This window comes from Gossypium arboreum, chromosome 5, assembly GCF_025698485.1.
Source record: "Gossypium arboreum isolate Shixiya-1 chromosome 5, ASM2569848v2, whole genome shotgun sequence".
In the NCBI taxonomy this organism is placed as follows: Eukaryota; Viridiplantae; Streptophyta; class Magnoliopsida; order Malvales; family Malvaceae; genus Gossypium; species Gossypium arboreum.
This window is the reverse complement of record NC_069074.1, coordinates 43,774,807-43,846,895: the sequence shown is the minus strand read 5'-3', so window position 1 is coordinate 43,846,895 and position 72,089 is coordinate 43,774,807. Positions and strand designations below refer to the sequence as shown.

The 72,089-nt window shown below is 34.7% G+C and overlaps 4 protein-coding genes, 2 non-coding genes and 1 pseudogene across 8 annotated transcripts; 4 read left to right on the top strand and 3 right to left on the bottom strand.

The window, feature by feature from the left end:
- Positions 1 to 21,231: 21,231 nt before the first annotated feature.
- On the top strand, positions 21,232 to 26,184 carry LOC108450261 (binding partner of ACD11 1-like). 2 transcript variants are annotated; one of them, XM_017747803.2, is made up of 6 exons: positions 21,232 to 21,458; positions 22,899 to 22,982; positions 23,533 to 23,636; positions 23,868 to 23,943; positions 24,367 to 24,450; positions 25,472 to 26,184. In XM_017747803.2, exons 1-6 carry the CDS (start codon positions 21,453 to 21,455, stop codon positions 26,045 to 26,047), a joined length of 930 nt encoding a protein of 309 aa, XP_017603292.1. In that variant the 5' UTR covers positions 21,232 to 21,452; the 3' UTR covers positions 26,048 to 26,184. The 2 variants fall into 2 exon arrangements, with proteins under 2 accessions (XP_017603292.1, XP_017603293.1); XM_017747804.2 differs by lacking the exon at positions 21,232 to 21,458 and adding an exon at positions 21,466 to 21,732.
- A 7,179-nt stretch (positions 26,185 to 33,363) lies between these two features.
- LOC108450335 (uncharacterized) lies at positions 33,364 to 35,712 on the top strand. Of its 2 annotated transcripts, none has more exons than XM_053029157.1 (6): positions 33,364 to 33,549; positions 33,835 to 34,579; positions 34,669 to 34,687; positions 34,790 to 34,867; positions 34,964 to 35,068; positions 35,154 to 35,712. In XM_053029157.1, the coding sequence occupies exons 2-6, from the start codon at positions 34,575 to 34,577 to the stop codon at positions 35,268 to 35,270; spliced, it is 324 nt and encodes a 107-aa protein (XP_052885117.1). In that variant the 5' UTR covers positions 33,364 to 33,549; positions 33,835 to 34,574; the 3' UTR covers positions 35,271 to 35,712. The 2 variants fall into 2 exon arrangements, with proteins under 2 accessions (XP_052885117.1, XP_017603392.1); XM_017747903.2 differs by having other exon boundaries at positions 33,365 to 33,549; positions 34,524 to 34,579.
- LOC128293620 (small nucleolar RNA Z159/U59) lies at positions 33,850 to 33,934 on the top strand. The gene has a single exon (XR_008283800.1). It is a non-coding gene; the product is annotated as a small nucleolar RNA Z159/U59 (small nucleolar RNA).
- Positions 34,060 to 34,133, top strand: LOC128293621 (small nucleolar RNA Z159/U59). The gene has a single exon (XR_008283801.1). It is a non-coding gene; the product is annotated as a small nucleolar RNA Z159/U59 (small nucleolar RNA).
- A 45-nt stretch (positions 35,713 to 35,757) lies between the features above and the next one.
- Positions 35,758 to 37,175, bottom strand: LOC128293331 (heat stress transcription factor A-8-like; annotated as a pseudogene).
- A 2,742-nt stretch (positions 37,176 to 39,917) lies between these two features.
- LOC108451331 (mogroside IE synthase-like) lies at positions 39,918 to 40,821 on the bottom strand. Its single transcript, XM_017749033.2, has one exon. The coding sequence runs from the start codon at positions 40,674 to 40,676 to the stop codon at positions 40,089 to 40,091; it is 588 nt and encodes a 195-aa protein (XP_017604522.1). The 5' UTR covers positions 40,677 to 40,821; the 3' UTR covers positions 39,918 to 40,088.
- On the bottom strand, positions 39,918 to 43,081 carry LOC108452468 (UDP-glycosyltransferase 74G1-like). The gene is made up of 2 exons (XM_017750261.2): positions 42,244 to 43,081; positions 39,918 to 40,811 (listed from the first exon to the last, which is right to left on the bottom strand). The coding sequence occupies exons 1-2, from the start codon at positions 42,880 to 42,882 to the stop codon at positions 40,698 to 40,700; spliced, it is 753 nt and encodes a 250-aa protein (XP_017605750.1). The 5' UTR covers positions 42,883 to 43,081; the 3' UTR covers positions 39,918 to 40,697.
- Between the last annotated feature and the right edge of the window lie 29,008 nt (positions 43,082 to 72,089).

The window sequence follows — 72,089 nt, the reverse complement described above, 5'->3', positions numbered from 1 at the left end:
CTTGTTCTTCACAGTCACTTTGTTGAGCTGTCGATAGTCTATGCACAATCTCATCGATCCATTCTTTTTATTCACAAATAGCACTGAGGCACCCCACGGAGAAAATCTCAGTCTTACAAAACCCTTATCAGTTAGTTCTTGTAACTGTACTTTCAACTCTTTTAATTCCATCGGAGCCATCCTATATGGAGCGATCGAGATAGGTGTCATACCAGTTACCAACTCGATACCAAACTCAACTTCTCTAGTTGGAGGCAATCCGGGCACCTCTTCTGGAAACAATCCAGGTACTCACGTACCACCGGCACTGTCTCAATTTTCACTTCAGACGCTTGGGTATTCAACATATTTGCAAGGTAGGACTCATACCCTTTTCTCTAATATATTTCCATAGTCATGGACGATATTACTACAAGTGAGTCATCTGATTCATCTGGTTCAACCCGAAGAACATTCTCGTCTTCACATTTCAACTTAATAGATTTCCTTCCACAGTCCACTACAACACTATGAGAAGTTAACCAATCCATTCCAAGGATTACATCGAATTCATCAAACGGAAACAACATCAGGTTAGCCGGAAAACTATGACCTTTAATTGTCAAGGGACAATTTCTACATACTTGGTCAACTAACACATGCTTACCCAACGTGTGACATCCCTAATTTGACCCTAGTCGGGAAGTGGTGTCGGGACCATTAAACCGAGTCTTATAAGTAATTAAAAGTTATATTCTATGTTTATGATGTTAGCAAATGCATGTGTGAAAGTTGCATGCATTAATTTGATCATTTCTATGTGAATTTATTAAGATGGACTTATATGAAACATTGTTGAAAGGTGATAGGCCAATCTTCAATGGTCTAATAGTATATGCATGCAAAAGAATGGTTTTGCATGTCAATTTACCCAAAGAGAAGGAAGTGGCCGGCCATGGTGATGAAGATGGGCAAAAGAAAACATGTCTTAAACATGTTTTGCTAGTGGTGGATGTTAGAAATAATAAAATAAGAGCATGGGTAAAGAAATGAAAAAAAATGAGTGTGGATGCTTCCCCTTGTGCCGTACATGAGAGAAACAAAACAAAGAAAAAAATTTTGTTCATCTATTTTCACTCTCCTTTTGGCCGAAAATACTAAGGATAAGGAAGGAGTTTTGCTTCATACTTGGTTTGGAAGAGGATTAGGAAGAGGTTGGCTATACTTGCATCAAGAGTAAGGTATGTTTGAGGTTGTGCCATGAGATTCATGCATGTTTTTGGTTGCTAGATTGATGTTCTTGTTAGCCCATGGTTCAAATCTTTGTTATGTCATGGGAATGAAATTCGCCCAAGTGAATATGGTGATAAAACCATTGCATGCTAAGTGTGAAGCTTGATGATGATGCATGCAAAGATGGATTGTCTACTCTTGAAATTTCTTTGTAGCCATCTTGAGTAAGACTTTGAGTTTTCTTTTTGTTTAACCATGATTGAAGTTGAAAGGGCATGATTGTGATGTATTCGGCCATGATGCATTCATGAGCATGGTTCATGCTTCTTGCATGATAGTTAAAATTTGTGTTTTGGATGGCTATGGGCACCTTGAAATTCGGCCATGCACATATATGTATATATATGTTTGCACATGATGTTTTGGTTATGAAGTAAGTGATGAATATGTTTGTTTAAAGAAGAAAATGTTGAAGAATGTTTGTGAAATTGCAAGTATAATCGGCCATATGAGTGCTTGGTGCTATATTATAAGTATTGAGCCACAATATGTAAAACATTAACTAGTAAAATGCATGCTGTTTTTTTTGTGTGGTATTAAGTGGATAATTGGCCTCAAATTGGACATGTATATTCGGCCTTAGGTAGCCTATTGATGGCCTTAGCTTTTCCTTGATGCTTGAATGAATTGTATTGAATTGCTTGATGTAGTATAAAATGTGCATGACCATTGTGTATTCAAGCTAAAGGGTGGCCATATGACCATTTAAACTCCTTGTCATATTCGCCATAAGCTAGCATAATGAGGTTTTAATAAATTAAATTTGTTTGAATTAGCTCAAGAGCTTAGAGGGCCACAATTGGACAAGGGAAGGAAAAAGTGATCGAATAGCCGTAAAAGCCGTTCGACAACATCCGAGGTAAGTCCTCAAGAAGTGACCCTACTTGAATTATGTGAAATGAAATATGGATGTGTAATGATTATCGATTTATGTGTGTATGAGTATTTGAATGATACCGGGCTAAGTCCCAAGGCGATTATGCTAGTGATTACCTTTGTGTTTGAGCCTTAGTAACGAAAATGAAACATGAATGTCTAATGATTATTGATGTATGTGTGCATGAGCAATTGAATGATATCCGGCTAAGTCCCAAGACATTTATGCTGGAAATTATATCCGGTTAAGACCAAGGAAATTGTGCTAAGCGGCTACATCCGGGCTAAGACCAAGGCATTCGTGCAAGTCGTTCTATCGGGCTAAGACCAAGGCATTCGTGCACGTGGTTATATCCGGTTGTATTCAAGAAGCTTGGGCTGGAGGTGAGTGTTGGTTGCTGTAATAAATTCAATTAGTACGCTCGAAAAGCCCAAAGAATAAGGTATGTTTATATGTGCATTGGAAAAGTCGACATGTTTGAGCAACATTCGCTCAATCGACTAACGAATATCAACTATTGAAGTGGTTGATACCTTGTGAAAGTATATAATGATGAAGTGTGAAGTAAGAATGATTATGTGAATGTGTATTAATGAAATGATGCATTTGGCTATGTGAATGTATTGCTTTAATTAAAGCTGATTTTATTCCTTGAGACTTACTAAGCATAAAAATGCTTACCCGTTGCTTTGGCTCTCTGTTTTATAGATTTTGCTCGATAGCAAACGGATTCGGGATCATTAAAGTCGAAGTCATCTACACTATCAAAGCCTCCATTTTGGTATAATCTTTGGTTGAACTTTGAAATGGCATGTATAGGACTACCCTTGTCGGTTCAATTGTGTTGTGATGTATATGTGTACGGCCATGCGAAAATGGCTCGTAGAAGTCAAGTCTGAACTTAGACCATTTGTGATTTGTATATATATATATATATGGTTTCATGATGTAATTATGGATTGGAAATGGGAGTGTTGGTCACATGATCAGCCATTGAATGGCTAAAATGGTCATAGGTGAACCTATGTATGGCAAGACTAGTTGGATCATGGAGACTACAAATAGATAAGACCTACCTTGAAAACAGATGCTGGCAGCAGCAGTGTAGTGGATTTGAAAAATCACCAAAATTTGTAGGAATGGTATTAAATAGTGAATAAGTTATGTAAATGAACCTTGATGAGTCTACTTTCATATGGAAGAAACGAAACGGTCATAGGAGTTACATGTTAAGAGATATTAATGCTATTGTGAGACAGGGCCAGAACGGTTTCTGGGTCCCCTGTCGCAACTTTAAAAATTTACTATAAATTATCCAGAAAGAATCAGGAGTCATGCCTTATATGTACAGATTCCATTTTGAGTCTAGTTTCATTAGAAACAAACGGCACCAGTATTAAAGCCCTGTACAGAGAGATATTCAAGTTGTAACGCGCAAAGGTCAGAGCAGTCGATCTCTGTAACATGGGTGACTTTAACTAATAAACTGTACCAATTGGCCCGACCAAAAATTCTAGAAATAAATCCATGGATGGATATATGAGTCTAAATTCAGGGAAAATTTACGAAAACAGTTTCTGAGTTTTGAAACTCGAGATATGATTTTTAAGGCGACAGTGACGCAGTTTTCCAGCCTGACTGGAAATGTCAAATTGATGGGCTAAACATGTGGATTTGGCTTGTTAACCCTCGTGTCCGACACGGCGATGGTCTCGGGTTCGGGTGTTACAATTTTAATGGTATCGAGCCACGGTTTAGTCGATTCTAGGACTACCGTGATGTGTTTGGGGTCTAGCTATACATGCCATTAAATGATGAATCGATAGTGTGGTGATTTCGACAATTTGACTTTGTGTTGTTTATAGTAATGGATCCCGATCCCAACCGAAGCGATAGCTGATGATGTGGAGAGTGTGGCGCTGCTCGCGCAAGGGACAGTGGCGGCGGACTCTCAACCTATGGCCAGCAATCGAATGATGAGGCTAGGCAAGCCTTTTATAGTGTGATGAATGAATGGTTTAACCAATACATTCGAACTAACACTACTGTTCCACAACCTCCATTCCCGACAAATGCAACCCCTCAAGACCTACAATACCTCCCAGAATCGACTAAATAAGGTCAAGTAAGCCCCATCGATAGGATTCGAAAACATGGGGCCACTGAATTCAAAGCTACGGATGATGATGATGCCGAAGCGAGCTGAATTTTGGTTGGACAACACTATCCGGTGCTCGATGAGCTATTTGTACACCGATGAGTGCCTAAAGTGTACCATCTCCTTGCTACGCGATTCCGCCTACTATTGGTGGAGTACTCGACTTCGTGGTGCCTAGAGAGCAAGTGACTTGGGAATTCTTTCAAACCGAGTTCAGAAAAAGTATATCGATCGAGATTCATCGACCAAAAGCGAAGGGAATTTCTTGATCTTAAGCAAGGTTCTATGTCGCCATTCGACTACGAACGAAAATTTGTGAGGCTTAGCCAGACGCACGAGAATGCATTTCGTCCGAAGCTATTATGTGTAAACGCCGAGGATGGGCTGAATGATGATATAAGGATGTTTGTTGGCATTCTCGAAATACGAGAGTTCGTAGTACTTGTTGAGCGAGCTTGTAAAGCCAAGAGCTTAGAAAGGAGAAACAAAAAGCTGATGTGGGAACCGGAGAATTCGAAGAGGTCCTCGGAAAGTCTCTTCAACAGGCATCGAAGAGATTTCGAGATGATGTGAGCCGGTCTAGAGGCGCTTCGGGCTTTTCTAGACGAGGACGCGATCGACCCCCTGTGACCACACGAGTCACTTCGATCGCCAGTGGTGGAAATGATCGCCGAGAGAGGGCGAGTGTCTCGCATTGTGGTAAATGGCATTCGGGAGCTGTTGGTTCCGTGATCGCTCTGCTATAAGTGTGGATCGGCCGACCACTTTATGAAGGATTGCCCGAGGATGCTTGAACAAAATGTAAGTCAAAGTGGAAACCCGGGTGCTACCACTGCTCGAGGTAGGCCACCTAGAAATATGGGCAATGTTAGTGGCGGTCAGAGAGGATCTAGAGATGCTACCATCAGATCTGAGGCTCGTGCTCCTGCTAGGACTTATGCCATCACGCACGCCGAGGATCTTGCCTCTCCGGATGTCATTACCCATACTTTCACTCTTTTCAATACTAATGTGATTGCTTTGATTGACCCCGGTTCTACTCATTCTTATATATGTGAAACCTTAGCATCCAAAGAAGACTTTGCCTATTGAGTCTCTCGAGTTTGTAATTCGGTGTCAAACCCTTGGGTCATTACGTGCTTGTCAACAAAGTGTGCAAGAAAAGTCCCTAGTGTTCCGAGGTTCTTGTTTTCCGCGGACTTGATGCTTTTGCCGTTCGATGAATTGACGTTATTTTTGGTTTGGATTGGTTGACCATGCACGATGCGGTTGTAAATTGCAAAAGCAAGACTATCGATTTGAGGTGCACGAATAATGAGATAATTCGGGTTGAGTCTACGGACTTAAAGGGTTTCATTTGTAATATCGCAATATTGGCCGGAAATATGTAAGAAAAGGTGCGCGGCGTACCTTGCGTCGTGCTCGATGACAAGGAATCGAAAAAACCCGAATCTGTGCCGTGGTTTGTGAATACCGGATGTTTTCCCTGAAGAATTGTCGGGTTTACCACCTGTTCGGGAAATAGATTTTGGCATCAAATTGGTACCTGGTACCACTCCAATTTCGATAGCTCCGTATCGTATGGCACCAATGTAATTAAAGGAGTTGAAAGCTCGGTTGCAAGAATTGGTGGATAGAGGTTTTGCTCGCCCGAGTTGTTCGCCTTGGGGTGCGCCGGTGTTGTTTGTGAAAAGAAGGATGGAACCATGAGGTCGTAGATCGACTATCGTCGACTTAATAAAGCGACGATAAAGAACAAATATCCGTTACCACGTATCGATGACTTGTTCGATCAACTGAAGGAGCCTCGGTGTTCTCGAAAATAGATTTGAGATCGGGCTATTATCAATTGCGAATCCGAGATTCGGACGTACCCAAGACCGCCTTGAAGCGAGATATGGTCACTATGAGTTCCTAGTGATGCCGTTTGGGCTTACTAATGCCCTGCGGTATTTATGGATTTAATGAATCGGATCTTCGGACCATATTTGGATCGATTCAGTAGTCGTGTTCGTTGATGACATCTTGGTCTATTCAAGGAATGAGACCGAACATCTTGAACACCGAGGTTAGTCTTGCAAATTTTACGGGATAAGCAATTATATGCTAAGTTCACAAGTGTGAGTTCGGTTAAGAGAGGTTAGCTTCTTGGGTCATGTGGTATCTGCATCGGGTATTCGAGTCGACCGAATAAAGTTTCACCATACTTAATTGGAAGCCTCAGAAATATTCTGGGGTTCGAGCTTTTTGGGGCTTGCGGTTATTACCGACGATTTGTAAAGGTTTCTCAACGATAGCCACGCCGATGACGGCTTACTCCAAAAGGATGTTAAGTTCGAATGGACGGAGAAATGTCGAAAAGTTTCGATCAACTGAAAACTTATTTGATGAAGCCCCAATTCTAGTGCAACCCGAATCCGCAAAGAGTTTGTCATCTATAGTGACGCCTCCCTACTTGGGTTAGGTTGTGTATTGATGCAAGAAGGTCGAGTTGTGGCCTATCGTCGAGGCAATTAAAGCCACATGAGAAAAATTATCGACCCATGATCTCGAATTGGTCGCCATCGTATTCGCCTTAAAGATTTGGCGACATTACTTATTTGGTGAGAGGTGCCATGTGTACTCGGATCACAAAAGTCTCAAATATTTGATGACCCAAAGAGACTTAAATCTGCGACAAAGACGTTGGCTCGAGTTGTTAAAGGATTATGAGCTGGTCATTGACTATCACCGGGAAAGGCGAATGTGGTTGCGGATGCCTTGAGTCGTAAATCATTATTCACTTTACTGACGATGAATGTGCACTTGTGCATTCGATCGACGGTGTGTTAGTAGTGAATTGAAAGCCAAACCATTATTGATACATCAAATTCGAGAAGCTCGAGAAAGTCGACGACGAGTTGGTCGCAAAGCAATTTGAGTGTGTTCGAACAAGGACTCGGAGTTTCAAATCGATGATGACGATTGTTTGAGGTTCAAAAGTTGTCGTGTGTTCCAAAGAATTGAACTCATTTCGATAATTCGAATGAAGCCCATTGTAGCCGAATGGCAATCCACCCGGAGTACGAAGATGTACAACGATTTGAAGCGTCGGTTTTGGTGGCATGGTATGAAATGAGACATCTCGAATTTGTTTCGAGATGTTTAATATGTCAACAAGTGAAAGCGGAACATCAAGTGCCTTGAGGATTACTTCACCAATCACGATACCCGAGTGGAAATGGGATCGAGTCACAATGGACTTTGTATCCGGACCGCCATTGTCGTGAGTAAGAAGGATGCGGTTTGGGTCGTGGTAGATAGATTGACTAAGTCGGCTCACTTTGTCCCCGTCGACGCACGGATTTTTCAATGGACAAATTAGCCGAATTGTACGCTTCTCGATTGTGAGATTACAGGTGCCTATTTCCATCGTGTCGGATAGAGATCCGAGATTTACCTCGCGATTTTGGAAAAAGTTGCAAGAAGCTTTGGGTACCAAGTTGCATTTCAAGACCGCCTTTCACCCCAAACCGATGGTCAATCCGGCGGATAATTCGGATACTTGAGGATATGTTGAGATGTTGCGTCCTTGAGTTTAGTGGTTCATGGGAGCGGTATTTGCCATTGATTGAATTCGCACAACAACGACTTTCAATCAAGTATTAAGATGGCACCTCCGAGGCTTTGTACGGTCGTAAATGCCGTACACCATTGTTTTGGATTGAGCTCGGTGAAAGCAAGATTTTCGGTGGATTTGATTAGAGATCTGAGCAGAAAGTGAAAGTAATCCGTGAAAGTCTGAAGATAGCCTCCGATCGTCAGAAGTCATACGCGGATCTAAAGCGTAAGGATATCGAGTATCAGGTGGGTGATAAAGTGTTTCTCAAGGTATCACCTTGGAAAAAGATACTCAGATTCGGCCGTAAGGGCAAGTTGAGCCCGAGGTTCATTGGGCCATATGAGATATCCGAGCGAGTCAGTCCAGTGGCATATCGTTTGATTTTGCCCCCTGAACTCGAAAAGGTTCACGATGTCTTTCATGTTTCGATGCTTCGATGCTATAGATCCGATCCATCGCACGTGATTAGTCCATCAGAAATTGAAATTCAAGCTAATATGAGTTATGAGGAAGAACCGATTCGTATCCTATCACGGGAAGTGAAATAGTTGCGAAACAAGCGAGTTCCGCTAGTGAAAGTGTTATGGCTCAAGCACGGGATAGAAGAAGCTACTTGGGAGACCGATAACTCTATGAAAGAGCGATATCCAAACCTATTTACCGGTAAGATTTTCGGGGACGAAAATTTCTTAAGTGGGGGAGAGTTGTGACATCCCTAATTTGACCCTAGTCGGGAAGTGGTGTCGGGACCATTAAACCGAGTCTTATAAGTAATTAAAAGTTATATTCTATGTTTATGATGTTAGCAAATGCATGTGTGAAAGTTGCATGCATTAATGTGATCATTTCTATGTGAATTTATTAAGATGGACTTATATGAAACATTGTTGAAAGGTGATAGGCCAATCTTCAATGGTCTAATAGTATATGCATGCAAAAGAATGGTTTTGCATGTCAATTTACCCAAAGAGAAGGAAGTGGCCGGCCATGGTGATGAAGATGGGCAAAAGAAAACATGTCTTAAACATGTTTTGCTAGTGGTGGATGTTAGAAATAATAAAATAAGAGCATGGGTAAAGAAATGAAAAAAAATGAGTGTGGATGCTTTCCCCCTTGTGCCGTACATGAGAGAAACAAAACAAAAAAAAAAAATTTTTGTTCATCTATTTTCACTCTCCTTTTGGTAGAAAATACTAAGGATAAGGAAGGAGTTTTGCTTCATACTTGGTTTGGAAGAGGATTAGGAAGAGGTTGGCTATACTTGCATCAAGAGTAAGGTATGTTTGAGGTTGTGCCATGAGATTCATGCATGTTTTGGTTGCTAGATTGATGTTCTTGTTAGCCCATGGTTCAAATCTTTGTTATGTCATGGGAATGAAATTCGCCCAAGTGAATATGGTGATAAAGCCATTGCATGCTAAGTGTGAAGCTTGATGATGATGCATGCAAAGATGGATTGTCTACTCTTGAAATTTCTTTGTAGCCATCTTGAGTAAGACTTTGAGTTTTCTTTTTGTTTAACCATGATTGAAGTTGAAAGGGCATGATTGTGATGTATTCGGCCATGATGCATTCATGAGCATGGTTCATGCTTCTTGCATGATAGTTAAAATTTGTGTTTTGGATGGCTATGGGCACCTTGAAATTGACCATGCACATATATGTATATATATGTTTGCACATGATGTTTTGGTTATGAAGTAAGTGATGAATATGTTTGTTTAAAAAGAAAATGTTGAAGAATGTTTGTGAAATTGCAAGTATAATCGGCCATATGAGTGCTTGGTGCTATATTATAAGTATTGAGCCACAATATGTAAAACATTAACTAGTAAAATGCATGCTGTTTTTTTGTGTGGTATTAAGTGGATAATTGGCCTCAAATTGGACATGTATATTCGGCCTTAGGTAGCCTATTGATGGCCTTAGCTTTTCCTTGATGCTTGAATGAATTGTATTGAATTGCTTGATGTAGTATAAAATGTGCATGACCATTGTGTATTCAAGCTAAAGGGTGGCCATATGACCATTTAAACTCCTTGTCATATTCGCCATAAGCTAGCATAATGAGGTTTTAATAAATTAAATTTGTTTGAATTAGCTCAAGAGCTTAGAGGGCCACAATTGTACAAGGGGAAGGAAAAAGTGATCGAATAGCCGTAAAAGCCGTTCGACAACATCCGAGGTAAGTCCTCAAGAAGTGACCCTACTTGAATTATGTGAAATGAAATATGGATGTGTAATGATTATCGATTTATGTGTGTATGAGTATTTGAATGATACGGGCTAAGTCCCGAAGGCGATTATGCTAGTGATTACCTTTGTGTTTGAGCCTTAGTAACGAAAATGAAACATGAATGTCTAATGATTATTGATGTATGTGTGCATGAGCAATTGAATGATATCCGGCTAAGTCCCAAAGACATTTATGCTGGAAATTATATCCGGTTAAGACCAAGGCAATTGTGCTAGCGGCTACATCCGGGCTAAGACCCGAAGGCATTCGTGCAAGTCATTCTATCCGGGCTAAGACCCGAAGGCATTCGTGCACGTGGTTATATCCGGTTGTATTCCGAAGAAGCTTGGGCTGGAGGTGAGTGTTGGTTGCTGTAATAAATTCAATTAGTACGCTCGAAAAGCCCAAAGAATAAGGTATGTTTATATGTGCATTGGAAAAGTCGACATGTTTGAGCAACATTCGCTCAATCGACTAACGAATATCAACTATTGAAGTGGTTGATACCTTGTGAAAGTATATAATGATGAAGTGTGAAGTAAGAATGATTATGTGAATGTGTATTAATGAAATGATGCATTTGGCTATGTGAATGTATTGCTTTAATTAAAGCTGATTTTATTCCTTGAGACTTACTAAGCATAAAAATGCTTACCCGTTGCTTTGGCTCTCTGTTTTATAGATTTTGCTCGATAGCAAACGGATTCGGGATCATTAAAGTCAAGTCATCTACACTATCAAAGCCTCCATTTTGGTATAATCTTTGGTTGAACTTTGAAATGGCATGTATAGGACTACCCTTGTCGGTTCAATTGTGTTGTGATGTATATGTGTACGGCCATGCTAAAATGGCTCGTAGAAGTCAAGTACTGAACTTAGACCATTTGTGATTTGTATATATATATATATATGGTTTCATGATGTAATTATGGATTGGAAATGGGAGTGTTGGTCACATGATCAGCCATTGGAATGGCTAAAATGGTCATAGGTGAACCTATGTATCGCAAGACTAGTTGGATCATGGAGACTACAAATAGATAAGACCTACCTTGAAAACAGATGCTGGCAGCAGCAGTGAAGTGGTTTTGAAAAATCACCAAAATTTGTAGGAATGGTATTAAATAGTGAATAAGTTATGTAAATTAACCTTTATGAGTCTACTTTCATATGGAAGAAACGAAACGGTCATAGGAGTTACATGTTAAGAGATATTAATGCTATTGTGAGACAAGGCCAGAACGGTTTCTGGGTCCCCTGTTGCAACTTTAAAAATTTACTATAAATTATCCAGAAAGAATCAGGAGTCATGCCTTATATGTACAGATTCCATTTTGAGTCTAGTTTCATTAGAAACAAACGGCACCAGTATTAAAGCCCTGTACAGAGAGATATTCAAGTTGTAACGCGCAAAGGTCAGAGCAGTCGATCTCTGTAACATGGGTGACTTTAACTAATAAACTGTACCAATTGGCCCGACCAAAAATTCTAGAAATAAATCCTTGGATGGATATATGAGTCTAAATTCAGGGAAAATTTACGAAAACAGTTTCCGAGTTTTGAAACTCGAGATATGATTTTTAAGGCGACAGTGACGCAGTTTTCCAGCCTGACTGGAAATGTCAAATTGATGGGCGAAACATGTGGATTTGGCTTGTTAACCCCTCGTGTCCGACACCGGCGATGGTCTCGGGTTCGGGGTGTTACACAACGGGTTAAACACTTTTACTAAAAATTCAGTAGGTTCAACTAACATATTCATACTGGGTACAAATTTCATGCAGACATAAGAATGGGTATACCCCGAATCAATTAAAGCAACAACAGAAATATCATAAAGAGAAAAAGTACCCGTAATCACATCTGGTGAATATGCCTCTTCGCAAGCGCGAATGGCATAAGTCCTTGCAAGCGCTCAGCCCTCGAACCTCACAGCTGTATCTCTAGGAGCACCTCTACTGCTAGCCCCACTGCTCGAGTTCTTTTGTGATCTACCCTTCCAATGAGCATTACTCGCTCTCTCATCCTGCCTTTTCCCTTTCTCACCTAAGTCGAGGTAGTTTCAGATGAAGTGGTCTAAAGATCCACATTTGACGCAAACTCTTTCATTCCATTGGCACTCGCCGAAATGACGCCTACCACACTATGAACACTTTGGCCTATTTAGCTGAGCACTACCAACACTTGCGATGGAACTGGTTTGGGCTTTAGACGTCGTGTACTGCTTATTCTTCTTTCTACCTGAGAACTCCACTGAAGCATTCGATTGGGTAGTGAATTCCTCGATCTATTAGATGAGGACTAATGTGATTTCCCCATCTATCTTTTCCTTGAGTCTCGAGACTCGATGTCAGCTTTTCTCTTCTCTTTGGCCAATTCCTCAGCCTTACATGCTCTCCCCACGAGCACTACAAATTCTCTCAATTCTAAGATGCCAACTAATAATCGGATGTCTTCATTCAATCCATCCTCAAATCTCTTGGACATGATGGCTTTGGTAGATACGCACTCCCTAGCATATTTGCTGAGCCTCACGAACTCATGCTCATACTCTGTTACTGTCATTTGGCCTTGCTTTAGTTCTTTCCTCTTTTGGTCTATAAACCTCTAGCTAATGTACATCTTCCGGAACTCTTCCTGGAAGAATTCCCAAGTTATCCTTTCTCTCGGTACAACAAACACGAGAGTATTCCACCATTGGTAGGCCGAGTCTCGTAGGAGTGACACTGCGCACTTCACGCACTCCTCAGGGGTGCACGTTAGCTCATCAAATACCCTAATGGTATTTTCCAACCAGAACTCTGTTCTTTCTAGGTCATCATCAATATTAGCCTGAAATTCCTCGGCCCCTTGCTTTCGTATTTTATCTACTAGAGGTTTCTCTGTCCTAACCATATCCACTCCTTGCGAAGCTACAGAGGCATACTGAGGAATCGAAGGAGGTGGGGGAGGTGGAGTGTTCAGATTCACACGAACAAACTCCGTGTACCAAGCGTCCATCATATGGAGGTAAGCCTCTCTAGCCCCTCCGCCCTGACTCATTGTCACGGGCCCACTATCTACTAGCGCGATCCCTTCAGCAGGAGCCAGCGCATTACTTTCCACGTCATCCGTCGTAGCTACGTTAAGATCCATTTACTATATATAAAAACACAATTTATCTCGTCAAGAGTCGTCACACTATCAATAAACAATTATGGCATGTATAGCTAGACTCGTACTCACGCTAAGTTAGTCTTAGAACAGACTAAACCATAGCTCTGATACCACTAAATGTAATACTCTGCACCCGAGCCCTACGCTGGGACTGTAACATCCCGTACCCGAGTCCGTTACCGGAATCGGACACAAGGTGCACACAGACTTAACTATTTTCACAGTCCATTTAGAAATTTCCAGACTAGCTGGTCACTGCATCACTGTTGCCTTAAAAATCATATCTTGAGTTTCAAAGCTCGAAAATTTGTTTCGTAATTTTTCCCTGAAACTAGACTCATATGTCCATCTACATATTTTTTTCTAGAATTTTTGGTCAAGCCAATTAGTACAGTTTATTAGTTAAAGTCTCCCCTATCCCAGGGTTTGACTACACTGACCTTTGTGCGTTACGAATTGAATATCTCCTTGTACAGGGCTTTAATACTGATTCTGTTTGTTTCTATAGAAACTAGACTCATAGAGGAATCTATACATATATGGCATGACTCCTAATTATCTCTGGTTAATTTACAATGAATTTCCAAATTCGGAAAAGGGGATCCAGAAACCGTTCTGGCCCTGTTTCACGAGAACTTTAATATCTCTTAACATATAACTCATATGACCGTTTCGTTTCTTCCACATGAAAGTAGATTCATCAAAGTTCATTTACATAATTTATTCACTATTTAATACCATTCCTACTATTTTTAGTGATTTTTCACATCCACATCACTGCTGCTGTCAGCATCTGCCTTTAAGGTAGGCTTTACCTATTTCATGATTTCCATGATTCAATTGGCCCCTTTTGCATACATAGCACAAAGTGTGATCATGATTAACCATCCCAATGGCTAATCGTTTCAAAACAATTCCATACCTCATAATGATCAACAAACAAACGATTATGGTACTAGGCTAAAAACGTATATAAGCCATTTTTGCATGGCCATCCAAGTTTACACAAAACCGAAAGGTACATGACCTTCAACAAAAGGGTAGTCCTATACATGCCATTTCAAAGTTCAACCAAAATTGTACCAAAATGGGGGCTTTGATAGTGTGGATGACTTCGACTTCGATGATCCCGAATCCGATAGCTAACGAGCAAAATCTATAAAACAGAGAAACAGAGAATACGGAGTAAGCAATTTATGCTTAGTAAGTTTGAGCAAGAGATTCCAGCACAACAAAAGCATAGCATTCATAAAGCTAACGGATAATTTCATATGCACAAATTCTCAATATCATACTCACTTCACATTCCAACCCCTATGTTCATACATAAGGGATCATCTTAGCCAAATACCGGAAACCCATTACTCGACTGAGCGAATATTATTCGAAGGGAATCAACTAATTCAAGCACATACGAACATACCTCATTGCTGGAATTTTTCAAGCGTATTAACTGAAAATTTTATAGCAAGATCGCTCATTCTCGAATCACGTACCTTGAATTCAATCGGATATAACGACTTCGCTCAAATGCCTTCGGACGAAGCCCGGTTATAGTGACTTCATACGAATGCCTTCGGACTTAACCCGGTTTAGTAACTTGCACAAATGCCTTCGGGCTTAGCCCGGATTTATTAACTCGCACGAATGTCTTGGATCCTAGTCCGGATATAGTCACTTAGCACAAAGCCTTGGGACTTAGCAGGACATCATTCAATAACCGAGCACAATTATCAATAAATTATGACACATTCGTATTTCATTTTCATTAGCAAAACTCAAACACAAGGCACTATTCACACTTGAAATTTCGGCTCAATAGCCACACACAAAGAGCATGATTTTAATTTGCTTTAAACATGATCTAATCAATTCGAATTTAAGCTCTATTACTCAAGTACTTACCTTGGATGTTGTCGAGTGATTTCGACGGCTACTCGACTACTTTTTCCTTCCCTTTATCGGATTTAGCTCCCCTTTGCTCTTGAGCTTAATTTGACAAATAAATTGATTTAATCATTTGAGCATCGAAAGAGGAATTCAAGGTACTTAGCCAATATATATACTCATTAGGCATCAAAGTCGCATATGTACGAATCGTGAATCGAACTCAACACATTAGTTAATATTCCTCTTAGCCGAATTTTCTAAGCCAAGAATAGGCATCAATATGCTTGCCTCTAACCGAATGCATGCACACCAATTTCCCTCATGTGGTCGAATATGCATGTCCATGTTGAGGCCAATTATACACTTATTACCACACAAAAACAGCATACATTTTACTAACTAATGCATTCCATATTGTAACTCAATACACATCTATCATTTCCTTCATAACCAAACATCATCATAAGTAAGTATATACCTTGAGATAGTATATATATGTCATACCAATACATCATGCTCAAACATATATACATATATATATGCTAGAGCCGAATCTCAAGTTGATTGTAACTAAACATGAACATGATTTCGAAACACAAATCTTACTTTCCATGCAATGAGCATAAATCACACTTATGGATGTACCATGGCCGAATACATCACGACACCATAATTTTGGTCATGATTACACAAAGAACTTAATATCTCATTCAAAAATGCTTAAAGAAAATCTAAGAGTCCTCAATCCACCATCACATGTATCATCATCAAGCTTCATATTTAACATGCAATGGCATTAACTCAAAATCCACCTTGGCCAAATACCATCCCCATGATATAACAAAGATTTGAACCATGGGCTAATAAGAACATCAAGTTAGCAACCAAAAACATGCATGAATCTCATGGCACAACATCAAACATACCTTAATCTTGATGCAAGTATAGCCAAACCCTTCCTAATCCTCTTCCAAACCAAGCATGAAGCAAAACTCCTTCCTTATCCTTAGTATTTTCGGCCAAAAGAGAGTGAAATGGATGAACAAAATTTTTTGTTTTCTTTCCTACCTACACGACAATGGGGAGGAGAGAAGCCTTCACACACACATTTTTTTTATTCCATACTCCTTATTTTATTCATTCCAACATAACCCACTTACCAAACATGTTTCATGACATAATTTTGCCCATAATTCCTTGTCATGGCGGCCACTAGCTATTGGGGGAATTTGACATGCAAGTCCATTGTTTTGCATGCATGCTTTAATTAGTCATCACACATTTCCCCATCATACTTTCAAAGTTTACTACTAGGTCCTTTCTAGTGAAATTCACATTTATAGCTCTAAATCAAAACATCAAAAATGTCACACATGAGTTAACACACATTATAGGAAATAAAATAAATATTAAATTATTTTTATGCCTCGATTTTGTAGTCCCGAAACCACATTCCGACTAGGGTCGTTTTAAGGCTGTCACAGGGACGGAATACGAGGCGTTACCACACTTAATCACATGCATACAATTATTTTGATGTCATTAAGACTCGGTCAAATTAAAAACTTTTTTGAACTTTGTCTAAACTCCTTAATATGGGTCTACGAGGCCTCAAACATCAATTGGAAACCATTCGAGACCAACCCAGATCCTTTAACTAACTTTAGAAAGGTAACTCTTAAAACAGGACACACGCCCGTGTGGAAAGGCAACACGCCTGTGTGGTCATTATAACATGGTCGTGTTGATGGCCCGTGTGACCACACACGGCCTAAGAATTTAGGGACACGCCCGTGTCCCATGCCCGTGTGAATTAAATTCTAAATTTGAACCCACAAGGGTTTTCACACGTCCTGACACACGCCCGTGTCTATGGCTCGTGTCCCTCACACGGCCATGATACACCTGTGTCCTAGCCCATGTCTAAAATCCTTGATATTCTGTTTCTGACATCAGCATCCAATAAGGGGTATATGGCCAAGGTACACGCCCGTGGCCAGAGGCCGTGTCCTCCACACGGCTGAGACACATGGCCATGTCTCTACCCTTGTGTATTGACTTGCAAGTTTTACGTGCAGGGGACACACGACCAAGCAACACGCCCATGGAGCTGACCGTAGGTCACACACAACCTAGACACACGCCCATGTGTCTACCGGTGTAAACAATATAAGGCTATCTACCAAGCCTTTTGCTATCACGAAACACCATCTAATGCCAACCAACATATCAAAGTCTAACTTAATATGATTTCTTAACCAAACAACCATGGCTAAGGCCTATATACATTTCTTATATTCAACTATGCCAATAATTTCACATTCATGAAAGACTATCTTGCATTCATATATAAACTTTTAATATTAGCCATTTTCCATGGCCTTATACAAAATGGATCAAATGCTAAAGTAAGCTAACACATTTGGCCAATTAGTAGTGACACAAAACTCAAAAGTCAGGGTCCTATACATGCCATAATCAAAATAAAATATCTAACTATACCAAGTGCTTTAGATGATAGTGCGATCGATGCCCCCGATGTCCGATGATCCTCGAGCTAATTAGGCGGCACTATAAGAAAATGGAAAGAAGAGGGGGTAAGTATAAAGCTTAGTAAGTTAAATGCAACTAAATATAACAAAAACTTTACTATTCATCATCATGCTCATAGTACAAAAGTAGGCATAAGCACAACTTACTCATCATTATCCAATACAATTCACATAGCATATATTGAGCTGATATCTCATACATTTCAAATAGGTGTCTGTACTATTCACAACATGGTTATACTTTTCTCATTTAACTTAAACTATAACTCTCACTGTTGAACCATTTGGAATGCTATCGGATATTTACTAAGCCTCAAACATAGGGTATAATGCCGATGCCATGTCCCAGACATGGTCTTACACTAGCTCATCCATCAAGTTGATGCCATGTCCCAGACATGGTCCTACACTGACTATCAAAATCGAGGCCGACGCCATGTCCCAAACATAGTCTTACACTAGCTCTCACATTTCCGTGCCGATGCCATGTCCCAGACATGGTCTTACACTGACACATCTCATAGCAAATACATGTCCCAGACATGTCTTACATTAGCACACAAATAACCTGAATGTCATGGCATGAATATTCGATTTATTTCCTAAGGTTCAAACGAGAGTTCTACTATCTCAATATTCATCATACATAATCATTTCCACAAACAAGAAATTTATGCTATATCAATTCAAACACATATAATAACAGTGTAGTTGTATTATTTACATACAACTTACCTCGGTACTCAAAATATGGCGACTAGTTGATTTAATCTACTTACTTGGCCTTCCCCCGGTCTAGGTTCAGATTTTGTATTTCTTGATCTAAAATGGTAACATTTAGTCATTTCATCATCAATTAAATCTAAACGCTCAATAATTTATGATTTGGCCAAAATAACCATTTTGTCCATAGGCTTTTTACAAAATAACCATTTTACCCCTAGGCCCGGAAATAGATTTTTATTGAGTTTGCTTATTATTCAAGCCTAACCCACCATTTATCTCTCTTATGACAACCCAAAATTTCCAATATTTCACAACATTACTATCCATTATACAAACTTTACAAAATGGTCCTATTAGGGTTTTCATGAGGAGTCCCTTCACAAAGGTTGTTTATTTCACAACCATGATTCATTCTCTTTCATAAAATTTTAGAAAATAACATGAACATTCTCATAGTAAAACCCTAGACTTTCAACCATTTAAAAAAAATAGTCCCCTTGTTAGAAAGCTCATGCTACAAGGGTTCTAAAAATGTAAAAAATTTTAAGAAAAGCCATTAAAGTCACTTACTTGCAAGAGTAGAGAGTGGCTGACATTTTTGAAGCTTAAAAACCCCTAAAATGGCTGGGTTTTCGGTGGAGAAGGAGATAGGGAAAAAGATGATATCTTTTCTCTTTATTTTATTTAATTTTGGTCAAATAAATTACCAAATTTCCACCTAATCTTGACTTTTTCTATCTTTTGTCTCCTATGGTCGGCCACCACTTATCCAAGGGTCTATTTGCCCTTTAAAGACCCTCAATTTTTGGTTCTCTAGCTATTTGACACCCTTAGTTATCAAAATAGGACTTTTGCTCACAATTAAGCATGAAATCGCTAGAATTAATTCACCAAAATTTTCATACTCTCATATAACCATGCCACAACATATAAAATAATATTAAAAATAATTTCTCCTTCCTCAGATTAGTGGTCCCAAAACCACTGTTCCGACTGGCCCAAAATCAGGCCATTACATTATTGATGGCATAATTGGCTATGTGTTATCTCATTTTTACCATGTAAAATAAATAAAAAAGATAACAAGTTTTTTTAGAGTTAGAAAGTTCGGGAAGATTTTGGGTAAAAAGAAATGAGGAATGAATGAGTATTTATAAAGTGGAAGTCGATACCCATAGGAGTCGACTTCCATTGTAGGGTAAATTACACCAACAATTATTCAATTTTCAACTCAGTCACTAAAATTTAGGAAATTAAATAGTCACTAACGTTATCGAAAAGTTACAAATCAGTCACCCACTAAAGTTTTCGGTTATAGCCCTAATAAAACAGATGACGTGGCTAGTTAACTTGCCACGTTGGACATGAGGATCCGAAGGGTCATAATTTTTTTGGGGAGGGGGGAGATGAGCGGAAAAAAAGGAAGGTTGAAATTTGGGAAAAGGATTTTAGAAGAGTTTTTCAAGCTATTGAAAACATCACCTATGGCAGCAACAATCATTTTTCATCTTTTGCTTTTGTTTCCATTGAAACACCAAAGGATTGTCTCAAGTTCTTGGTCTCTCATTGTTCTTATTTTTCTTCCTCTACTACTATTGCCTATTGAAATTGAGATGAGGAAATGAAGGAGTTAACTCTTAGCAACAGTAGAAGAGGAGAAGGTGTCGTTTGAGGTGGTAGGCCGTTGTCGTTTTGAGAAGTGATATGGGTAAGTAAACGTAAAGGGTTGTTTCATTTGGAAAGAGGCGAAAACAAAAGAGAATTGAGAAGGGATCAGAAGGCGGGAAATGAAGAAGATGGTGGGAAGATGGACGGCGGGGAATATTTGGATATAGGTTTAGAGTGGAAATGGAGGGAAATGCTAGGATTAAATGAGAAAAGAGTAGTGGTGGCGGCGACGATGATAAAGGAGCAGTTGAGGGCTAAACTTTCTATTGTTTGGATGCCGAGAAAATTAATAGAGAAAATGAAAGAGAAAACCCAAATCAATAGTGGGTATCTCTATTTCTTCTCTTCTGCTTCTTCTTCTTCCAGTAACTAGGGTTCTTAAATTGGGTTTCCACTGTGGCTGGTTAATATCCAACATGGCTAGTTAATGTATCACATCAACGTCTCTGTTACGTCTGTAACAGAAAATAGTTATTGGGACTGGATTGTTATTTTTTTCTAAATTTTAGTGACTGAGTTGAAAGTTGAGTGATTATTTTGTTATTGAAACCAAAATTGAGTGACTATTAGTGTACTTTACCCTCCATTATATTTAATTGGTTTGGTTGGGCTAACAACCAAATAAATATTTGGTTAAACCTCCCAACCTTTAACTTGACTTCCATGGATGTTGAAAATACTCTGATAAAGTATTGCCTCTTAACATGCATGATATGAATTAGTGTAATGATTTGACATATACACCAAACTCGATGTACATAGGTGTCTAGATAACCTTCCCAAAAAAACTTATTTTAAAAAATAATTTTACCATAAATATATAACGAATAATAGGGTGAACTATATTAGTAATTACGAATTATTTTTTCTTTTTTAGTCTATTAACTATGAAATGTTGCAAAATAATTATTCAACTATTTAATTTTATCTTTTTTTGTAACTTTTATAATTGAATAGCCTAAAAATGAAGTTGAATGACTATCATTGCAATTTACCCTAAATAATATCAAATTATACAAAGTAATAATAATAATAATAATAATAATAAACACCCGTTACTTTTTTTTCTTCAATTATTAACTCTACTATTTATAAAAATTTAAGAAGTAAAAAAAAAAATGGATTGTCCAGGTTTTCTTATAGCTGGAAAAATAAAAGGCCAGACTCAACATGCTTCGAAGAAATCAGCCCGCGCATTTGACGCGGGGTAAAGACGCCATTGCCACCATTTAGACCCTTCTTCATCTTCCTATCAAATCCAATCAATCCAGTATTCTTGTAATCTTCGTATTGGGAATTCTTGGTACAATCTTCAAATGTCGGTGAGTTTATTTCTTTTTCCCATTTTTTTTTTTTGTTTGTGATGAATGGGACCCTTTGCTCGGTTAGATCCAAGATTCCTTTTTTCGGAAAAAAATAAAAATTCTAATGAAAGATAAATGTATGTATTGCTCCGTTTGGTTGCTGGAAAAATGTACGAGAAATGAGATCATAAAAGCTGGACTCTTGAGTTGATCTGTACTTGACCCAAATTTCTCTTTGGGTTTCTAGAGTTGACCTCATTGTAGTTCTTGGGTTCTGAAAGCAAGTTCAATGGTAAGATTCAGTTGGGATACTTTAATTAGCTTTCTTGGAAGTAAATATTGGAGTATAGGAACTGATAAATATTCAATGAAGACCTGTGAAAGCTCTAACTTTGATGTTTGCACCGAAATGATTGAAAAGTGCCCTTCAAGTTTTATGGTTTGATGGTCAAGTTATTATTATTTCTGGGTTTGCCTTATATTTCATGCTATTTCTAGTTTGGATAATTATTCTATACCTTGCGAGTGGAAAAAACTCCATAAGCGGGTTTGGGATGATGTTGTGTCCGTTTTTGTTATTCTTTTATTTTTATAATGACACATGGTAACATCCTAAATCCGCTTGTGGAGTTTTTTGTTCCACTAGCAGTGTATAGAATAACTATCCTTATAGTTTATGCATCTTGTTTTATGGTTCTTTTAATAGTCTTTGAATTAGTATTTATATAAGCTTTGGTGTTAATTGGTAGGCTCAGAATAAATTATTGGTGAGAGTGATATATGATCTTCAAAATAAGATGAAAAGGTCCAACTTTTGGAAGCATCAATTGTCCATAGAAAATTATGTGTATAGTTTCCCTTTCAAGGCTTAGGTATATGATTTGATTATAACTGATGTTATGATTCCAAGCATTTTAACATTTAAGCATATCACCTTCAATTTCATTATAGAAAAGGAAAAAATAACAGCATACTGCTGAAAAAGCAACTTTGTTTCTGTTGATGTATCAGTGAGCATCTTCTTTGGTAGAATGAAAGATTGAAATATTATCTGTTTTAGGCTTTTATTTTCTACTAATCCTGTGGTACCTGATAATGCGATCACATTATAAGGTCACAATTGAACAGATCACACAAGATCAAATTGATGTAACATAAAACCTATTAGTCCTAAAATATTATGAAGAACAACAAATGTCCACAGATCATCTAATTTACACCATCAAGTAAAACCTCCTCGTGCTTTAGACCCCATAGTAACAACAGTAAATTGGGGTTTTGGGTTTATTTTTGTTGCACTGTAGCCATGAATCCTGTCTTTATTTACATTCGTCTTGTTCATTTAGTATATCATTGTCCTTTATTCATCCAGTTGGGCCTACAATTGCGGTTGCTTTTCTTGCCGATTAGAGCTCCTCTGTTTTATTTTTTACACCTTGTTGATCATTGCATATGCAGATTCCACTGGACCAAACTAATCTTACTCTTGGAGCAGTAACGGAGACAAGTGCTACAGCAAATTGGACTATCAATGCGTCAAATGTGAGGAAAAAAATACTTATAGAATTAGTTTCAGTTGATACTGTTAACAATAAAATTCTGTTGGTTATCAGTTACTTTTGCATCTAGTTGATAAAGTATTACTGAAATAGCTGTGAAATAAGCTTTTGCATTTTTGCATCTCATATAAGATTTTGTGCTTGACAAGAGCAGAGCTAAAGAACCTTTTCTTAAGTCTCAAGTTTGACCGGAACTAATTGTTGTATCCGTTTACTTATTTTGTCTCCTTGGTCTCTATAGGTGTTTTTGCATAAAGTTGTTCCATGTTTCTGTATTTCACGGAATCGTATAATTGTTATCTTGAAATGTTTGCTGAGTATGATTATTATGATATCCATTGGCATTAGAATCTGAAGGTAGCATAAGTAGGTTTGTAATTTTGCTACATGTTCATTTAACTGAAAATAAGAAATCGAAATGTTGAATTTAATGTATGTGATTAGATGGACACTTGGCAAAGATAAAAGCCTGCTTGTGGAGTTTTTCGAACTCCACAAAAACATATATTTATGTTCTCATCTTTTGTGTACAGATAAGAACAGTTAAGGTCAGTAATATTTCTCTAGCTGCTTCTGAGAGGGATATCAAAGAATTCTTTTCTTTCTCTGGTGATATTCAATATGTTGAAATGCGAAGGTGGGTACTCTCTACTTATGTTGGTTCGTCTTTTCGATTTTCCTGAAGTATTTGGATATGATCTTCTACTAGCCCTTGAAATACATGGAAACCTTGATAATTTTAAACGTACCTGTGCCGGATAGATACCATGTTTGGCTCTCATACTCAGTCCTAGTAATATAGCTCTCTGCTTGAGTTCAATGGATTTGTTTTGAAAAGTCATCCTTGAGATTGTTGTAAATTTTGCAGGGAGACTGAAAATGCTCAAGTTGCTTATGTTACCTTCAAGGATACACAAGGAGCAGATACAGCAATACTATTGACTGTATGTTAGTGAGATTAAGTTATTTTTTATGCTTATATTTCCTTGGAAAAGAATTACATTTGTTGATAGTATCACTGGACAAAAATTGTTACCAAAGGCATCAAGGTACCCTAAGATATCAGCTTTATTGTCTCTTAATGCAAAACCGACAGGCAACTTGAACATTTAAATCTTCGGAACTAATTATGTTTTACATGTTATGCCTGTGTAAAGCTAGATGAAAACTTTCCAGGCCTGTCATCATTCATCTGCATTGCATTTGTATCATATCTTAAAGTTTATTGTGGCTGCTTTTGACTATCAAAGCCTAACAATAACATCTAATTATTGAGCTTCAGTTATGCTGGCTTACATGCTTTCTGGCAACTTATTTGATTCAAATACTCATTGTGAATGAAGTTTCGAACTTATTGCTTGATTCAGGGAGCCAAAATAGTTGATCTTTCTGTCAATATCACACCTGTTGAGGATTACCAACTACCCCCTGAAGCTCTCCTGTCAAACATGGTAAAAGTTCTCCTTTAAACCCTATCCTACAGCTTTTGTCATCATAAGGATGATCACTGTGATATAATATAGTGAAGTAATAATATCTATGTCGCTCTGACTCTTTCATTTTTGCTTGAAAGTACATGTGTGACATATATTTAGACATGGTTCTGGGGATATGACCATATAAGAACCCTCCAACTACATGGAAATACTCAGAAAATATTGAATATACCCTATTAGACAAATACTTTTATCATACATTTACGAGTCCAAGTAACAAAAAATGATACTTTCAGATTTAGTAGTATCTCTATGGCTTCTTGTCAGCTTATGTTTGTAGTTCTCTGATCATACTTTCAGCATTGGTAGGAAATGCCAGATTGGGTGTTTTGCATGCATATTGTAGCTTCATACTTGTATAATTATAGCAAATTCATGACTACTCAAGCTTTTATCATGATTGACCGTAATGTCCTTCAGATCCTTGAATGTGTCATTTGTGAAGACATTTGATGGAGGACAAGTAAATTGAAATGCTAGGATACTTTAGCTAACTTAGAACTCAGTCACATTTATTGCTGGTAGCCTGTTTTTAATCCATTATAAGAACATAGCAACTGAATTAGCACCAAGGCTCAACAGCTGGAGATCTTCTAATGTTTTGGGAGTCTTCTAGTGTGTGTATATAACTGTATATTATCTATTTGCCTTTTTCTCTTGGTCTGTAATAGGAAAAGGTATGTTTGTTCTCTATGTTACTTGGACTCAGGGTGAGTGCCAGATACAAGTGTATGCCCTAGACGAGTATGTTCAGTTTTTTTAAGGTTTTTCCATGGAGAGTCCTCAAAAGAGTTATATCTCCAAACCCATGTTCGGTTATGCACCTGACATGGGTGTTAGATACGAGAACTAGAAAAATGAAAAGTCGGAGCAGCATTGTTTGTTCATATGTTTCATAAGAATACAATGGAAAGAAGTGAATTATTACACATATGTCTTATGTTTTCATCATTGTTGTGCAATCTGCTATTTGAAGGAGAAAAAGCAGGTTGTTGCAGATTCTACTGTGCAAAAGGCTGAAGATATGGTGAGCACCATGCTTGCCAAGGGCTTCATATTGGGAAAGGATGCCATCAACAAGGCAAAAGCATTCGATGAACAGCATCACTTGACATCGAATGCCTCTGCTGCGGTAACTTCATTTGATCAGAAAATTGGTCTGAGCGAAAAGCTAAGCATTGGAACAGCCGTGGTTAACGAAAAGATGAGAGAGATGGACGACCGATTCCAAGTCTCTGAGAAAACAAAGTTTGCCTTATCTGTTGCCGAGCAGAAGGTAAGCATTGCGGGAACTGCTATCATGAGCAACAGCTACGTATCTACAGGAGCTTCATGGCTTTCAAACGCATTCACTGCAGTTGCGAGGGCAGCTGAGGACGTAGGTATGTTGACAAAGGAGAAAGTTGGAAAAGCAGAGGAAGAAAAAAAGGGTTCTGTCTACAAGGAGAGAGCAAGGATCATCGAAGACTTTGCAGAGCTCCATCTTGATGAATCTCCCAAGGCAGAACCTTCAGTAGGTCTAGTTGATTCAACAACTGATAAGCAAGCTTAGAATGATATGAAATGATTGCTTTTGAACTTTGATTTTCCTTCAATGCCTTGATTCTTTCATTGTTGTACAATACACTGTTACATGGGATTGTAATTCAAAGGAATTTCTGATATATATTATTATATGTTCTAAACATAGCACTATTTTTTTGCTTTTTATATTCTTCTTATGCCTGGGTATGATCTTTTGCTTCTTGGTGGGTATGTAGCCGAACTGAGGTCAAATTCTAAGATGCTTTTGAATTGAAATATTTTTCAATACTAATTTAATAAAGAAAATAACATATATAAATGATTACATTAAATTTAAATTGTCATATGTATGATTTTTAGAATATCTTTTGGCATTTTAGGTAATTTTTTAAAAATAGAACATAATTAAAAAAATTAGGAACTTTTCTTATATTTATAATTTAATTATTTTATAATTTCATATAATAAATTTTAATTTTCAATTGTTTATAATTTTTAAATTTTTAAATTTTTTTTCATTTTATATCTTTTATTTTTCTTTTATTGTGACTTGGTATTGATGATGTGATTTTGGCAGATTGTTATTGGATATTTATTATCGTATCAACTTTTTCTTTTTTTAATAGTAAAATGGGAAGTACAACATGATGGACAGACAAAAGTACAAGTATTAAACTGAGTAAAAAATTCAAAATATCAAATTATTATCTTACTTATTGTAGAAGATTCAAATTGAGTATTAAGTCCTTAAAAATACCAAACTAATATATTACTTATCATACAAGATTCGAAATTAAATATTAAGTATTTAAAAAAGATGAAGAAAAGTTGAAAATGGTATAATACTTGTTTAACTATACACAAAAAGATAATGTGTATATACTATATCACCACATGTTTATAATTTAAGCATTAAAACTTAATAAAATGTTGTAAACAAAGTTAATTTATATATTTATAATTTTAAATATTATTATTTTTAGTATATATCTATAATTCCAACTCCTACCTAAAGAATATTTTTGTCATTTCGTTTTCTCCATTCCTTCCTACGTAAATAGTGATAAAACTTGCACAGCAAAATAAGTATGTTAGACAAGGGTAAGTTGGAGTTTTAAAGTTTATAATTAATTTACAATCTATATATAATTTATTCAATATTACAACTTTAAAAGATATATATTTTTGGCTAAGGAATTTGATACTTCTAATGTTTAAATATATATTTTATAATCATATATTTTTCACACCCTTTTACATTGAATAACTTAAAGCAATTTTTTTTTACTATTTTATTACCTTTCTCCAAATTTTAATGATTAAAATAATATTTTTATTACGTTATTTTTTACAATTTATTTTAAATATTATTTTATTATCTATTAATTGTCTTTTATAGTATTTTAATTCTTTTGGAAGTTACAATTTTGAGTTAATTATGTTTTGATATTATTTTTATTAAATTGATGTTGTAGTCAATTTTTTATTGTATTTTAATTCTTTGGAGTTAAATTTTTTATAGGAGTTATATTTTTTTTGGGTATATATAGTCTCCTTTGTTTTTTTTTTTATGACGACTTTACTTCTTTTCTTTTTGGTTTTTTTTATCATTGCTTTTTTTTTACTTTCTTTTAAGAAATATTGTGCACTGTGTATAATGATCATTTTAATCTAACTAACTATTTTTTGTAGGTTTGATGAAGTAATATTAGATTGGTGGGTGTGGAAAACTACACAATTCTTTTTGTGTTGATAATTTGAGAATTACGGGTTGAAATTTTTTATAGGCTAGTTATTCATTCCACTGCAATTGAAAAGTGATTTTTAAAAGTTTTAAAATGCTTTTAAAAGGTAGGGTAGAAAAGTTTTACAAAAAAAAATTAATTTGTTAATTTTAATATTCCTATCGTAGTTAAAATTACGGTTGAAGATTTAAATATTATTTTTAGATATGGTAGTAGAAAAAAAAAAAAAAAGAATTAGTTAAGTTATATGGGTTGGACCTAGTGCCCTAAATGTAATATATTTGATTGTATACTTGTATTTTTTCAAAGATTGGTTTAATAAAATTATCCGTAAATTACATTAATATCATTTTTACATTGTCTTTAATGGCTTTTGCATACAAAGCAAAATAGAAGCAAATATTTAGCTTATTGATTATCTAATATTTAACTATACTAAGCGGTATTATGTGGTAATATTGTAATAGGAAAAACAACTTGTATCAGTAGAAGAACCTAAACATGTCCTTAGCCTAATCAGAAATGAGTAAATTGATTGAAAGACTAATATGTCGCCTATCAATTCCAATTGGAGAGATGCTTTTATCTTGAGCATTGGAATAGATGACACCTAGAAGATAAAGATATACATGTGACTGACTAGACTGCAGTACATAGGAAAAAAAACCCAAGTAGAATAGATCTTGAATTCGTTTATGAACTTATTCACTTGTGACGTTCATAGTATGGCATACATTATTCCTGAATGGATGGTGGATTATGTATGTGTGACTCATATACTTTGATGTAAGTAAAAGTTTGAGTTCAAATAGATAATGAATTGAAAGCTGGTGCGTTTGGTATACAACTTTTGCAGTATGTAGCACTATTCACAATAATAAAATTTATAGCCCAAGAAATGGGTAAATGATATCCTCTCATTGGCAATACATGATATATTAAAAAGTAAACATAGTCATGAATCGTTTGTCTTTATGATGATTTACTTAATTACTATTTGATAGTAATTGACTTTTCATGAAGGAAGATATAATAGTTACCATGAGATAAAATAGGATCATATTAGGAGAATGAATTTATCCCAAAGAGATTAAAAATATCTTACGAGGATAACACACTTATGACAAGGTCATTGATCGAGCAACTTTCATAATGGTATGTAATTGTGGAGAGCTCAATCACGATACTTTAGTGGAATAACTTCGTGACTAAATAAGTTTATAATTAATAGGTGAAAAAATAGAACTTAATTATAAAACATTTGAGTCCTAATTATAGATGTCCAATTGATCCTTCTGCTAGCTCTTTGAAACTAGAAATGAATTGCATTTAGAATCAAATGAATATAAATAGATAGAAATTATAAGTTAGAGAAATGGGTTACATTTGAAAATGAATGTGATTTCTCACTAAGTATGGAAATGACCGAGAATTAATTTAAGTTTTTCAAATTATTATTTAATCAAATAATTGAAGTTCAAAATGGAATTAAATTAATTGGTCATTATGAATCAATTGAATATAGAAATTAAATAGATTTTCTTAGATTCTTTTACGTTAAAGTTGATATTACTTTAATAGAATTAGAATTTGGTTAAGAAGATTATTTAATTAGAAAATTAATTAATTTAATAAATAATATTTATTTTGGGAAATAAAAAATATGTATTAGGTTGGATTAAATTATAAAATGTTAGGTTAAAAATTCACGAATCACATATAATTAGACTCAATATTGGAGGGCCTAAAACTCCTCATAATAAATATGGGGGGCAACAACTCTAGTATAATTAACTAGGGTTAGCTGTCCATCTCTCCTAGTTGAACTAGGGGACTCATTTTTCTATCATATAAGTATTATTTGTATTCTAATAATTCAATTAGGATTCTCTAATATCTCTTTATAAATAGATTACACTGGTAAGGATAAAAATACACCGTTTTGAGAACTTGTTATTGTACTTGGAAATAGTTAGAATTTATTTCTAAGTATAAATTTTATTTTCCAGGAATAAAATTTCTATCATTTTTATATATAGAGAGAGAGATTTACTTTTCTACTGAAAGTAGGAAAATTATTTATGATTTTGTGTTTGACTCATGATTATTCGAGCCCATACTCGTAGTGATTTGTAATATAAGAATAGTAGAAAAGGTTGTTCGGTTGAAAGTGGGAGCGTCAAAGATTAAACCAACTTGGTTTTCAAATTCTTATTTTTCTGTTGTAATGTAAAATCATTTCCAAACCGAATTTTTCAGCAATATAATATTTAAATAATTCAATGCAATGAAACATGAAATATAAATTTTAAATGCTTTTTAAAGTAATTAATATAAATTATTTGAAAAATTAATAACATATAAAATATTTTTAAAAAATCAAATATAATAAATAAGATTTAAATAATTTAATATAATGATAAATTAAATATTTAAATAATTTAATATAATGATATGTAAAATATAAAGTAATCTATTTTTATACATCTTTTAAATAATTAATATAAATAAGGGTATTGTGATAACTTTTACTTTCAAAGCATAAAGTTAAAAGTCAAAAGCACTTAAACTTCAACATTTGTGTTTGGATGAAAATTTATTTTTTATCATATTTTGACTCTAAAAATCAAATGTGGTAGAAAAACACTTTCCACTGCAATGGAGAGCACATACTAGAAAGCTTGATATCTACCATTAGAAAAAAATGTTGGTGGTGCTTTGAAAATAATGAGGAAAAATTAAGATAATGAATTGTAATACAGATTAAGAGATATATATGACAATTTGTTGTGAAAGAAGAAAAAAAGTGGGAGTTATTTTTAGTCCATGCAAGCAAAGAAGGAGATGATAAAACTTATTTAAGAATGTATGAGATGTTGAGATTTAAGAAAAATATATATAAGACATATGGAGATGTTGTCTCGAAAAAGCTATATGAAATAATAGAACTTAAGAGTATCTGAATATCTCTACATTTAATATTTGTGTCAAACCTTATTGTCACCTTCATAATCTTTTCCACAATTTAATATCTATAAATACTGTATTTTTAATTAATTAAATACCAATAATTAAGGGCTTCTAACTAAATTATCTAAATAATTAGAATTGTGTTTTTTATGCTATTTCGATTATTATTTTTTAAAATTACAAATAAAATTATTTTTATTTTTAAAAATTTTCATGTGTTTCTTCCACTAAATTATATTTCTAAGTTAATTTATTAATTTATGAATATTTTATAAATTAGTTATTCAAATAAAGCATTTTAAATAATATTTTCTATATAAATTTTGTTTTTATCATCAAAATCAACAAGGAATGGTAAAATTTAATAAACAAATAAGATTTAGTGGAAAAATCCAATAAAATTTAAAGTTTAGTGGCAATTTTTTTAACAAAACGGAAAAATTCAATCACATAATAGTTGAATGATAAATTTACTTAAACTCTCAAAATGTAATAGCAAAAATCAATTAAAATAAAATAGTATGGCATAAATTTTACTTTAACAATTTTTCTAAATATTATATAGATTATATTGATTAAAAATGTTAAAAATAATATTATACAATATATAAATAATTCAAAATTTTAATAAATCAAAATAATTATTTTTAAAATTTTATAAAATTTTAAATATATAAATATAATTTTAAAATTTCAAAATAATAAATATAAAATTGAAAATTTTATAAAATGAAAACATATTTAAATTTTAGAACATTGCAAAAAAAAAAACTTTAAATTTTCAAAAATATATATTCTAGAAATTTCATAATAAAATTTAATTTTTTAAAAATATAAATCTAAAAATTAAAAATAATAATTCAAACATTCAAAAATAGAAAAAAATTTAACTAAAGAAATATAAAGTCCATAAATTGAAAAGGGTTAATTTAAAACTTGAAACATTAAAAAAATCAAAATGTATACATTTTAGAATTTTTTAATAATTTTAAAATTACAATAAAATATAATTTTAAAATTTTTGAAATTTTTAAAAGATTTAAAATTCAAAAGAAATACCGATCAACACCGATTAATAGTCAGCCAACACCAATTAACGACCGGTCAAAGTCAAAGGTTTTTTTAAAAAAAATTGAACTTTTAATATTCTTTTTCTATTTTTATTTTTTAATCTAAATTTAAATATATATATATATATATTTAATTTTTTGGTAAAAAGTGATAAGGAGTTCATTTTGGTCATGATACTGGGAAATGGAATCCTAGAATGGCGCCATATATCTCTGCAAAACATAATGGTATTCATATTACAAATTTGACTAGAACTGTTCGTTTTTTTATTAGAAGCTTGTGATTTAGTTTTTGATACAGCAAGTAAGGGAAAATAATTCTTAATTGTTGGTACCAAAAATAAAGCCGTTGATTCGGTGGTGCGGATTGCAATAAGGGCTCGGTGTCATTATGTAAATAAAAAATGGCTCGGTAGTATGTTAACAAATTGGCCCACTACATAAATGAGGCTTCACAAGTTTAGGGACTTGAGAACAGAACAAAAGACGGGGGGACTTAATCGTCTTCCGAAAAGAGATGCAACTATGTTGAAGAGACAATTATCTCGCTTGCAAACATATCTAGGCGGGATTAAATATATGACGAGATTACCTGATATTGTAATCATCGTTGATCAACAAGAAAAATATACGACTCTTCGAGAATGTATCACTTTGGGAATTCCAACAATTTGTTTAATCGATACAAATAACGATTTTAATCTCGTAGATATTTCGATTTCAGTAAATGATGACGTTATAGCTTCAATTCGATTAATTCTTAATAAATTAGTAGTTGCAATTTGTGAGAATCGTTCTAGTTACATTGAAAATCCTTGATTAATAATAAGATAAATAAATTATTTTTTAGAACTACATAGATGTATGGAATCGGTTAGTATATCGTAAATAACAAAGGTTACGGAGTTCCCTTACGAACAAGTAAAAAGCATTGTTCTTCTTCTAGCATAACTTGTAGCATTTAAAGAGGTGGTTCACTGAACACCTTCACTCCTAGTTGGCCGTCGAGAGCTAGAGCAGCCATCCTATCAACTATCCAATTGCTTTCTCTGTAGACATGTAAAATCCTAACTTCCCAAGCTCGTTTTATAAGTTTAAAGATAGATCTCAACACTGCATAAATTGGGATTTTTGTTATTCTTTGTTGTAAGTAAGCGTACGACTATTGTATTATCAGTTTCCAATATAACTTTCCTTATCCAAGGTCCCAAGCATGTCGTAATCCCTCATGCACCCCCCATAACTCCACATCAAGAATTGAGCATGAGCCAATATCTAGGGTGAAGTTAGATATTTACTTGTCTCACTGAATTTTATCAAATATTATTTTTTTTAATTTTAATAAATTTGAATGTCATGTAGGACATTTTAATTGATATCATGTGTCAATCAATTTTTTAACATTTTTATAAAAATTGAACAGAATTGAAAATCAAAATAATAAATTTAGTATCAAGATGAGATGAAAAAAAAAATTAAATACCGAAATGAAAAAACATACAAAGTTGAAGGGCGAAAGGGAGCATTAAGCCTAATTAGAAGATCAATATTTAAAACCAATGATGTTAATCAACCAAAAAGCCCCAAACCCTAATATGGAGCTAATAGACGGACACTCAAGCCCAATAACATAAAACCCTAATTTGAAGGGATTAGGGTTTTGTTATTTGGTCGTCGGAGTCTATAAAACGGCTTTCTACCTCATTTCTCCTCAAATCAGATCTAATCGGTGGATTGCCTATCAGGTAAAAATCTACTTTAGGCCTATTATTGTTTTTTATTTCTGCATTTCTCTTAATTTTTCATAGTTGTTCTGAGCTAGGCTTTCGACATTTTTTACTTCCAGTCGGAATTTTTTAGGGTTTGCAGTTTGCAATTGCCATCGAAAATTGTCTCTGTTGGTGGTTTAAATCTTTTAATTAATTAAGTTTTTTGTTGAAGCCTATATGGAGTCCTGAGCTGAAGAGAATTTTTTGTTTTTCGGCTATTTAAATATCATTCTTATATTTTCCCTTTGCTTCCATCGATAGATTCTTTTCATGTTTGCCTCTGAGGATGATTGAAAATAAAACTTTCGTTCTTCCGAGAAAGTCCATGCGGAAAATTGCTGGAGACCTGAACTGAGGAGGCTTCATTTTTCTCCTGTTATTGTATAAATTAGCTTGTACATATATGTGTGTGCGTACGGATCTGTGCGTGTCAACATTTAGTTATTGTCCGTGACATTTTTGGGATTAGGAGTTGAAGGCTTCTATCACTCTGATGATGTTTTTCGTTCTCCTGAGCTAATATATGCTGAAAATTTATGGAGACCTGAACTGAAAGAGTTTCAGAAGATTTTTTACTGTGATGTTATGTGATTCAGTGGTTTATGTTATATCTTTGCAAAGCTAGATTCCTTTATTTTTTCACTAACTCTTCATTCTTCTGAAGCATCCATGTCGGACACTTCAGACTCTAAGCAGTTTTTTCAAAAATAACACTTCGTTTTTGTTTTGACTGGGCAATTTATAATTAAGCTATAGTAATTTCTTTTTTTTTTGTGGTGCTTGCATGGTTATAAAATTTATTTCTACAATGTTTTGGATGAGTTCACTATTCAATTGGTATGTAAGCATTGAAAATTGTTCCTGTTTCACGTGGCAGTACCATTTTCAAGCGAATTGAGAGTTTCTGAGTTTTTTTTTGTTTTCTAATGGATTTTGCTTGAATTATGCAGATCTTAGTTTTGATTTTAGTAGGAGATAGTACTGAACTTCCATAGTTGAAAATGAGGTACTAATTTTTTTTATATTTTTTCTTCATGTTCTGTTTCATTTCTTGCATGATAGACTAACCCTTCCATTTGTTTGCTTCTTTTGCAGTCGACCAATGGAGGAAGATGTAAGTTTATCATAAATGCTATCTTTTTGTTCTTTCATATGTTTTCAGCCAAAATGCACGTGTTTGCTTATATTCATGTCTTGTTTTTTTATTTTCCTGCAGACAGTCAAGAGCGAGGAAGAGGAATTTAACACTGGGCCACTGTCTGTTCTGATGATGAGTGTGAAAAATAACACCCAGGTAATGTGATCATCTTTTTGATCCCCATAAATGGCTCATCTACTTGTTAGTGAGAATGTGGTTATGTAGAACTGAATTCGATTTTTATTAATGCAGGTTCTCATCAACTGCCGGAACAACAAAAAACTTCTAGGCCGGGTGAGAGCCTTTGATCGTCACTGCAACATGGTTCTTGAAAATGTCAGGGAGATGTGGACTGAGGTTTGTTTCTTTTCGTTTTCTTTTGTATGAATTTTCTTTACAGTTAATTGAAAAGGTATTAATTATTTCTTGATTCGGTATATAGGTGCCAAAAACTGGTAAAGGCAAGAAGAAGGCCCTTCCTGTTAACAAAGACAGATTCATCAGTAAGATGTTCCTTAGGGGAGATTCTGTTATAATTGTTCTCAGAAATCCCAAGTAGAGTATCACACTTGGTAGTTGTGAGCTTTGAAACTTCCTGACAAAAATTCGAACTTTGCCCAAGTTTCCGAATTTTTCCTATCTGCATCCGCTTTCATTCAAAGCCTTCAACCTGAACCCCAACACTTACTGAAGCTACTGTATGGAGTATTCTTATGGTTGTAAATGACAAATTCTAGTGAACCTGATTGAGGCCCTTTTGACACACGTGAATTGTTATGAGATAATTTGTGAATGAATAGCTGAGACCGAGAGATGATCTATGAAATGATTGGTTTGAAGTTCACAGCAAATATCCAATCTAATGCCCAAGTTTTAGTTTGATTTTCAATGGTGTTGGAATATGCATGTAAATGGCATTATTATATGTTACTTAAGACATGAGTGTTGAATATATCTAAAATGGAAATTTGGAATACCATGTGAAGAAATTTTTGCAATAATGCTTGATTGTGAATTTGTGATCATATCTCGGATGTCTATTATCATAATTAATGTGTTCGCATTTCTAGTTTATATGCTTGAACAACAGTATAGTTCTATAAAATTTTCCGAAGTACATTTATATGGTTCATTATTCTGTAGAAAAACATTCTCCGAAAGAAGCTTTTCTCATACACCATCATCTTTCTCCACTGAATTATCGGTCTCGATGTTTTATCCATTGGTGGCTGATATGATCAGAAGCCAATGGAGATTTCATCATCCTCTGCAATTTGATAGCATATTGCTTGCTTCGGCCATCCGCTGGTTATTTGCTTTTGGTTGCAAGAAAGACAACAATTGCTGCTGACTTATCTCCATTCCTTGAAGATGATCTTTCAATCGAAGCAGCTTATTGTCTGCAATCTCCTGGTACTGCCTAAGTTTAACCAATTCCTGCGTAAGTGTAATTTTAGCAGTCTTCAAATTCTCAACTTCCATTCATAGCTCAAAATTTTCATTGTTTTGCTGCTCGGATCCCTGGGAGTATTGCCATCTAGCAATGTTCTTTAGCAAGTCCTTTCGACCTTTGATAAATCCGTCGTTTGCGAATTCCCAATAATCCGTATCGACTTTTCTAAAACCCTGGGAGAACATTTGAAGGGTTACTAATGTCTCATGGAATGGTTAATAGAAGAGTGACAGATCTGAAGGGTTATTTTTTCCATCAACCGAGCATTGAATAATAATGACAGAAACAGGGAAGCAACGGAAACGATAACTAGCTGGAAAAAAAGCCAAAAAGTTATCAAAGCATTTGCTACAAAAATAGTAGATGCATCATATCAGAAACTCCGCAACCTCGGAGTAGATCCTTTACAAACATAGAATAAAGCCAAAAACATCTATATATTTTCACTCAAAAATATGAATTTCCATTTACTTAGAATTTAACATTCATTCATCAAATTCAAATATTGTAGACACTAGATGAGTTTTATCTCCAGCCCAGTATGACCATTGAATACATAAACGTCTCATATCAAAAGGAAAAACATCAATCACTGCATCTTGAACACCACGACCAAGCTCTCCCAAGCAAGAAACCCAACTCAACTAATCAAAACCAACAAAACCAAAGCCAAATTCATAAAGATGATAAAGAATTACTTCAAACCCTAAACCCCCGGCCGAGTACTTCAAAATCCAAAATCCAAACACACGAATTGATATGCTTTATGATAGCCGATAAAAAGAGGAAGGAGGGGAGACTCACATAAATATTGAGTTGCCTGATGAAAGAAGAGAAGTTACTGTGCTTGAAATACTTTGGAAGCAAATGACCTGTAAATTCAGTCATATCCCAAATTATAAAACTGCCATTATATTGGCTCCATGAAATTATTGAGTCTGTAACTTCATCATCTACCATTTCATAACATTTTGTGAGGAATGGTGCTGTTGATTGACTGGCTTTCACCATCTCTGAATTTCGATAACAATAAACAATGAATTCTGTTCCTTCATAAATGATGAGATTCATTTATATGAAACATCAAAGTCTTTGCTTCACAGCCTCGAGCCTTCAACCGCCAGAAGTTTGAAATATGTCGATATATATATAGGTCTATTTCTTCTCTCAGTCATTGTACTCATTGTATATTTGCATTTTAAACCCTCCACTTTCTATTTCAAGAATTTAATACCTCTGAAATCCAATTAATAATATCATCAAAGAATCACGTCACGTTTTATTAAAATAAATTGCTTAGGAAACCAATTTAAAGCCACGTGGAACCATATAAGCACTATATATTATGTCAGCTTTCACTCTAGTTCTTTAAAAAAACTGCTAAAAATTCTTACAAGCATAGAGTAGAACAAGAAACCGTAGAATCCATATTCACCAATTTTTATATGCTTATTTGGCTTCTAGACGTGTAATATTGGTTATATAAGCAATATATATATATATATATATATTATAAAAAAATCCTACATAATCCAATTTAATATAAATTCTTAGATAGTATTATTAATTGAATTTAAATTATCAAATTTTAAAAGTTGATAATGAAAGGTGTGTTTGGTTAAGTAGAAAAGTGAAAAAAGACATAAAAATGGAGAAAAATTTAATTTTAAATACACTTAGTAGCAAAAAAATGGGAGGAAAATAAATAAGAAAAATGATCATTTTACATAATACATAAAATTTAAGCATTCCAATTTAGAATAATAAGACGAGAGAAAAATAAATAAGAAAGACGACCATTTTACATAATATTAATTTTTCCATTTTATTTTTGAAGAGGCAAAGATATTTAAATGTTGTTTCATCATTGATGTCTACACAGTTGGTGCAATGTAAGCAATCATACGCATGCAATGACCAACGCAAGAATCTGGACCAACGCTATGACTCGTTTTATGATTTTAGATTGGGATTGAAAACTCAAATTGTTCAATAAATTTTGAATCGATTTATTTTGAACGAGTGAATTTCTTTTGTAGAAGTTCAAATTACCCGGACTCAATTATATTAAAACGCAACCAAACCTCTAAACCCACTAAAACTCTTAACTCATGATCCATTTATATCTACCCAAACCAATTACAAAAATTAAATATTAAACCCAATTCAAAAGCCCATTAAGCCCCCCAAAAAAACCTAACCCCAAAAAAAAAAAAATTTAACCCCCCCAAAAAAAAACCAAGAAACCCTGGCCACCTAGCCACTTTCCCACTTGCCCCATTTTTCCTCCCATTTTTGATATCCATTGTCTACCACCATCACCTACAAAATAGAAAAAGAAATAATAGAAAATCATGTAAAAGATGGCTATAAAAAGCCATTCAAAAATCATGTAAAGAGGGGGGGATTTTTACAAAGATTGAAAAATGAGACAAACACAAAAATCCTTTCAAATTTTGAACACAAAAGAAACATCAATAAAAAGGTTGCATCTTTTTTTACTCTTCTTTCGAATCTTTTTTCTTTCTTTTTTTGTGTTGTTTTTTTTCTTTCTTTATATACACATATGTTGTAAACTTTTCGTGTTTCCAAAATTTTTCGTGTTTTTCTAAAAAAAAAAAATTCAGGTTTCAAAAATTTTCGTGTTTTCAAAATTTTCGTGTTTTAAAAATTCTCATTTTTCAATTGGATCATGATTAAATATTAAATTGAATTCGTTCTTTGAAATTAAAGACAACGCGTGTTTAATAAGATACTAATTTTGGGCGTGGCGAGGGTGCTAATACCTTCCTCGCGCGTAACCGACTCCCGAACCCCAATTTTTCTCTGGACTTTTGACGTAGACCTAAATTCGGCCCTCATTTTTGTGCAAGAATAAGTTTTCTTTTCTAAAAAAGGATGGTTTATTAGGTGTCCGGTCACACCTAGAAAAAAGATCGGTGGCGACTCCCTTTTTTAATAAAATCAAAAGTCGGTTTAAATTTTTAAATAATCGCCTTAATTAACGACCGAAAGCAGAAATTTTTACGTCGCTACATCTTTTATAAAAAATGGACATGGAGTGTGGATAAGTTAGATTTTTTTTAAACAATGAGTATGAAGTGGGTATGATAATTGCTTGCTTCACTTCGCCCTATTCCACTATATAAAATTATCATTTTATTTTTGTATATATAATAATTGGAAGGGTAGAAGTATAATATGTTATAGAAAAATCCCATATGTTTTATGTTTAAATATTTTTGAAGAATTATGTTTAAATAATTATTTGCATTTAAACAGGTTAAAAAATTAAAGATAAATAGCAAAAAGTAAATTAAAATAGTGCGGGATGAGATGGGAATGGTGCATCCAACATCCATGAGGTGATAGTGGTATTCAAGATTAGACATCTATAATGGAGTGAGACAGATGATGAAACAGAGCATACCAACTATGGAGCGATGATAAATTTAACAACATCCATTCTGCTCCTTTCCACTCCATTACCATTCGGAAATGAAATAATAAAAACACCATTTTTATTTTCCTAAAAAAATAATTACTATCTCCATTATATATGTTTTTAATCAAATTTAACTAAAATTATTAATTTTACTATTAAATAATAATTTTGTCACTCCAATCAAAATTACAAATATATTATTCAAAGCTTGATCCTCCAATAAGATTTTCTTTTCATTTTAGTTGGTAATCTATGAAAAGAAATTAAAATTACAACATATTGAATATTTATTTTAAAAATATTTAAAATTATTGAAAAATCAATTTATCACTTTATTAATAAACAATGAGCGGAAGTAATTGACAGAGAGTATATTGAGCTTAGGTTCAGCAAGGTTTGAACTTAGATGAAAATATTGAAAATACTCAAATTATTATTCGACTAGTCTCGATTTAATCCATAAAGAAGTTTATAGCAAACTAGGATGTAATTTTAGCTACAAACTCATCAATGTTCTTGTCCGAACTTCCACCATGATCGGCTGCCTTTATAGCCAAATTCTTCCACTTGATTGAATTCTTCTTAATCTCATTGCCCCTTTTGCCTCCCATTATTACTTCATTTATGCACTGTTTTATTGTCTCTCTTCTCACAATACCTTTCTCATCAACCAAAGCTCTAACCCCAACCCCCCAAACGTCTTCAACATGCTTTGCATTAGTGGCTTGGTCTGCCCATTGCGGCATTGCCACCATTGGAACCCCTAAACCCAATGCCTCAAGCACCGAATTATAGCCACAATGGCTGACAAAACAACCTACAGACCCGTGTTTTAGGACCTCCAATTGAGGGCACCATCGAACAATCAAACCCTTCTCTCGAGTCATGTGTTTGAAATTATCGGGTAGCTTGGGCTCTTCTGGTTCTCTCACGACCCATAAAAAGTAGGCATTGGTTCCTATTAAGCCCCAAGCTATCTCAGCCATTTGTTCAACTCCAACCTCAGCCAAGCTCCCAAATGAGACATAGACCACCGAGCCATTTGGTTTAGTGTTTAGCCATCTCATGCATGCGCTTGTGTTTGGATGTTAGAGTTGTAGACCATAATCTTCGTTGTGTTTTAGCCTTCTGTCCAAGTACATGGATGGAATGGTTGGTCCAATTGTCCCAAGTTTCCAAATTTTTGACATCCAATCTACAACCTAAAACATAGCCCACAAAGATAAAAAAAAAAAAACAAAATTTATTAATGTAGGTCAGATCAGGTTTTCGAGAAGTAAGATTTTGACAACAAAAGTTGATATATAAATTTGTCTTAAATTATGCCCATATTAAAATTTCACATCCAATTTTAACTAATTACTCTAACATTTCTTATTTGGTAGGTTATTATTTAACACTAAATATATACTCGTTGTTATCATTAATTGATCCTTAACCAAGTATAAATAGTTAATAAAAGGTTGTATTTGTTTTATTGAAAGCAACTTCAGAAAATTTATCTTAGGGAAATGAATTGCTTTTTCTTTTTTCTTTTTTTTTTAAAAATTGATTTTTTTGTGTTTGGATGATTTTACATAAGATATTCTATATTGTTTGATTATTTCATTTAAGATCATTTTCTAAAAGTTTTTCTTAATAAAACTAACACAACATAAATATATTTGTTACAAAATATTATAGAAACCTTCCTTTTGAAAATTAAAATTTATTATAAAATTTATTTTATAATAAGATAATATTTTGTAATAATTAATATCATATATAAACTTTATAATAAACAATACCTAATTAAAATTTAATTTAAATTACATATATTACATGAGTGTGGATAGTAACACATTAGAGTTGGAAGGAATAAATCGAATAAGCTTGAACAAATTTTAGGGGCGAATGAAATTTTAATTTTTATAGTTTATATATTTATAATTTTCAAAGGATTGAATCGAATTTTTTAATTTTAGGGAGATTCAAAATGTAATTTTATCTTTACTAATTTAAAATTTAAAAAAAAAATTAAAAAACTAAATAAAATTTTACATTTTAAGGAGTGGGGACCTTGCCACCCCTAAATCATCCCTGGAATAAATAAAGCAAAGTATAATTTAAACAAGCACTCATATATATATATATATATATAATTAAAATATTCATATTTTATACGATAAATCTTTATTATTAAATATTTATAAATTATAATATATTTCTTATTGAAATATTAATATAAATATTGTTCATGTTAAGAATATTATTTAAAGTTATTATTGTTAAACTTGTTATTAAAATAAAATTATAATATTAAATAATTTATTAAAATATTAAATTATATTAATAATTTATTATATTATTAAATATGAATAATTAAATATATATGTTTAATAATGTTGCATATTATAATATTTTATATTAATTTTAAATATTTTTTAAAATAAAAAATATTATTAATATAATAATATTAAGATTGATTTAAATTAATTTTTATATAAAAATAAAATTAGGAATTGTTTTTAAAAATATAAAAGTTTTTCAAAATAGAAGTTAATCTACGAAAAAAATTGGACTAATTTTCACTTGATCTGCAATTTTTCATGAAACAAACAAAATATATAATTGGACCGACATTGCAATACGTACCACTTTCTCCAGTTCGTAAAAACTGTTGACAAGAACCCAATCAGCTTCATCAATGTTGGAGAACTGGTTGACGATGGTATCGAACCACGCAGGGTACGATCCATGATGATAAATCAGCGACGGTAGCTCCCAAACTTTAAGCTCCGGCAACCCTGGCAGCCAAATTCTAGATCCTTCCACTGGCACCTTCAGCAATCCCCGACTCACATGGTAATGTATGCTATTAACAGCACAAGACTGAGTCAAAAACACCGCCGCTCGTATCCCCAGCTGCTTCGTAATATCCAGCGCCCATGCCATGAATCCGTCGTAGATGACGGCATGGACAGGAATACCAGAATCCCCCAGTTCTTTTATCAAGCTTGCCAAGCTTTGTGAACCAACGGATTTAAAAGTGGAGAGGTAAATATCAGGGGGCTTCGCCTGAGCAAACCCACCTTCGTCGAAGCCATCGGATATTGTCCGGAAACTGGTAGAGGCGATTGGGTGGTCGGAATAAATGGATTTGAAGATGAAAACAGTGGTTACTAATGTGGTTTTAAGGCCTTTGGAAGCTAAGCGTGAGGCGAACTGAAGCATTGGGTTGATATGGCCTTGGCCTGGAAATGGGAGGACTAGGACATGAGTTCCGTTGGCCATAGTCTTATCTGTTGCCTTGGAGCTTCACTTTCACTCTCTCTTAAGCTGTATTCTTGAAAGGATCCGTTGCCATTAATGTAAAAATTGATATCCAGGATCAGATTTCTTTTGCCATTCTTGCACCTTTGAAATGTAATGTTTTTCCTTTTTTGAGTGTGTATTTTCTTCTAATAATTTTATTCCTTTTGCAGTTTTGTGCCATACCTCTTGGGGGTGGCAGGGAGTAAAGGTACCTCAATCTCCATTTTCTTGTTCTTTCCCGTCATAAATGAATACGTACAAATAACGTTTCTAAAAGTCTGAGCCAAATTTATCAAAAAAAACATGTTTATACAGTCATACATAATTAAAATGAAGTTTTGATTATCCAATAATAATTTGATTATTTCAAAATATTAATAGTATCGTTCAAAGTAGAATCCAAATGTATCACATTTATTACATTGTTAATACAAAGATCATGAACAATTTGAAAAACATATTCCGAAGTCACGTTATTTTGGTTCGATACTATCTTATTATCAACTTGATAAACTCTTAGAAAAACTAGGAATTCTAGTAAAAGAACACATGCTTACGCTTTTGTGATTTTTTTTAGAATTCGAAAATAATGGTACTGAATTGGATTACATCACTTACGTTGAGGTGGTGTTTAAAATCTTGTCTAAAGATTTTGCAGACTTTAAGGTTGCTTATAGCTTATGAAACATGCATCTTAGCCTTACACAACTCATGAAAGAGTTGCAAGCTTTTGAATTAATGTTGAACGGTAAACAACCAGTTCAGATTAAAGTAGAAGTTAACTTAGCAATCGATACATCCTTAAAAAGGAAGAAAAATCGAGTTAAGAGAAAAAAAGTGACTAAAACTTCTGTTTCACTTAAAGCAGATAGTAAGAAATGGAAGTCAAAATACTTCTTTAAGAGTAAGAAATGACACTTTATTATTGAAACTTGTTTAGTGGGAAATTTAAAAAACAAGTGGATCATTATTTTAAAGTCACTAATCATGTTTATATTTCTTTACAGGGTTCAAGGAAATGAGAAGTCTACATGACACGAACCTCCCTTTGCAAACTAGTGATGGAAACATTGTGACACTTAAAGCAATAAGAGAAGTAATTCTTTATTTTGATAGTTTTAGGAAAATTATTTTGGAAGATATTTTTTATGTTCCTAATTTTAGGAGAAATTTAATTTTGTTATATCCCTATCTCAACTTAGACTCAATTGGACCCTTTATTGGGCCACTCAAGGCCCAATGGAGTAAGAACCCTCACTTAGCTATAAATATCCAAAGGTATCAATATTGTAGGGAGACTCTCCATTCTCAACCATAATACCCTACCATTTCTACTTGAGTCCCTCGACCTTTTTGGCTCTTGGTGTAATGCCCCCCAAATTTGAATATTTGATTTGTTAAACTTTGTTGAAATTAAGCATTTACTTTAGTGGTTAAAAGCCTTGAATGTGTGTTTGAGGTCATGGGTTCAAGTATTATTTTTGGGAAAATTCAATTATTCCTATTCCTAGCCCAATCTCTATTTATTTTGTTTAAATACTATTTTCGCTCAACTTGTCACAGAATGAGCATGTTGGTTTAGTGGTAAGTTGTTAGTTTTTCCTGTGATTCTATGTTCAAGTCCTTGTAAGCATAAGCAAAAATATTTTTGTTATGATTTAGTTTGTGTCGTTTTTATAGAGTTGAATTCTGAGGGAATTTAGGTGGTTATTAGAAAACCTAATCAGTGGAATAATATAGTTATTTTCTTTTTAAAAAAATAGATATTTTCCCAAAAACTTTTTCCACTCCTTTCGCGTTTCTATAGTTGGTTTTCCCCAAAAATTTTCTTTTCTATTTCACATTCATTTTGTTCCCTTTTCTTCTCTTTTGATTTTTCGTTCTCTTTCTTATTCTTTTCTGCTGAATGTACGTTTAGATTTCGGGGTTGTGGTTTGTGTGGATGCAATTTTGGCTGCAGCTAAGATTAAATTATGATTCGAGTTTCATTTGATGTTGTTTCATGGAGGTCAAAGAAGGTTGTGATTTAATGGTGATTTGTTTAATTAACTACTTTATTATGTTATTAGGAGAAAATTGAGAAGTGTTCAGTGATCCAGTATGTGACCTCTATTTTTCATGTTTGCCCTATTTTGTTGCAAATTTTTTTAGTTTAGTCATCATTTAACCCTGAACTTGTTTTGAGCTTTTGTAAGCTCAATTGAGACCTGAACTAGGTTGTTAATCATTATTTGCATAAATTATGAATTGATAAACTGATTGTTAAATCGAAATTGCATGTGATGATCTTTGTCTACTGCAGTGGCATCCTAATAACTCTTGAAAAGAGTTATATTTAAGGCCTCTAGATGGAATTAATTGTTTGAAATTAAGTGAATACATCTGCATTTTTAGGATAATTTTAGAACATTGAATAATAAAGCTTGGATTGTACTACATTGGCCATTATTTGTTACTTTTATCACTTGGGGAAAAAATGTATGGTTTTGTATGAATACATGTGCAGGAAGAGCAAGAAGATGAAGAGGGAAAATAAGGGAAGTGAAATATTGTCGTGGCAATTGGCAAGATTGATTGCCAACAAAATTGCCATGGCAATTCCGAGAAAATGACTCAGCACTCTATCCATGTCACTCTCAGCCAGCTGGACGTGTACCAAAAAAATCAACCTGAAAAGAAGAATGAAAAATGTGTGCTGAGGTGGGACGAATCTACCCCAATAAGAGAAGGAAAGAAAAGAAGAAAAAAAGGAGGAGAATTTGTGTGAAAAAGAGACTGGTGAAAGTAATCCACTCTTTGCACTGAGAAAAACTTCATTGGAGAATTTCATAGAAAGAAAGGGTAGTAGCCACATAGAGTAAAATACAGACGTGAAGAAGGGGAAGAGATATCTATCATGGATTCGTGAACAATCGGGAGATAAAAGAGAAGCTGGAGTGTCGCAAGAAATCCTACAGTTCTTCCTTTAGTTTTCCTAATTTTTGTGATTCAAACTTCTTTAAATGTTGATGAATGATTTAAATTTGGTTTTTATTTTTCCACCCATGAACTAAATCTTTTCTAGGTTGGAGTTATTTGGGTGGATGTTTATCATATTTAATATTCATGATTTGAATTTACCTATACCACTGTTTCATTCGATTTATGCCTATTTTAAATACATGCATGCAAGCTCTAGACATAGCTGATTGTATGCTATATTTATAGTTGTATTTTTAATTCTGAAAAGGTTAAATATACTAGATCTAGAATTGTGTGATGCAAGTGAATATTCAACAGAATACTCGTAGCACTTTAGACATAGATGTTGCAAATTGTGTAGAGAAGATCATTCATTGCACTTGTTAATCCAGAGTTCTGTAGACATACAGTAACTTAGATTTCTAGCTTAAATCTAGCTATTGAAAGAGGTAGATTACAGTAGTAATTCTCTGAACAGTTGATTAGACAATATTTTTCCATGACATTATTTTGATATGAGCATTTCACCTGAATAATTCCAGCCCTGTTCATTCAACAACAGAATTACTCTTGCTTTTCTCTATAATTTGCCACTACATTTTATTTGCCATATCAATTTCTATTTTTAGCATTAAATTACATTTATTCATTATAACAATTTCTTATTCAGTTAAAAAGTATTTCCTGCTATTTAGTCTAGTTAATAGGATTATAATAACTTAATCAATTTCTCACCAATTTCCAATCCCTGTGGAGATGATACTTACTTACCACTTTATTACTTGAATGATGTGTACACTTGCACAATTGCATTAGTTTTTTACATGCAGCAAGTTTTTGGCATTGTTGCCTAGGATTGGCAACATTAGTTAAAAATTGATTTGTTATTATTATTTTTATTTTTGTTAGAATAATTAATTGGTATTTTATTTGATTTTTCAAGTTTTGTACTAGTGCATGAGAAGAAGTATTAAAGAGGATACAGAATACTGCTTTGATCTTAAGATTGAAAGGAAATTAAGTCAAAAAAGGAAAACATTAAGAGAAATGAAGATTAATATAAATTATCTAATCAGAAACGATCAGGTACTCCGGAATAAAAGGAATGGTAATATTCCTCGAATCCTATATGACAGAGGCATACCCATCAGAGAACATGTAGTGCCTACTTTGGGTAATCTAAGTCCAAAAATTGTTGGGCCACATATTCGAGCTCAACATTTTGAATTAAAACTAGTAATGTTTCAGATGCTGTAGACGGTAGGGCAGTTTAGTAGTTTACCAATTGAAGATCCCAGATTGCACTTGAGACTTTTTCTTGAAGTCTGTGATTCATTCAGGTAGCAGTGTGTTCTTGAAGATGCCCTTAGATTAAAATTATTCCCTTATTCATTGTGAGATCGTGCTAGATCATGGTTGAATGCCTTACCACCAGGTACGGTGGCATCTTGGAATGAACTGTGTCAGAGATTTTTACTTAGGTACAATCCTCCCAACATGAATGCCAAGCTGAGGAATGACATTACTTCATTTAGACAATTTGAAGTGTTTCAAGAAATTAATTAGAAAATGCTTGATGCATGGTTTTCAGCTTTGGACACAAATAGAGATGTTCTACAATGGATTAAATCTCATACGTGAATGGTGGTGGATGCATCTGCTAATGAGACTTTGCTTGAAAAATCCTACAATGAAGCATACGAAATTCTAGAAAAAATAGCAAATAATGATTATCAATACCCCACTACCAGATTTGACACTGGTAGAAGAGTTGTTGTAGTAATGGAACTTGATGCAATTACATCATTAACAGCTCAGGTATCATCTTTAACGAATATGATTAAAACTCTGAAAAGACCCTCTGCAGTGCAGGAGATGAAGATTGCAGAACTAGCATGTGTATACTATGGAGAAGATCATTTTTTTGATACATGCCCATCCAATCTTGCCTTTGTGTATTACATGGGAAATTTTAATCTTAGCAACAACAATCCCTATTCCAACACCTACAATCCAGGGTGAAAGCAACATTTAAATTTCAGCTGGAGTAATCAGGGAGTGGGAAATGCCAGCACTATTAATAGTCAAAATGCAGCTGGTGTACCACCTGGACATAGTCAACCAATGCCGCAGCAAAATGTGCAACAAAGTTCATCATCTTCAACATCAACTATGGAAGCTTTATTAAAAGAGTATATGGCTAAGAATGATGCTATTATTTAGAGCCAGACAACTTCTTTAAAAGCTCTAGAGAATCAAGTTGGACAAATTGCCACTACATTAAGCTCCAGACAATAATGAGCATTACCTAGTGACACAGAAAGTTCTAAGGAAAAGAACAATATAAAGCCATAACACTCCGGAGTGGCACTCAACTGCTAGGAGTTGTGAATGATGCCTTGTCTAAGGAAAGTTTCTAAGTTCCTGGAAACACAACTTTCAAACTAGAGTTGGAACAAACTACAAAAGATGAGAGTAAACAAAAGCATACAGAAGCAAATCATCTTACCGAGCCAGTACAAATGCTATGGCAAGGCAACCTTAACAAATGGAAGGAAGGCCACTGCCATCTTTTCCCCAACGTTTCCAAATGTCAAAACAAGATGTTCAATTTAAGAAATTTCTAGAGGTCTTGAAGTAATTACACATCAATATACCTTTGGTGGAAGCATTAGAAAAAATGTCTAACTATGTGAAATTCATGAAAGATATCCTATTCAAAAAGAGAAGGTTAGGGGAATTCGAAACTATTGCACTTATTAAAGGGTGCACAACAATGCTTAAAAATGAACTACAACCAAAATTAAAAGATACAGGGAGTTTCACAATACCCTGTTCGATTGGAAATCATTATGTAGGCAAAGCATTATGCAATTTAGGTGCAAGTATCAATCTAATGCCTATATCTATTTTCAGGAAACTTGGGATAGGAAAGGCAAGATTTACCACAGTCGTACTACAACTAGCTGATAGATCATATGTCCATCCAAAAGATAAAATTGAAGATGTACTGGTAAGAGTCGATAAGTTCATCTTTCCAGCAGATTTTATTATTCTAGAATGTGAAGTAGATAAAGAGGTACCTATAATACTTGGACAACTTTTTTTAGAAACTGGTAGAACATTGATTAATGTGCATAAATGTGAGTTAACCATGAGAATTAATGATCAGCAGTTGACTTTTACTGTGTTTGATACTTTAAAGTGTATAGACCCAAATAAAGAATGCCATGTTTTAGAATTTGTTGACATTGTAATTTAGGAAGAATTAATAGGACATATGCACAACAATTCTGATGTAGACTCTGTCCAATTAAATAAAACAAATTTGACTGAAGAATCTGAAGAACTGATGGAAATTTAGCAATTTGAAAATGGATGCAGAAGGATCTTTGAATCATTAGATTTATCAAGTCACTCTTTCAACCCTCATCGCCCATCAATAGAAGATCCATTGGTTTTGGATTTAAAGCTATTACTAGTGCATTTGAAGTACGCTTATTTGGATGAGAACGATACACTACTTGTAGGTATTTTTGCTAAGCTTACAATAGACCAAGAGATGCAATTGCTAAATTTTAAAGAAATCCAAGAAAGCTTTAGGATGGTAAATTGCGAATATCAAAAGAATTAGCCTAACAATCTGCATACACAAAATAATACTTGAAGATTGCCATGACAAATCTATTGAACAATAAAGGAGACTGAATCCTGTCATAAATGAAGTAGTTATGGAGATTATCAAATGGTTGGATGCTGGGATTATATACCCAATTTTTTATTACTTTTATGTGAGCCTTATTTAATATGTACCCAAGAAAGGAGGAGTCACAATAGTCAGCAATGATAACAATGAACTCATTCCTACATGTATTGTCATTGGTTGGAGAGTTTGTATGGATTATCGAAAGCTCAACAAAGTAATAAAGAAAGACTATTTCCTTTCGCTTTTTATAGACCAGAGCTGGACAGACAAGCAGGGAAAGCCTTCTACTATTTTTTAGATGGCTACTCAAGGTATAACCAAATTGCCATATCTCTCACTGATCAAGAAAAAAACTATATTTACCTGTCCTTACGGAACCTTTGCTTTCAAAAGAATGCCATTTAGGTTATGTAATGTCTCGACAACATTCCAGTGTTGCATGATGGCAATATTTTCAAACATGGTGGAGAAATTCCTTGAAGAATTCATGGATGGTTTCTCGATGTTTGTTGACACTTTTGAAGATTCCTTAAAAAATTTAGAGTTAGAGCTTTGTCGAAGTCAGGAAACAAATTATGGTGCTGAATTGGGAAAAATACCACTTCATGGTTTGTGAAGGCATTGTTTTGGGCCACAAAATTTCATAGCAGGGAATTTTCATTGACAAAGAAAAAATAGAAGTGATTGAAAATTTGTTGTCACCCACTTCAGTGAAAGGAATCAAAAGCTTCCTTGGGCATGTTGGATTTTATCGTCGCTTTATAAGGATTTTTCTAATATATCAAAGCCTCTATGTCAATTGTTGGAGCAAAATAGACCATTTCATCTTGATGAGTTATGTTCAGAGGTGTTTGAAACGTTAAAGGAATAATTAACTATAACACCTATAGTCACTGCACTAGACTGGAATCTACCATTTGAACTAATGTGTGATGCAAGTGACTTTACTATTGGAATAGTGCTAGGGTAAAGAAAAGTCAAGCTGTTTCATGCTATATATTATGCCAGTCGCACACTGACAGATGTACAGCTCAATTACACTACCACAGAGAAGGAATCGTTAGCAGTGGTGTTTGCCTTTGAAAAATTTAGAGCTTATTTAGTGGGCACCAAAGTCATAGTTTATACAGACTATTCTTCCATTAAATACTTGGTGATGAAGAAAGAGGCCAAACCTAGACTCATTAGACGGATATTGCTGCTGTAGGAATTTGATTTCAAAATCAAAAATAGGAAAGGCACTGAAAATCAAGTGGCTGATACTTGTCACGACTGTAAGCAAGGAATGAGTATGGTGAGAGTCAAATGGTTAAAGACAAATTTCCTAACGAGCAAATATTGTTGGCTATGGCATTGCCATGGTATGCTGATATTATTAACTTTCTAGTCAGAGGGTTGCTGCCACCCGTGCTAAATCATCAATAACAATGGAATTTCCTTCATAATGTCAACCAATATTACTGGGATAAGCCATTTCTATTCAAGCAATGTGCAGATCAAGTAACCAGATGATGAATTTCAAAGTATCCTGCATCATTGTCATTTTGCACCTTATGGTGGACATTTTGGAAGCATGAGAACCGCTGCAAAGGTTCTCCAATCTAGTTTTTATTGGCCCACCATGTTTAAAGATGCCAATGAGTTCTTTAGGAACTATGATCATTATCAAAGAATTGGTAACTTATCAAAAAGACACGAGATGCCGCGGCAAAATATTCTAGAGATGAAATTATTTGATGTTTTGGGAATTGATTTCTTGGGTCTATTTCCACCATATTAGGGAAAAATCTATATTCTTGTCGCCGTGGATTATGTCTCCAAATGGGTTGAAGTTATGGATTTACCTACAAATGATGCCACATCAGTTTTGAGATTCTTGCATACAAATATTTTTACTAGGTTTGGTACCTCTCGTGCTTTAATTAGTGATGAAGGCTCACATTTTGACTGCAGATTAGTTGCCAATGCTTTTAATAGATATAAGGTTAAACATAAAATTGCCATGGCATATCACCTCCAAACAAATGGACAAGCTGAAATTTCTAACAGAGAAATCAAGCAGATTCTAGAGAAAGTTGTCAATCCCAACCGTAAGGATTGGTCAATAAGGTTAGATGAAGCCTTTTGGACTTATCGCACAGCTTTCAAGACACCATTGAGAATGTCACCTTTTAAGCTTGTCTATGGTAAACCATGTCATTTTCCAATTGAGCTAGAACACAAAGCGTTTTGGGCAATCATGAAACTGAACATGGACTAGGGTATTGTTTTTACTTATTGCTTACTGGAGCTTAATGAGATGGATGAATTTCAAGCTCAAGCTTATGAGAATGCGAGACTGTATAAAGATAAAGTGTTGGCATGACAAGAAAATTTTGCCACGACAATTTGTACCTAGATAACAAGTCTTGCTTTTCAATTCCAAACTTAAACTATTTCTTGGAAAATTAAAGTCGAAATGGTCAGGACCATTCAAAGTCAAGCATATATATATTCATGGAGCTGTCGACATTAAAGATGGAAAAACAGGATCCACTTTCAAATTCAATGGTCAATGCTTGAAACATTATTGTGGAGCTCCTGTAATGCGTGACAAAAAAATTATTTCTCTTCGAAATACTTAATAATTATCTTTTGTAGAAATTTCTCTTTGTTTATTTTATTTTTATTCGTTATCCAATAAGTTTATTTAACTATCTATTTTATTTTGTTATAGGTTATTTTTTCCAAAGTAAAAATAATTTAAAAGTAGTGCCTTCTTTTTTTATGCAATTTTATTTAATAATCTTGTTATTACTTTTCTGATTCTTGCTCAATTTCCTCCTGTGTTGTGTCAGGTAAATCTTTATAACCACGTTACTATAATCTTTTCTCTCACTATCTGAACTTATGATAGCGCGATGAAGCAAATCAAAAATGCCAAGAGGAGGGTGAATTGGCCTTTAAAAAATTTGGTGAAAGTAAATGTAAGAATGAAACAAAAAACATAAAGAATTTAGAGTGGTTCGACCCCAATTGCCTACTCCACTCCCTTAGCTTTCCACCACTAGTATTTTCCCAAATTCACTAATTATTTCAAACTTTTAGGACAGGGTTTAACCTTAGTACTCCTTAAGATTTCTACCCCAAATCTTAAGTTTCAAAACCTTTCAAAAAGATGCAAATGAGCAAACAAAGAAGCAACCCATTTTTAGTCAAATCAGAACAGTGGTTTTGGGACTACAAATATGAGGTCAAAATATTTATTTTATTATTATTATTTTAATGTTTACAACATGATTGTATAATTGCGTGAAAATTTTGTTAAGAAATCTTATAGTTTGAGTGCTTAATTTGATAAAAAATGACTAAATCGCGTAAAGTGTAAAAGTGGAGTTCTATTAGCTAAAGGTGTCTAATAGCAATGGAATATTAAATTAGATTTCCTTATGTGGTAATTATCCCATTAATATGATAGTGGATGATAATGGCTTGGTAATTTTAAAATTTGTAATAATTTTAAAGGTTAATTTTGGTATTTGGTAATTAAAGGTTAAATAAATAAAACAAAACAATTTTATATTCTCTTGTCATCTGCTTCAACATTCGACTATCTTCATTTCTTGCAATTAGGTATGATTTTTGTCTCGTTTTTAATGATTTCTATGTTTTCGAGATCGTTGCAGCTTAATCTAACTAGCCCAGGGACTAATTTGTAAAAATGTTAAAGTTTTAGGGTTTTTCCATTATTTAATATAGGTGTATTTTGAAGTTTGATGATAGAAAATGTATGCTTGTTGGTAGATAAACAACATTTGTAAAGTGATTTTTGACAAAATTGTCATTTAGGGATTAAATTGAGAAATATGAAAATTTTATGGTTAAATTGTGAAATAAATGAAAATTGTAGGATGCTATGGTAATAATAGAAATTCGGCTAGCATGGGTAGGAACTTAGTTGTATGAATTTACATTTTTATGAGATAAGGACTAAATTGTAAAGAAATTGAAATATTAATGGCAAAAGTCTAAAGTTGCTATAATGTGCATTTTTGGGATAAATTGAATATATTGATGATTAAATGAATTAAATTTGATATTATATAGATCAATAAAAGTGAAATTCGGATTTAGATAAGGGGAAAAACAAGGTGTTGGATTAATTGATTAATTTCGTCATTTTTGCATTCGAGCTAAGTTCGTTTGTTAATAAGCATTACTATAATTGTGTTTTAAATGCTTTATTATTGAATTAATTATGAATACGACCTTGCGGATATGTTCGACAACGATTCGACAGGTGAGAAATCCTAGTTGAACCTTAGGAATAGGATAGGATACAAATAACATGTCATTAGGGGTTATGTGATTTGGGTGTTGGTCTATACATCCTACCAGTGGCTAAGTTATCTGGAATGTGTTGCTGATTCTAGTCAGCTTGCGTGAGCAGCACCATGTAGCTACGTCATGACCATCAGCTTGTGTAAGCAGATCCGTCGATAGCTCAAGAGTGAGTATTATATGAGATATGAGATTGAGATAGCTTCGGCTATGTATTGGCACTTAGGGTGTGAGATTCCCGTGTATTCGATAGTATTCCAAATGGTTCAATCGGTATATCGAAGATATGAAATGGGGAGAAATAGATGCGTATTAGTACAGGTATGTACGAAAACTATATGAGCATTGAATTATGAAAGTTGTGAGACCTTGATTAATTATGTGATTGAATATATGTTAACCTTATAATTACATGATTTTGAGGTATATCATGTTATATTACTTGATTGGTGATTAAATAGTGAGGTTACTTATTAACTATACGGGCTTACTAAGCTTTATAGCTTACTCTGTTTACTTTTCCATGTTTTATAGTATAATCGAAGCTTGCTCAGATTTGGGAGTCGTCAGAGATCTCATCACACTATCAAGCTTTCATTTTGGTACTTTTGAACTTGTGTTTTGGTTATATGGCATGTACAGGAATTATGGTCATTTTGGTTTATGGTTTGGTAATGAGTTTAGCCATTTGAATTGGTTTGTAAATGTTAAGTGTTTGGTTTTGTGTATAGCCATGAGAGTTGGCTTATTTTGGTATATTTGGTGATGTATATATATGAGCAAATGGCCTTGGTTATGCATTTGGTAATTGATATATAAATATTTGTGGTGAATGGTTGTTTGTGAATTGGTATGCTTGAGATTTAGGTAAAATGTTGAATAAATGAAAGTGCATATATGAAGTTAACTAGTTAAGTGAATTGAGAATGTGAATTTGGTATAGAATTGAATAGCCTAATGTGGTACTTGTGAGCCTTGTTGTTTTTGGCATGGAATTGGTATGAATTATGCTTAGTTGAGGTTGGTTGAATGCTTATTTATACTATATTATGTGCCAATTGGCTTTGTGTAGGTGTGTGCTATTTGGGTGAGCAAAATGGCTTGGTAAATAGCCTATTTTTGTCCACATGGGCAAAGAAACGAGTGTGTGTCTCAGCCGTGTGTGACACATGGTCAGGTGACACGTCTGTGTGTCCCTTAGTGCTTAATTATGAATCAGGTCAGTATACTTCACATGGCCCAGCACACGGGCGTCTGACTTGGCCGTGTGGCATAAGTCAGTATACCCTACAAGTTTGGCACGGCCTATGTAACATCCTAAAATTGGGCCTAATTGGAATAGTAGTTTCGGGACCACAAATCTGACATTAAAATATTTGTTTTATGATTATTATGAGGTCTAGAATATGAAAATAAGCATGTGTTAAAAGTTCATGAAGGAATTTTAAGTATAAGGTGTCCAATTGGAAATTAGGGACCAAATTGAATAAATTTCAAAACTTGGGTTCTAGAAGCAATTAGTATGAAATTGCTATGGGTTATTAATTATGAGGCCTTAAATAGTGATTTTCCCAATTTCTAAGTTTTTGGACAAAAGTGGGCATGCATGGAAAATTTTGAAATGTTATTAAGGAATGGCATTTTGGTAATTTGGTAATAAAATTAATAAAAAGGGAAAAAGGAAGCAAAATTCAGCCATTTCTTCTCCATGGCTGCTTAAAATTAAAGGGTCTCCAGAGCTAGGGTTTTCAACATTTTCAAGCTCAACAGTAAGTGCTCCCTAGTCCCGTTTTTAACGTTCTTCGTTTTTTTGATATCCTCGTAACATGCTCTCTCTATTTCTACCCATATTTCAAGCTAGCTTTCATGTTTAGAAATTTAGCCATGCATGAGGTGCTTGTGTTTTGATGATTTATGGAGGAATATGAGAGTTTAAAGGATAGTAAACAACTTTTACTAAGTAGTTTTTCATGGAAATGGCTTAAGGGACCATTTTGTAAAATTTATGAAAATGGGTAGAAAAATGTGAAATGAAAGAAAATGTGGGCTGCTATAAGGAAGAAAAATATTCAGCTAGGCTTGGGTAACTTAGAAATTTCATGCATTTCATTATACGAGCCTTAGGACTAAATTGTAAAAAGTGTGAAAGGTTAGGGGCAAATTGGTCATTTTACCCGGGGTGAGTCTTAAGCCGAAAATGAACAATGTGAGGTATTAATAATTTATTTTTACTGATATAGACCTCGAGGAACCAATTCTGGAGGTCGACCGTGGAAAACGAAAGGTTTCGGAATAACCGAAATACGAACCCAAAGTAATTACCAGGTAAGTTCGTGTAACTCGAAGTAGACTCATAATATATTAAAAATGTATATTCACGTATGCATTATAATATTGGAAATTGTTGTGAAACAAGGTATGATAAATATTGTGTTGATAAATGTCCTGGCTGAATAAAAGGATATCCGATGGATTCTCTAAACGAATTGACGGCAAAAAGGATCTAGCCTGGACGAGTGTTCCTTTAGTGATCGAGCCTACCGAAGAATAAGTGTGGCGAAATGGATTTAGCTCAGACGGGTAATCCGATTAGGATCTGAATTTAGCCTGGACTGGTAATTCAGATCTGAGCTCATTAGAGCACATGTCGATGTAAGGGATTTAGCCTGGACTGGTAATCCCGACATTGCTCCATGAGTCTACATTACAGGGGATTTAGCTTGGACTGGTAATCACGCCGTAAGAGTGAGGTTCACGGGAGTGCAGACTTAAAATGGTCACTTGCACAATTTGATGGTAAATGGAATATCCATCAAGATTTCGAGAAATTCAACGGGAATAGAATGAGAATGAGAATGGAAATGCTTGAATTGATGAGCTCATCTATGACTAATGTTATAATGTATCGATATGAGACTAACTTGATAGTTAAGTACATGTGATAGGGAAATTATACTATGCATGTTGGCATGAATATGTATTATGGGTGTATGCTAAATAAGCAGTAAGTTTACTTTCCCGTTATCCAAACTTACTAAGCATGTTAATGCTTACCCCCTCTCTTTTCCCTTGTTTTACAGAGCTTGTGAACTGGTGAAGGTTGGAAGACGATTGGAGAAATTATCACACTATCTACTTGTCTTGCTTTGGTATATAGAAACTTTTATTTTGTTATAATGACATGTATAGGATTTTTGGTTATTTTGTTATATGTGTCAATTGGCTAGCCAATGTAAGGGCTTGAATGATATACTTATTCATTTTCTATATGGCCATGAGATATGGCTCATTTTGATGTATGTTGTAAACCTACTATTTCTGCATGATTATGCTTAAATGTTTCATGTGATGGTTAAATATGGTTTATCATGAATGGACATGTGAAATGTGGCCAAATCTCTTGGAGATGGTTAGGTCATAATTGGCAATGAGTTATAAAATGAGCCAAGTACAAAGTATGTGATTGTTGAAATGGTAAACCTAACACAAAGAAGGCAATATTATCATAGGATAAAATGAGACATGTAGTAAAATGTATGACCCTGGCCAAGAAGGTTTTAAGGGCACACTTATGTCATGTTAGCTGTTTAAGGAACATGTGAGTGTGAATGGATGTTTGAGGGTGACCAAAGGCTTGGAAAAATAGCCTTTAAAATGGTCCACATAGGTAGATACACGGGCATGTGTCTAGGCCATGTGTCTACCCCTTGGGCGTGTTGCTCAGTCATGTGTCCCCTGCACCTTGAATTTTTAGGTCATTTTGCATGGTAGTAAATACATGGGTAGGGACACGGCCGTGTATCTCAACTGTGTGAAGTACACGGCCTAGCACACGGGCGTGTACCTTGGCTGTGTGCCCTTAAATGAATGATGATGTCATAAATAGAATGTCCAGGTTTTTGGCCACAGGAGATGACACGAGCGTGTCTAGGTCGTGTGAGGGACACGGGCTAGGGACATGGACGTTTGTTCAGCCGTGTGAAAACCCCTGTAAGTTTGAAATGTAAAATAAATTCTAATAATTCAACACCGGTAAGGGACACGGGGGTGTCCCAATGGATACGGGCCTGTGCATTGCCTCTACACAGGCATGTGAGGATTAAACCTATAAATTTCCTAAAGTTTTCTAAAGTTTTCGGTTTAGTCCCAGATCACTTTTAATGCATGTTTTGGATCTCGTAGGTCCATAATAGGGACAATATGAATTGTTTGATCGATTTTAAATTGAAATGAAATTTATAGCCCATATTTTTCAGAAGTGTCCTGTTTGTGTATGGTAATGCCCCGTACCTTGTCCCGATCTCTGGTATGGGTAATGGGTGTTATAGCCTAGCACATAGACTGGAACACGAGCATGTATGGCCATTTTGAAGGGCACATGTAACACCCCTTGCCCGTACCCAAGACCGAGACAAAGTACGAGGCTTTACCGGACACGTACTCAGACATTTTGGAAAATACAGGTTATAAAATTTCATTCTAATTTAAAACCAATCAAACAACATCATACTGTCCCTATTATGGACCTACAAGGTCCAAAACATATATTAAAATCGATTCGGGACTAAACCGAGGACTATAGAAATTTTAGTAAAATTCCTAGGGTTATGCCTCACACGCCGTGGAGGCAAAGCACATGCCCCTGTGCTTGTGGACACGCTCGTGTCCTTCACCCGTGTTGAATTATTTGGATTTATTTTTCATTTCGAACCTACAGGGGTTTCACACGGCCACACACACGCCCGTGTCTTTTACACGGCCTAGACATGCCCGTGGCATCACCCGTGTCCAAAAACCCAGACATTCTATTTATGACATCATCACTCATTTTGAGGTACACAGCCAAGGCACATGCCCGTGTGCTAGGCCGTGTCCTCTACACGGTTGAGACACACGGCCGTGTCTCTACCCGTGCATTTACTACCATGCAATCTGACCTAAAATTTTAGGTCCAGGGGACACATGGCTAGGCAACACGCCCATGGGGGCTAACCATGTGTCACACACGGCCTAGACACATGCCCGTGCGTCTACCCGTGTGGACCTTTTTAGGGCTATTTTCCAAGCCTTTGGTCACCCTCTATCATCCATACACACTTATATACTTCAATGGTATTTAACATGGCCTAATTATACTCTTGAACAACATTGGTATAACTCATTGCATGTTAACCTCATCTCATCGGTTTAGTAGATGTTATATTATCCTTTTTGTATTAGGGATTAACTTAGCACATTTTACATTTTACACTTAGGCCATATTATAACCATATACCATTATATGCTATGTCCACTCTCAAATTATTAGGTCTCTTTTTAAGCATCCATCCATGATAAACCTCATCATCATATCTCATGAAACATAACATAAACATGGATCATTAGTAGGCTTACAACCTACATCAATATGAGCCATATCTCATGGCCAAGTACAAAAGAATAAGAATACCATTTAAGCCCTTACATTGGCTAGCCAAATGACACATATAACAAAATAACCAAAAATCCTATACATGCCATTAAACAAAATAAAAGAATCTATGTACCAAGACGGGACAAGTCAATAGTGTGTTGATTCTCTAACCATCTTCCAATCTTCACAAGTCTACGAGCTCTATAAGACAGGGAAAAGAGAAGGGGGTAAGCATTTATATGCTTAGTAAGTCTGGATAACTAGAAAGTAAACTTACCGGTTAATTGGCATACAACCATATTTAGGCAATAATTCCAACAAGTATGAAATAGTTTCCTTATTACATGCACTCAATCATCAAATTAGTCTCATAACAATACATCATGTCATTAGTCTTAGATGAGCTCATCAATTCAATATTTCAATTTCTATTTCTCCTGTTAATCCCGCTGAATTTCTTGGAAATCTCAATGGATAGTCCATTTACCGTTAAGTCATACAAGTGGTCATCTCAAGTACGCACTCCTGTGAACCTTACATCGTATGGCAAGATTACCAGTCTAGGCTAAATCCCTCGTAGTAATAACTCATAGAGCAATGTTGGGATTACTAGTCCAGGCTAAATCCCTTTTTACGACATTTTCTCTCATAAGCTTGGATCTGAATTGCCAGTCCAGGTTAAATTCAGTTCTCAATCGGATTACCCGTTCGGGCTAAATCCTTATTGCACCCATATTCTTTGGGAGGCTCGATCACTCAAGGAACACCTGTCCAGGCTAGATCCTTTCTATATTGAGATCAATGGTTTACCCGTCCGGGCTAAATCCTTTTCTACAACACATGCAGGATTTCATGTCATGTAAGCCATAATTTATCCATCGGATTTCCCTTTTCTATTTCAACAGGGATATTTATCATCTTTTCATTTACACTACCATGTTTCATGGATTATCATGCCATGAATACCAAAATTTATCATACATTCAAAAATATACATTGTAATTTTACTTCGGGTTATGCGAACTTATCTGGTAGTCATTTCGGATTCGTGTCTAGGTTATTCCGAAACCTTTTGTATTCCATGGTCGACCTCCAGAATTGGTTCCTCGGGGTTTATATCAGTAAAAATTAATTATTAATACCTCACATTGTTCATTTTTGGCTTAAGACTCACCCCTGGGCAAAATGACCAATTTTCCCTAACATTTCACACTTTTACAATTTAGTCCTATGGCTCGTATAATGAAATGCATGAAATTTATAAGTTACCGATGCCTAGCCGAATATTTTTCTTGCCTATAACAGCCCACATTTTCTTTCATTTCACATTTTTCTACCCATTTTCACAACTTTTACAAAATGGTCTCTTAAGCCGTTTCCATGAAAAACTACTTAGTAAAAGTTGTTTACTATCCTTTAAACTCTCATATTCCTTCATAAATCATCAAAACACAAACATCTCATGCATGGGTAAATTTTTGAACATGAACCCTAGCTTGAAATATGGGCAGAAATAGAGAGAGAGCATGTTACGAGGATCTCAAAAATATGAAGAACGTTAGAAACGAGGCTAGGGAGCACTTACTATTGAGCTTGAAAATGTTGAAAACCCTAGCTATGGAGACCCTTTAATTTTCGGTAGCCATGGAGAAGAAATGGCTGAATTTTGCTTCCTCTTTCCCTTTTTATTAATTTTATTACCAAATGACCAAAATGCCCTTTCTTACTAAACTTTCAAATTTTTTCATGCATGCCCATTTTTGTCCAAAAACTTAGAAATTGGGAAATTACTCTTTAAGGACCTCTAATGAAAATTCCAAATCAATTTCATACAAATTGCTTCTAGAACCCAAGTTTTGCAATTTATTCAATTTAGTCATTAATTTCCAATTGGACACCTTACACATAGAATTTCTTCATAAAACTTTAACACATGCTTATTTTCATATCCTAGACCTCATAATGATCATGAAATAATTATTTTAAAGTCAAATTTGTGGTCTTGAAACCACTATTCTGACTAGGCCCTATTTTGGGATGTTACAGCACACGGGCTGGTCACACGAGTGTGTGGGTGGTCGTGTAACCCAAGTCAGAGAGTTACACGGGGTCGGACACTGGCTGGGACATAGCCAAGTGACCCAATTTTGAATGTCCACATGGCCTGCGACACGGGTGTCTCTTCTGGGCCACATAGATGTGTGTCCTCTATATTTTGTAAAAATTTTCTAAGTTTTCCAAAAATTTCATAAGTTATCGGTTTAGTCCTGAACCACCCCGAATGCATGTTTAAGGCCTCGTAGGCTCATATTAGGGACAATGTGAGTGATTTTGAATGATGTTTATTTGGAATTCGAAAATGTTTGTGAAAGATATGGTTATTTGCGAAAGAAACCCGGTAATACTCTGTAACCCTATTCTGGCGTTGAATACGGGTGAGGGGTGTTAAGGGATTACTTTCAGTCCCATTAGATTCATTATTCTATGCTGGCTCTTGAGACACATATGACTCAGTCGGAGCCAACGGAGGTTGCCCTATATAGCCCCTCCTACCATGAGTTAACTTTCCACAAGTGTTCATTTTGAAGTCTTATGAGATCTACAATTCAAAGGTAGAGAGTTTTCAGTTTTCTTGTGTGTTCAATTTTTTGTCGCATTTTAATAAAGTTCTTTTTATTGAAAGTTTTATGCAATAATCCCTAATGTTTCTCTAAAGTTTTAGTATTGTTTTTATGGCAACAACATAGGAACTTCGGGCTTTGTCGTTTCTTTTGTAAAAGTATTTTTCAAAACCCTGTGGTTTGTTTTTCCCCTAAAACACCCCTTTAAATGTGTACATGCATGCAGATTCATGTTTGAAAAGAACAAAATTCAGTTTGAGGATTTGAACCTAGGCCCTGTTACCATTAAATGTAATCTCCCTAACCCTACCTAGACGTTATGGCCGAATTATAAAGACCACATAAGCTACCGGTGTGACTAAATGACCCTACCGTACTTTGAAAACTTTAGTTACTCTCTTTTAAGGAAAACTGTAGTTTGATCTTGTGTCAATTTGTAAAACATTCATTATTTAACTCAACTATTCTTAAGTCCTTTACTTAGAGATAAAAAAGTTTTTAGAAAAAAAAAACATGTTGCACGTCATTTCATTCAGCTAAATTCTAACAACTTTCATTACCGTAGAAAACTTAGTTTATGAAAAATTTTAGTTAAGTCAAGTATTATGCACTGTTTGATTTCAAAATAAGAATTTAAATCCAACCAACGAGATAAGTATGCATGCATAAAACCCCAAAATGAAGAAAAAACCAAATCATGGTCCAAATGATTTTATGATAGTACTAGAAAGAACATATGTTTTCTCCCTACTTATTGGTTAATTTTTACCCATTTAGTTATCTTTAACACATATTAGCTTTTTTAGTTCAATAAATTATATTTTATAACTCAGTGGATCTCAGCCTATTTATACTTAATTTTGTCATATTTTGGTACTAATGTCGCTGCATGAGTAATTCCAGATTGCACCTAGAATTGTCGCCGCACCTGACAGTTGTTCGGATAAGAACAAAAATGTGTGAACTGTCCAGTCTGGTACAACTAAGTTGTACGTACAGAGGTAGCATGATTCTAATGAAAGGACACCTGGGCTATTTGGGGAAAATATTCACAAAAGAAAAAGAAAATGGGGGAGCTTTTTGGATCATCTTCTTCAACTTACCTCGTGCAGCCTTAAGCTCTGATGGGTGAACTGACGTGAAAAGGATGCAGACTAGCTCATGATGAGGAGCCCTAAGTGTGACACAAGAAGGAATAGACAGATCCAAGTCGAGTTGTTTAGGAATAGTGTTCTCCACTTGTTTCTTTTATTTTTCTTTTCTAAACGCTGGTGATTACTTTCTATTTCATGTTAGTATGGAAGTACACATGCTTTCTGGGTTAAATTTTATTTTATTTAATCTTGCTTCTACAATTTAATCTTTGGGTTTGCATGTTTTTAGCATGGAAGTGTTTGTGGTTATTGACACTGGAAGGTGTAGTGATAGATCAAGCTGAAAAGTATGACAACAGAAGTTGCTTCAGGATTAGAGGAATTTAATCCACTTGTTCTTAATAGTGTTCCATTGCCATCATTGGAAGGTTGGGTTAATGTGCATGTTTAAGTCTTAGATTAAATATAGAAGTTAAGCTTGGTAAGATATTCATTACAGTTTAATGCATCGACAATCACCTATCCTTTTTACCTTCTGAGCACTTAGCATTTTGTTGAATATTCACGTTGGGGATCCCAGTTTCTCACTATCATATTTTTTCTTATTATTTTCAAGTTATTGCTTCGACAAATACTCTCACAATTTATCATTTTATCTATTTATTCCACTGACATTAATAGAAAAAAGACAACCATCCTCGTAGGATCGATGTCCTTGCACATTATTTTTGTGACGTTAAACAGCCGGTCAAGTTTTGGCACCGTTGTCGGGGATAATGTTTGTTTGATTTTTATTTTTGTTTATTATTATTTCATAATATTTAGTTGCTACTAACTTGTTTTTATTTTTGTCGTTATTTTCACATTTTATTTTAGGTGTTGTATGACCTAATGCAATTCAGAGTTTATTGTTTATTTTGAACCAGAAATTGAAAGAACTGTTAGGAAGAGACTTCGAGAAGAAAGGCATATGGCTTTGCCAAGAAACAATGCAGTTATACCCCTAATGCAGAACCAAAATGCTAATGACCCACCATTGCAACAAGATGGTCAAATACAAAATAATATTGTATGAGATTTTGTAGTACCTGTCCTGGATGATTTACTACTGGGCGTTGTTAGGCCAGCAATCCAAGCTGGAAATTTTGAACTCAAGCCAATAATGTTCCAAATGCTGGATTCTAGTAGGCAATATGCTAGGCTACTGCATGAATATGCACTAGAACATCTTAAATCATTTTTTATTGATTTGTTCTTCCTTTAGTCAACAAGGTGTTCTTGATGACGATTTGAAGATGCAGTTATTTCTTTATTCCTTGCAAGGTAGAGCTCGTACGTGGTTCTTTGGGTTACTTTTCGGATCAATTACTTTTGGAATGCACTAGCAACACTGTAACACCCTTAACCCGTATCCGTTGCCGAACTAAGGTTAAAGGCATTACCGGACAAAATCAGAACATTAACATTCATTTCATAAGCATTGAAGCATTTAAGATTGATCATCAATATAGAGTCCCTTATATATAGGCCATCGAGACCTTAAACATGTTTTAGAAAGGGGTCGGGACTAAACCGAACACTTATAAAATTTTTCCAAAATTTAAACATTTTTCAAACAAGTACAGGTCACATGCCCGTGTGAACAGGCCGTGTGCCTCACATAGCTTTAGACACGCCCGTGTGTCTAGACCGTGTCAAAACAGAGCCTACATATTGACTTTGTGACAGCCCTAAAGTGACCCTAGTCGAAAAGCGGTTTCGGGACCGCTAAACCGAGTCACCAAATTATTTGGATGTGATATTTATGGTATAAAATATGTGAATATGAATGTGCGAAAATCTTAAGCTTCGATTTAGTAAATTGCATGTGAATTTAGTCAAAAGGACTTGTGTGACACTTTTGAAATGTGATAGGCTAATCTACAAGGATCTAATAGTGCATGTAAACAAAAGGAGGACTTGCATGTCAAATTCCCCCTTTTAATTGCTAGTGGCTGGCCATGACAAAGGATGATGGGCAAAACATGTCATAGACATGTTTTGTTGGTGCATCATGGTGGAAAAATAAATTAAAGAGCATGGGCAAAGAAAGAAAAAAATGGTCTCATCCATGCTCCCCTCCCTTGCCGTGAATGGAAAAATGAAAACAAAGAAAAAAATGTTCATCCTTTGATTCATCTTTTGGCGAAAATTTGAAGGAAAAGGGAAGAAGGAGTGAAGCATTCAGCTATCCTAGGTCACTATTAAGGTAAGTTTGATGTTTTGCCATGAGATTCATGTATATTTTAGTAGTTAGCTTGAGTTCTAACTAGCCATGGTTCCAATCCTTACTATGTCATGGAGATGATATTCGCTAAGGTAAGATTGTGTTGATATCATTTGCATGCTAAAAGTGAAGCTTTGTAATGGTGCATGTGATGGTGTATTGATGATGAATGTGTTATGGAAAGAAATCGGTCTTCCTAAGAATATATTTGTGAATGTTTATATTAGTAATAGCCGAAATTAAAGAGGTTTGATGTCTTGAACAAATGTTGATTATATGATTCGAAAATGAGATATGTCAATGATGAAGTATAATCGGCCATGGAGGTAGCTCATTTTGGAAGTGTGATTGTGGTATATTTTCTTTGTGATTGATTATAAAAAATTTGGCTTAAGTGAGGTAATTGGTAAAAGATGTGTTTATGATGTAATACATATGTTCTCATAAGCTAAGTTATGTATATGTGATATCTTGCATATTGGTTGTTATGGTAAGGTTTGAGATATTGACGTATGAATATGTTTTGTTTGTGGTTCGCAACTAATGGTTAAGTTGTTAAGTTACATGCTTGAGTAGTAAATATGTTAAGAATGGTTCTAAAATGTATATGGATGCCGTGTGATGGTGTTTGATTGGGAAGTAAATTGTTTGATTTAGCTCAAGAGCCTAGAGGATCAAAGTCGGATAAGGGAAAAGAGGAAGTAAACGAATAGCCGTGGATATCTAGTCGTCGACCACTTTCGAGGTAAGTTTTAAGCGATAAATCGTTGAGTAAATTCAATCATAATAGGGCATAATGAGTTGATTTGATAAGATATGATGTGGCCATGATATGTCTTAAACCCAAATGGTAAGTTCATAAGTGTTTGGACTTGGAAATTTAAGAGCAAATTGTAATAAATTGCTTGGACAGCAGCAGTAAGGTGATTTTAGAAAATCACTATAAATTGTTGGTGTGGAATTATAGGCTGAATAAAATATGTAATCAAAGCTTAGTTGGTCTAGTTTCTTATAAAAGAGACCGTGGAAGCAAAGAAATTTCCTATAAAGAGATATTTAATGTTGTGCGGGACAGTGTCGGAATGACTTCGAAATCCCCTGTTCTGTTTTTGGAAAATCATTATAATTCGTACAAAAATGGTTATGAGATAAGATTTATATGCTTAGACTCCTTAATGAGTCTAGTTTCAAATGGAGTCAAATAGAACACATTATGAATTCTGTACAATGAAAAATTTGATTCGTAATGAAGAGTGGTCAGATTAGTCAAACAGTGAAACAGGGGAAACTTTAAGAAAAATCTGGTATTGATTGGCCAAACCTAAAATTCTGAAAATTTTATGGGTGGAAGATACATGAGTCTACATTCGGGGAAAATTAACGGCAATTGATTTTGAGTTTTGTAGCTCCAGTTATAAACAACTTAGTGACTGTTGGTCAGAAAAACTGCTTGTAGTGAATATGTGATTTTGTTGTAAACTTTAATGAAACTATTTGAGTTGCTTTTAAGCTATTGCTGAAATTGATGTACAAGAAAAATATGAAATATGTATGATATACATATATGTGTGATAAGGCCGAATGGCCAATGCGATGAATGTGAAAGTGTATGTATATGTGATAAGGCCTAATGGCCGATGTGATGAATGTGAAAGTGTATGTATATGTGATGAGGCCTAATGGCCGATGTGGTGAATGTGAAAGTGTATGTATATGTGATGAGGCCTAATGGCCGATGTGGTGAATGTGAAAGTGTATGTATATGTGATAAGGCCTAATGGCTAATGTAAAATATATGTGTGATATGCATATGTGGTAAAGCCGAATGGCTAATGTGAATGTTGTAACATGTGATTAAATGTACATGAAACTTGGAATATGTTCCGGGTGAGACCGATGACTACGTGTGGAGATTATGACCGGGTAAGACCCGATGACTACGTGTGGAGATTATGTCCGGGTAAGACTTCTTTTATAAGAATTGCTTATAAAAAATACGCAATGCGAAAGGTTAAACAGGTATGTACTCCAAGCTTATATGTGAGCTTGATTTAAACTAAACCATAAGGTAGTTATGTGATGTATACGAGAGCAATCTATGAGACTATTCCTATGATTATGATGAGATGTGCATATTTGGATAAAGGGGTGGTATGCCCGAAGGAAGAGTGAAATAAAATACGAACAACTATGTTATAACTTGATTGTTATCTGTTGACACTGCTTGAAACTTACTAAGCATTGTAATGCTTACTCCGTGTACTTTGTTTCCTCTGTTTTATAGATCTCATTTGGAAGCTACAGGCTCGGGGATCGTCAGCAACTAGTCACACTATCACTATCCACTGTTTGGTACTGCTATGTTTTGGAATATCTTATGGCATGTATAGAATAGACTAGTAGTGAGAGGATATCTTGGTTAATGTATAGGACTACCCTTTTGGTGTAGGTCATGTACCCTTCGGTTTTGTGTAAATTCGGATAGCCATGCGAAAATGGCTTAGATATACTTTGATCATAGCATTATAATCATTGTATGTTGTTTGTCAAGAGGTATGGAAATGTTGGTAACGGTTAGCCATGGGAATGGTCATTCATGATCACTTTTGGTATATGTATGACAAACTCTAGTTGATCCATGGAGGATCATGAAATAGGTAAAGTTTACCTTAAAAATAGATGCTGGTAGCAGCAGTGACGTGAATGTGAAAAATCACTAAAAATAGTAGAAAGGGAATTAAATAGTGAATAAATTATGTAGTCGAACCTTGATGAATCTATTTTCGTAGGAAAGTAACGAAACAATCATATGAACAGTATGTTAAGAGATATTTAAGTTTTCGTGAGACAGGGCCAGAACGGTTTCTGGATTCCCTGTTCCGACTTTGGAAATTCATTGTAAATTATCCAGAGATAATTAGGAGTCATGCCATATATGTATAGATTCCTCTTTGAGTCTAGTTTCTATAGAAACAAACGTCATCAGTATTGAAGCCCTGTACAGGGAGATATCCAATTCGTAACGCATGAAGGTCAGTGTAGTCGATCCCTGCAACAGGGGAGAATTTAACTAATAAACTGTACTAATTTGCCAGACCAATAATTCTAGAAAAAAATTTGTAGATGCATATATGAGTCTAGTTTCAGGGAAAAATTACGAAACTGGTTTTCGAGTTTTGAAACTCAAGATATGATTTTTAAAGTGATAGTGACGCAGTTAGCTAACTGCCTGGAAAATTTTTGAAATGGACTGTGAAAGTGAATGGTTTAAGCCGTTAACCCCTCGTTTCTGATTCCGGCAGCGGACTCGGGTACGGGGTGTTACAGACTTGCTCACACGGCCAGAAGACACACCCATGTGCTTTGGCCGTGGTCGAATCTGACTTGGGCCACATGGCTAGCCACACACCCGTGTGCCTTGACCGTGCTCGAGCCTGACTTACAATTGTAGTGTGACAGCCCTAAATTGACCCTAGTCGAAAAGTGGTTTCGAGACCACTAAACCGAGTCACCGAAGTATTTGAATATGATATTTATTGTCTAAAATATGTGAATATGAATGTGTGAAAGTTTTAAGCTTCGATTTAGTCGATTGCATGTGAATTTAGTTAATAGGACTTATGTGTGACATTTTTGAAATGTGATAGGTTAATCTATAAGGATCTATTAATGCATTTTTAAAAATGATGGGTTTGCATGTCAAATTTCCATTTATAATAAGTAGTGGCCGGCCATGGTATGGGCTATTAATGATAATATGTATTTTTTTATTGACATTTTTAGTTACAAAATAAAAAAAATGGATTAAGAATAATAAAACATGAGGTGAGTAAACCAAAGTTGTTTCACCCTTGCTCCTCATTGCCGTAACTAGAAGAGAAAAAGCTTGGAGAAATTCAGCTATGGTGGTTAGCTAAATGAAGGTAAGTTCTAGGATGATTCTTGGATTTTTAGCATTTTTGTTGAGTTAGTCATTAAGTTCTTTGCTTAACCCATGACCAAATTTGAAATGGTGTGGTGTCTTGAGCATTCGGCCATGGTAGGAAATGGAAGAGATATATGGTTGTTTTCATGTTTAATGAATAAGTTACAAATGGTTGTTAATTAAGATAGTTTAAGGTATTTGTAAGTAGTTTGAATAAATGAACAATAATAATAATAAATCATCTAGTGAATTGGTGTAATTGCCGAATTTGAACTAAGAAGTTATTGAGTAATGTTTGTATTTTAAGTGATAGAATAGAGTGAATGCTTGGAATGTGATATGTATGAATTATAAGTTGGATTAAAGGCTGTTATATTGCCTTATCATTTTCGAAAATGTGCTTTGTCAAAGAAATTGAGGGTTGATGTTTAAGTGAGGTAAGTATAGGTATATTCGGCTTGTAGTTTTATAAATGTGATACGAGTATTTTGTTTTGTAAATGAGTAGTAAGTATGTTAAGAATGGTTCTTGTATGTATACGTATATGCAATGATGTTTAAGTACGAATGTATTTGGATGGATGTGCTTATAAGTATAACTTGAGACAAAATGGTATTTAGTCAATACAAATAACCATATTTGTAGAATGTATTAAATATATAATCGGCCTTAACATAGATATGCATATATCTATAAAATTGTTAATGCCTAAGTAAGATGTTGGGTTGTGCATGACTAGAGAAAATATATATATATATATATATATATATATATATGCGTATGGTGTTTGATAGTTAACCATTAAGTCATATGTACCTCAACCTTATAATATACATGTATTATATTAAATCGCCTATTTGTTTTGAAATTAAATGAATTCAATTGTTTTAAATTAAGCTCAAGAGCAAAGAGGATCTAGATCTGATAAGGGCAAGGAAAAAGTAATCGAATAGCCGTTGAAGTCGTTCGACAACATCCGAGGTAAGTCTTCGAGTAATGGAACTTAGTTTATGATTTGATTAAGTCATGACATATAAGCATAACAAATAAACGGTGATATGATGATTCTACTTGAATTATATATTGAGGTAATTGGTTCATACTTATGACGGGCAGCCGAATGCGTATAGAGATCATGTTATAAAGCAAATCAAAATCATGCCCTTTGTATGTGGCTATTGAGCCGAAAATGGTAATGGTTGATAAGTGTCTTGTGTTTGAGTTCTAGTAATGAAAATGAAATATAGATGTGTTATGATTTATTGATATATGTGCATGATTATTCGGATGATAACCGGACTAAGATTCGAAGGCATTTGTGCGAGTTACTATATCCGGGCTAAGTTCCGAAGGCATTTGTGCGAGTTACTATATCCGGGCTAAGTCCCGAAGGCATTTGTGCGAGTTACTATATCCGGGCTAAGTCCCGAAGGCATTTGTGCGAGTTGCTATATCCGGCTAAATCCCGAAGGTACTTGGGTTTGGAAATGAGTGATCTTGCTGTAATAATTTCAATTAATACGCTCATAAAATCCAAACGATAAGGTATGTTTCGTATATGCATCGGAAAGTTGATTCCTTTTAAATAGTATTCGCTCAATTGATTAACAAACTTCCGGCCTTAGTTAGGTTTGATCCCCTGTGTATGAATATACTGGTTGAAGCTTGAAGTAAGTATGATTTTGGGAATATGCGTATATGCAATTATTCATTTAGTCATATGAACACTATACTTTAGTCGTAAATAATTTCATTACCTAAACTTACTAAGCATTAAAATGCTTATTCTGTTGCTTTGATTCTCTGTTTTATAGATTTTGTTCGTCAACTATCGGACTTGGGAGTGTCAAATTCGAAGTCGTCCACACTATCAAAGCCCTTTTGGTACTCTTTTAGTTGAACTTTGATAATGGCATGTATAGGACTGACCTTTGTTGTTAATTAAGTACCTTTTGGTAATGTATATATATTCGGATAGCCATGTGAAAATGGCTTATATATATTTTGAACATAGCATTATAATCATTTTGTATATATGGCTATTGAGTGGTGTGGAAATGCTTGGTAATGATTAGCCATTGGAATGGTTAATCATGACCATATTTGGTGCTAAGTATATCAAATTGCTAGTTGATTCAGGGAAAACTATGAAATAGGTGAAATTTACCTTAAAATAGATGCTGACAGCAGCAGTGATGTGAGTTTGAAAAATCACTAAAAATAGTAGAAATGGAATTAAATAATTAATAAATTATGCAATCTAATCTTGATGAGTCTATTTTTATATGAAAGAAACGAAACGACCATATGAGCCGTATTTTATGAGATGTTTAAGTTTTCGTGAAACAGGGCCAGAGCAATTCTGGATCCCCTAATCTGACTTTGGAAATTCACCATAAATTAACCAGAGATAATTAGAAGTCATACTTTATATGTAAAGATTCCTTTTTGAGTCTAGTTTCATTAGAAACAAATGGCATAAGTATTGAAGCCCTGTACAGGGAGATATCTAAATCGTAATGCATGAAGGTCAGAGTAGTCGAACCCTGAAACAGGGGAGACTTTAACTAATAAACTGTACTAATTGGCCTGACAAAAAATTCTAAAAACAACATTGTAGATGGATATATGAGTGTAGTTTCAGGAAAAATTTACGGAATCGGTTTTTGAATTCTGAAACTCGAGATATGATTTTTAAAGTGACTGTGATGCAGTTAGCCAGCTTGTCTGGAAATTTTAAAATGAACTGTGTAAGTAAATGAATTAAGTTCGTTAACACCTCGTGTTCGACTCCGGCAACGGTCTCGGGTACGGGGTGTTACATGTAGGGTACCTCAAGGGACACACGGCCGTGCAACATAGCCGTGTGTCGCACACGGC

What these genes read in the sequence shown, in the direction of transcription:
- LOC108450261 (XM_017747803.2), top strand. An exon ending in GGACTATCAATGCGTCAAAT is followed by an intron (nt 22,983 to 23,532) that starts GTGAGGAAAAAA and finishes TTTTGTGTACAG; the next exon opens with ATAAGAACAGTTAAGGTCAG. An exon ending in CAATATGTTGAAATGCGAAG is followed by an intron (nt 23,637 to 23,867) that starts GTGGGTACTCTC and finishes TAAATTTTGCAG; the next exon opens with GGAGACTGAAAATGCTCAAG.
- LOC108450335 (XM_053029157.1), top strand. An exon ending in GTGTGAAAAATAACACCCAG is followed by an intron (nt 34,868 to 34,963) that starts GTAATGTGATCA and finishes TTATTAATGCAG; the next exon opens with GTTCTCATCAACTGCCGGAA. An exon ending in TCAGGGAGATGTGGACTGAG is followed by an intron (nt 35,069 to 35,153) that starts GTTTGTTTCTTT and finishes TTCGGTATATAG; the next exon opens with GTGCCAAAAACTGGTAAAGG.
- LOC108451331 (XM_017749033.2), bottom strand. Translation starts at nt 40,676, where the DNA reads ATGAGATGGCTAAACACTAAACCAAATGGCTCGGTGGTCTATGTCTCA.
- LOC108452468 (XM_017750261.2), bottom strand. Translation starts at nt 42,882, where the DNA reads ATGGCCAACGGAACTCATGTCCTAGTCCTCCCATTTCCAGGCCAAGGC. An exon ending in TTTACGAACTGGAGAAAGTG is followed by an intron (nt 40,812 to 42,243) that starts GTACGTATTGCA and finishes GCTATGTTTTAG; the next exon opens with GTTGTAGATTGGATGTCAAA.